Source organism: Apium graveolens, chromosome 6 (assembly GCF_009905375.1).
Source record: "Apium graveolens cultivar Ventura chromosome 6, ASM990537v1, whole genome shotgun sequence".
Taxonomy (NCBI): Eukaryota; Viridiplantae; Streptophyta; class Magnoliopsida; order Apiales; family Apiaceae; genus Apium; species Apium graveolens.
In genome coordinates this window covers 107,672,619-107,744,707 of record NC_133652.1, presented here as the reverse complement: position 1 = coordinate 107,744,707, position 72,089 = coordinate 107,672,619, and the positions used below count along the sequence as shown (strand labels likewise).

Here is a 72,089-nt window from a genome sequence, read left to right as displayed (position 1 = left end):
GCTAGTGTTGTGCTAGGGTTTATAGGTGATAGGAAGAAAGAAGATAGCAACACAGTATATTTTTCTAGATTCTGTCAGCTTATATATAGTTTATGTTGTCCTGATGCACCTCAAACCTTTAGTGAGTTAATTAAACCCTTTAAACTTCACAAAAGGGCTTTCACAGACTTATTATCTGCTGATAATAAGAAGGATATACTAAGACCCCTCCAAATTCCCCAATCTGTCAAATAATTCTTAGTAAATTCTGATCCTCACACATACACAACCATATATCCTGATGTTGCACCTACACAGCCTACTACTTCTCAACCTCCACCAACCCAGCCTTCCAATACTCAACCAACACAATCATCTCAACCACAACCATCAGCACCTACTATCAGAACCTCACCTCTCAAGTCCAAATATAAACCACACACTGGTACATCTAAACAAGTGCAAGTTGTGAAATCTGCTACACCATCTAGGCCCAAAACCAAAAGAACTATCTCTGTGCCTAAATCTCCACCAAGGAGAAGAAGAAAGTTGATTCTGAGAGATGAATCTGATGAGGATGAACTAGTCCAGGTTCCTGCATCAGAACTTGTGATATTAGAAGCTGAAGAGTCAACTCTTCAGAAGGATTGTAGCTGAAGCTTCTGGCATTCAGAAAAGGAAGAGGTCTTCACATTCTGATACAGATTATGTTACCCCTCCATCTAGAAAATCAAAATCAAGGAAGACTAGAGCAGGTGTGCATATTGCACAAACTCAATCTGAGGATACTGAAGATGCTGAGGAAGGGGATCAGGAATCTCTGATCTCATCAGAACCTATTGTGATTGAAGTCCTGCCAGCAGCTGAAGAAGTTCTGATTCAGGAATCTGAAATTCCTGAAGTCCACAGATCAGAACCTGTACAAGAATCTGTGATTTCTCCACCTCACTCTCCATTCAAAGAAACTGCCTCGGTTGAAGATTCAGAGTTAAGTCCTGAAATTGACATTCACAAGTTGAATATTCCAACTGTTTTGTATCTGGAAGCACCACCAGCAAAATAGTCAACTCCACCTGTTTCTCCAATACTAAATGCTGAAATTCCTACTACACTAATTCTGGTTTTGGAACCTGAAGATCAGAATTTGGAAATAGATGAAATTGCTCCAGAATCTCCTTCAGTTATACACACTCTGGTGTTATCAGAAGATGATGAGATTTTATTAAATTCTGGAGACAGTGCTCCAGCAAGTGCTCCAGTCAATGCTCCAATTCTTGGCAAGGAGGCACTATTTAAATTTGATGAAGAAGATGCTCCTGTTCCTTGGGATGACACTCACAGAGGAGGTGAAAGGACAAATAAGTGGAATGAACCTGACTTCATTCCCAGCCCAACTGTTCTGACAGATCATGTTGCAAAAGATGATGAGTTGCTGATAAATTCTGACTTCAAAACACAACTTAAAGTCACTACTCTCAGTACTAAAACTCCTCAAGGTCTACACTCCAAGACTCATGCAAAGGTTGATAAACTTCAGGAAATAGCTGATAAGCTAGACATGATGCTCAAACTAGACAAGAAGAGGTTTATCAGACCAATTCAAGAAAAAGTGGATGTTATTGAGCTTGTTCAAGACAAGCAGGAGGCCCAACTGGATGAGATCTTACAAAATCAAGCTGCTCAACAGACTCAGTTAAATGAGATCCAATCTTCAGTGGAACTCCTTCTTTCTCTACTCCTGACAGATGATGCCAAAAAGGGAGAGAAGGTAGTTAAGTCCATATGCTCAATTAACAAGGCACTGAAGAAAAAGGATGATTCTGAAGATGACCAGGGAAACCCTAACAAGGGCAAAGGTCAAAGTCAAGGAAAGAAAGTTAGCAGAATTCCTATTCAGAAAGTACCTGATAGTAAGATTTCTGATAAATCTACTATTTAGAGGAGTGATAAGGAAGAAAAGAAGACTTCAGCTATAGATCAAACTTTGTTGCTCACAAGTTCTGAAATTGAAGATCAAGTTATGACAGCAAGTTCTGATAATCAAATTCCGATGACAAAGTCTGATGTTCTCATTCAAGGTGGAAGTCAAGACTCGAAGAAATTCATGCAAACCTTAAAGTTCATGGGAAATAAGGCAACTTTCTTTTACAAGGATCCTAAGATTCAAGCCTTAGATGAGGAACTTGCAAAGAGACTGTTCCTTAAGGATAATCCAGGAGTGGATTTAGAGGAACTTAGAGAAGAAGAAGCAAGATTTAATGCTGAAAAGTCAAAACTACAGTTTAAAGCTTCTAATGCAAAGAAGCCTCCCAAACCTAAGGAGAAAGGTATAGTAATAAGAGAAAGATCTGCCACAGAGATTCCTAGATCAAGGACTAGAACCCAAACTACTATTGATCCCAAAGACAAGGGAAAAGGAAAAGTTGGGGAGATAGTCAAGAAATAGATATGAAGATTCCTCAAATCTTGATGGATCCTGTGTGCAAGATGGTTCAAGTCTTTGATGATACTACTGCTGAAGATGAAACAGTAGAAACTCTAAAGAGAAAGAGGATGACAGGAGAATCTAAGACAACCTCTGACATAGCTCAAGTTATTAAGAGTGAAGACATTTCATAACAGCAAGCTACAGATGAAACTGCAAATCCTGACCAATTCATCAAGACATCAACCTCTGACACTGCTCAAGTTGACATAGACAACTTAACATTAGAAGACAAGAAAAAGCTGCTATGGAACAAGTCTGTTCCAGTTCAGCCTAAGACAAATCAGATGTTGAATCAAATTACAGCATTTGGGGTTAAAGCCAAGCAAGCTAGAGACACTTCTGGATTAGGTTCTGACAGAGAGAAATTCCAGACTGGGATAAAAGTTGATATTAGAGATCCATTCACATTCACTGACAAGCCATTTGAAGAGATCACACAGAAGCACCTTGATAAAGTGTTCTCTGCTCAAGTAGTGATGGATAATCATGATGATTATGAAGTAAAAGAGAAATTGATCATATTTCTGATTGATGGAAGAACTTATAGATTATCTGAATCTGATGTGCTGAAGAAATCTGTCAAAGAGCTCCAATATATTCATTATCTACTGGAGGTAAATTCTGATGTTACCAGGAAATGGTCAGAATATATTCTGAAGACAATAAGAGATTTACTCTAAATTTCTGGTGCAAGAATGATAGAGTATACTCCAATGATGACTGAGGATGATGGAAGAGAAATTCCAATGAGGAAGAATTCTACTAAGGTGGAAGTAATTCTGAAAGGAAAATGCTTATGCTATAATGAAGGTTCTACACATCCAAGGGTAATCATACTGGGAGATGGACTTGAAAGAACTCCAATTTTTGCACTCAGAGCTGCCATATATCAGATTGGTGATACTGAAGATGAAGAACTGCAGCAACTCAAAGCTCAGTTACTTGAAGTTAAAAGAAATACAGAGACCAAGCTGGTATCAGACTTTGTAAGGAATCATTTTGGATTCAGGATGATTCAGTGAATTTGGTAAAAGCTGCATGGACTGTAAGTTGTATTTAGTTGTGCATATAAACTCTCATTGTATTTGTACTTAAATATTTTTGACATCATTAAATCTATAAACTTGTATATTTTTATAATTTACAAGTTGGGGGAGATTGTTAGATTTATTTGTGATGTCATGTCTAATCTGATTTGTTTAGTTTCAAAACTTATTATCAGAACTTAACTGGAAATCAGAACTTACTGAAGACAGGAAGTTATCAGAACTTAAGCCAACAGGACTTACATCAGTACTTAAGTGCGGATACACTTCAGGGATGAAAAGGGCATGATTTACAGGAGAGGATCTGGATTAAAAAAAAAGAAGATATGCTTGGAGAGTTATACAGCTAAAGGGACTACAGTAGATAATCTCTGATTGATGTATTTTAGGAAACAGAACATATCATATCAATTAGGAGATATCTTGTAACTGTGTAGTATATAAACACATATTATGGTTTATACTATATGTGTTATCATTCACGAGAATATTATTCATTGTACTCCTAGCAGCTCTTAGTGATATCATACATCACTGAGAGAGTAGATTAAACCTACTGTAACAGAGTTTGATATATTGAATAAACTTTTTTTCTGTTACATACTTGTGTTTATAATTGAATTGATTGTAGATACTATATTCAACCCCCTTCTATAGTATCATTGAGGCCTAACAACCAACTTCCTTGGAAATTTCAACAACTTTGGCTGTTTGAGAATCAATAATTGTCTGATCATGATTTATCACTATCTTGTCAGGAATTGCTTGAAACCTGTCAGGATTTGATAATGACTTGTCAGGATTTATAGATTCCTGATCCAGAGCAATACCATCCAATACATTAAGACCATCAGTTTGCTTTTGAACTCTTTCTGCTTTCTTGATCAGTCTCCTTTTCTTATTCTCCTTTTCTTATGCTTAGCAGCTGCAATAAAAAATTGGTCTTCTTCTGCAATAGCACCAGTAACCTCCAGTGGTCTAGCATGAAGCTTAAAAACAATTGGGCCATCACTATCAGTATCAGTATCTGATGGCTCATCAACCAGCTAAACACAAGTCGTAGTCTTCCTTCTCTTTCTACCTATATTCTTCTTGATACTTGTTAATGAGGAAACATTTTTCTTCCTTTCTCCACCTTGTTTCTCCAATGATTTAGGTGAATGTGAAACAATCTTTAGACCTGATTGTCTCTGAGACACATCAGTCTAAGCTATTGTCTTTGATTTTGCAACTGATTCTTTTTGGGAAGAACCAGAGGTGATAGAGTGTTTAGATTTAAGTGATGAAAAAGAAACACTTTGGTCAGGAATAGGGTTGGATGTGCCCTCTATAGTGTCAGGATTTGGAAAACTGTACTTGTTAGGTCACACACACACTGTAGAGGGGGTGAATACAGTGTATAGTACACTCAAATCGAACTTTAAGAACTTAAGTAACAGAAAACAAACTTTATTGAAACAATAAACTCTGTTACAGTATGGAACTGTTACCTCTCAGTGATGAACAAATATCACGAGAGCTGCTAGGGTTACAATGAATAATCTTCTCTAATAATGATAACACTTATAGTGTAAACCCTATATCTGTGTTTATATACTACACAGTTACAAGATAATCGCTAATTGATATGGAATATAATTCTGCTTCCTAAAATATATCAATCAGATATCTTTTCTTCCAAGTATTCCATTCTTCACGGAATTCCTTCTTCATGCATATCTCTTCTTATGTTTATCTTGATCTTCTTTCCTTTAATCAACTACTGTCCTTATCTGATTGTCCTTCAGCACTTAAGTTCTGATATCTATCTTCTGACGATTATCTCCTGATAACATATGTACTGATATCCTTAAGTCCTGACTTCCAGTATAAGTACTGATCAACAGTTAAGTACTGATTTATCCTGTTCAAATAAGATCTGAAAGCTAAACATAAAACATATTAGCCATGACATTATCAAATATATCTAACAATCTCCCCCAACTTGTAAATTAACATAATATACAAGTTTAACAGATATTTGATGATGTCAAAAATATTAAGTACAAATGCATGAGAATTAGACTAGATAACTACAACTTACAGTCCTTAAAGCTTTTACCAATTTCAACTTCTGATAACAACTTCAGTCTGTATAAATATCAGAATTTAAGCAGTTGTAGATCTTCGACTTGGCTTCATCATTTTCTGATCTCTCTGATGTCAGGAGTTGTTCTGAGATAGTTCTTCAACAAACATTTCTCAGCATATCTGAGTTCATCAATCATTCTCCTTTTGACATTTTTAAGCTCTGCAGTATCTTCACCAGTTTGAAATATTGCAGCTCTGAGATCATTGATCTTTGCTTTTCTCAACTCCTGATCTAGTCTTATGACATAAGTTTTGTCAGACTCTAGATTGAATTCAAGTCCCTTAATACCAAGATATGTTCTGATCTGTGCAGTATTAGGCTTCATATCAACAATATCACCATTGTGATCTCTGTACTTTGGAACATATATGCTGTCAGACTTAACAGAATAAAGCCTTTTCTGTCTCTGAATCTGTTCTTTTAAGTAGTTTGCAACAGTCTCTGTTATTCTGTCATCCACTTGAAGTAAGAAAAGTACATGCTCCAATTCTTCAAAATACTTCAATGGAATGGCATTTTGTCTTATATGATAAACCCTACCATCTGTCATGAAATACAACATGATGTATTCTTTCAAGTAGGTATGGTAAACCATCTGTACAGATTCCAGTTGATTCAATCTCTCAGGAGTTGCTCCAATACCTGGTTCACTCAAGGAAGTTGGATCATTGGTAGTGTTGTGTACTCTTCTTTCATCAGCACTTCCCAATCCAGTTTTATCTCTAGCTTCCTTTCCAGTAACTACTCTTGCTTCAAAACCACTTGCAGTAGTCTTCAAAGATTGAGTCTGTTTTACTTTAGTGAATCCTGGTAGGAGTGTCTTTGATCTATTTTCTTATATCAAGTTAACTTGAGCTCTGTCAGAGGTTACTTGCTTCTTGTGAATATCAGAACTTACAATTTCTTGACTCTGAACAACTTGAGTCATGTCAGAGGTTGTTTTAAGAACTTTTCTTAAAGTCAGAACAAGATCATCTTTTTCATCAGTAATTTCTTCTTCCTCAGGAGGTACATAAACCTTGATAGGTTCACCAACCTTTTCTTTACCCTTGGATCTTGGATCTATCTGTGGTTGTGATCTAGCCAACGTTGCTTCAGTATGTGTCCTTTCTTTGATCACAATGCCTTTGAGTTTTGGAAGTGACTTTTTACCAGAAGCTTTAGATTTAGATGTGACTTTCTCTGATTTAAGTATGGCTTCTTCTTTCTTTAAACTTTCCAAGTCCATTCCTGGATTTTCTTGAAGAAATAACTGTCTTGACATTTCCTCATCAAGATCTAGAAGTTCATCAGAACTTATCCTTTTACCAGCAGCAGAACTTATTATTTTCCCAGTATCAGAACTAGTCCTGTGACTAGCTTGTCTTGATGTAAACCTTCTACCTTGACTATGACCGCTACCCATTCCAGAGTATCCTTGATCATCATTTCCATCATCCTTTCCTTGCAGTGTCTTGTTAGTGTTGCATTTGGACTTAGTTACCTTCTCCCCCTTTTTGGCATCAGCAGGTAGTAAAAGAGAGATAAGTAATTCCACTAAGGATTGGATTTCAGTAAGTTGCGATTGCTGAGAAGCTTGATTTGTCAGAATGTCATCAATCTGAGCTTGTTGTTTCTCTTGAGTTTTCTCAATATAAGCAATCCTGTCAATGGTAGGTTGAAAGAACTTTTTCTTATCAATTTTCCAAACTTGTTCTTGTTTAATAAAGTTCTCCTGAATCTTGTGTAGCTCTGCATGAGTAGTTGAATGAAGACCTTGTAGATGTTTAATACTCAATGCAGTGACTCTAAGCTGGGTTTTTAAATCATCAGAATTTAACATTTCATCAGCTTTAGTCAAGTGCTCAGCAAGATGTATTGCAGTTGGAACACATGAAACTGAGTTCCATTCCTTAGTCCACTCCTGACCTGCAGGAGTTTCACTCCAAGGTACTAGTGCATCCCCGATAACAAACTCCTTTACCAGTTCAGACTTAGGAAGAGTCTGTTGAGGAGTATGTCCTGAAGGACCTGCTTCATCAGCATCTACAGTTGGAGCAGCTTCACCAGTATCTCCAGCATTTGCAGCATCAGAACTTAAAGAATCAGTATCTTCTGATAAGACAACAGTGTGAGTAGCAATGGAGGCTTCAGCATCCTCTAATTTCTGATCTGATACTAAGTTCTGATCAACAGCCATATCCTGATGCTCACCTAAAGTCTGATCATCAGCATCTTGATGCAGAGGTGTTGTTGATAACTCTGGAGTTTGAACAGCATCAGTAACAGGTGTTGTGGAAGGATTATTTGCTGTTGGAGCTTCTAAGAGAAATACTTCAGACACAACCAAGTGTTGAACATCAATATCAGCACTTGTGCCTGGATCAACAAGAGACACAGATGGTGAGTTAGCCTTGTCAGATACAGCTTCCTGAGATGGAGTTGATGGAGAAGAAGTGACTGGAGCAAATTCCTTGTCTTGTGAGATCAGAGATTCCTGATCCCCTTCCTTAGCTGCTTCCTCTTCATCATCTGAAACTGGCCTTTGTGCCCTCTGTTTCTTGTACTTCCTTGTTGATTTGGATTCCTTGGGAGTTTCAGGAACTATCATTCGTCTAAGCCTTTTGAGAAGCCTAGAACCCCCAATTTCAGAATCCTTCTGAGAAACCTCTTTCTCAGCTTCAGTAACAGCAGGTTCTCTAGCAGGAACCTGTTCCTCAGAATCAGATTCATCTCTCAATACAATCCTCCTTCTCTTTTGAGATGTTTGAGGAACATTCTTTGTCCTCTTTGGCTTGGAAGATGAAGGCTTCACAGTAGGTGCTGAAGATAAAGGTTGAGCAGTCTGTGAAGTGGAGAGATAGGATTTGAGATATGTTCTGAGGGTAGGTTGAGTAGAATGAGAGGTAGGTACTGAGGTTGATGGATTTTGGGTGGTTGGAGTTGGTTGGACATCAGAGTAAACAGATCTATAAGTATCAGGATCAGCATTTACCAGGATCTGTTTTACAGACTTAGGAATCTGTAATGGTCTAACCATTTTTTTTCTTAGTATCAGCATTTACCAGGTCATTAAAGTATCGTTTTGCAACCTTAAAAGGTGGGGTTTGAGTGCTGACTAAATGAGGTTCATCAGTACAGTAAGTGTAAATAAGTTGACAGAATCTAGCAAAATAAACAACATCTCGATCCTCTGTCATCCTATCCCCAATAAAACTAATTAAAGCAGTTGCAAAATCAAAATGAGTTTGATGAATAATAGCATACCCTATGTGCTGACTCAGAATTGGGATAGCATCAAAATTTGAACATTTGTTTCCAAAAGCTTTTGTGATGCAATCAAAGAAGAAACTCCATTCTCTTCTGATATTAGCCCGTTTCAACTGTCCAAGTTTCGTCAGACTCTTTTCTTATCCCAATTCAGCCATTAACTCCCGAAGGGCTGAGTCCTCTGGAATTGAGAAAGTACAATCTTCTGGAAGATGTAAATCCCTGCGTACTGTACCAGGAGTGACTACAAAGGATGAATCACCCACTTAGAAGATAATACTGGGAGTTCCACGTTGACCACCATCATCAAAAAATCCAGTCCTCCAAAACCTCAGAACTTGTTGGCTTGAAAAGAATTCAGGCTGTGTTAATGCATACCCAACCTCACTATGTGCAAGAAGATCTTGCACAAAGTGCAATTCAGATGGAGCTTCAGTGTGATTAAGAACTGCAGCATAGTTGTTGGGGACAAACTTAGCTCCATCAATGATTAAATCCTTTGGTGCCATGTGAAAAAAAATTGAGATTCAAGTATGCCTGTTAGGTGTTTGAGATAATGTCTGTATGAAAAACCAACGTGAGAAATAAAGAGAAAGAGAGTAAAAGTAAGGAGAGAGATAAAATATGAAGAAAATAAAAGATTAAAGAAATCTTCTCTCTGTTGTACTTATACTCTGAACAAAAATGTTACCGTTGGACACCTGTCAGACATGCAGTAATAACGGACAGTTACTGGGCTCGAGAAAACAAGAATCATTACTTACCCAGTTGCCTAGTTTCAAGGAAAAACCGTTCCATTTATCAAGAGAAATAGTTTTAATTCAAAATTTAAACCTTTAGCGCTGATTGAATTATTTTTCACTGCATCATTGATATTCTGAAAATACATCACATGAAAATGACCAAGATAAATTAGATAAGTAAGTGCTGAAAATGAATCAGAACTTAATATAAAACAAAATTTTATACGGTCATCAGAATATCAATCAGGATTTATTAACACAAGATAAAATAACTCAGACACAAAATCTTGAAGTAAAAACAACTTTCATTAATATATCAAGACAATACATTTATGAAATGGAAATTACATCAATACTTATACAAGATTTTCCCTAAGCTTCTAACCCTAACATCAACAGCCTTAGTCCTAGCTAAGAAGCCTGACAAAGCTGATGATGAAGAAAAACAGGAAGAAGACAAGATTAAGTCATCTTCTTCTTCCTACTCTCGACAAACAGAATGGCGAGTCGGATGATTCGCTCTTGCTGGCGGAGAGCTTCCAGCCTTTCCTCCTCCAATCGCTCCAGATGGCGATGGTAGTCCATATAGAAGAACAGAAGGTGTGTCAGTACCTCCTGTGGGACAGAGTCCCATATCTCCTCAGGAATGGCTGTGACATGCCATTCCTGCTGCCATTCGGCACAACTTAGCTCCATATTGAAGTTTTGGTAGTTCAAAAACATGTTGTATCTGACCATTGTGTTTTTGAAAGAAGAAGTATGAAGATAAGTGTGTGAGAAGAATTTGATGGAAAGACTGATGTGAAGTGGCTGCTTATATAGGCAAGAGAATGCCAGGAGACGCAAAGAGATTTAATGCTGACAGGTAGAATTAATTCTACCTCATCTCCCTAGACTTTGAAAAAGAATAACATTCATTGGAAAGAGGAATCATGGTTTAAAACGCACAAGAAACAAGAAACAGTGGACTGTTCAAGGACGAATACCATTAATCCTAATCATAGTGACTATTAATCTTCCACTTCAACATATTCTAGTTCGAACTGAGACTGTTATCAAATTTTATTCACAGATAAGCCAAGTAAAGGATTAGACTGAGAAATCAGAACTTAGACCTATACCAGAACTTAACAGTCATCAGAACATAATTTCTTAACTCGAAAAAGGAATGCCCATCTTAGTAAATCCTCATACAAGTTCTGAGTTATAGACTTCAGAACTTAATCATCATAACGTGTAACTAGAACTTGTCCTCAGAATTTGTGCAATAATGACACAATGGCTGTTTATCTAAAATAACATAGACCACCACAGAAATTTTCATCATTCAGATGGAGTGATTAGTGTGTGCATTAAGCTAAATAACAGACAAAGAGTAAAGTCTGATTCACTTCAGTACATCTTAGAAATAAGGCATAACTAAAATTTTGCTAAAGAGCTGTCATTGTCCTGAAACCTACTGATGAATGAGATCATGCTTGAGTCCACCTCAACTATTTTGTGCTAATTTTATGCATCTTTTGAAATTCTATTTTACAGTGGCTTCTCAGTGTAAGTGAGTCACGACTATTTATCAGAATTTATGCTATTATCAGAGTATTTCTCCAGTAATCATAGAGTGTGAAAAGTCACCAAGAAAATATTTTGCTTTTCTAATGCATATTTACTTAATACCAGCAATGCACTTGGGTCATCCCTTCCACATTTTTACTCTAGATCTCAAAGGAGTACCTGATTTTATTCTTTGATCTTTTTGCTTTTTCTTTTGATAAGTGAGGTTTATCAGCACTTAGTACATTCAGCGGTTTTACTAGTATCAGAACTTAACAGATGAGTAGCATTATTCTAATTTGTGACTTAGTAATAAGATATACAAAGTAAACTTAACTAAGCTCAATTATCAGAATTTGCTAGTGTCATAGGGTTTCCACTGAAATAATTACTTCTTACATGGAATCAATTGTTTATTGAAGACTACTAGGTCAGTATCTAGCACAGTTATCCTCATAGGATTGAATAAGTACTAGAACAGACATATCACTTATCAGAGTCTAGAAACATATATCAGACAACAGTCAATACTTAAAGACATTTATCAATTAAGCACAGAATACACAATGAGATTAATTCTGTAAATACTGAGCATAAAGTCTGATAACACAGAACAAGACTAAGCAGATTTAGAGAAAGAACCTGAAACCATTCCAAGTTCATTTACCAATCTTGTAAAAGTAGCTTCACACAGTGGTTTTGTGAAGATATCTTCTAGTTGTTGATCTGTGGGAACAAAATGCAATTCCACTGTACCTTCATCCATATGTTCCCTGATGAAGTGGTACCTGATGCTGATGTGCTTTGTCATAGAGTGTTGAACTGGATTACCTGTCATAGCAATAGCACTTTGATTATCACAGTAAATAGGGATTTTGAAATATGTTAACCCATAATCCAGTAACTGATTCTTCATCCAAAGAATCTGTGCACTACAGCTTCCTGCAGCAATATACTCTGCTTCTGCAGTTGATGTGGAAATTGACTTTTGTTTCTTGCTGTACCAAGAAACCAATCTGCCTCCAAGAAATTGGCAGCTTCCACTTGTGCTTTTCCTGTCAATTTTGCAACCTGCAAAATCTGCATCTGAGTAACCTATTAGTTTAAAATCTGATTCTCTAGGATACCATAATCCCAGAGCAGCTGTTCCTTTAAGATACTTAAAGATTCTTTTTACAGCTGTTAAGTGAGGTTCTCTTGGATCTGCTTGAAATCTTGCACAAAGACAGGTAGCATACATGATATCAGGTCTACTAGAAGTTAGATAGAGTAGAGAGCCAATCATACCTCTGTAGTCAGTAATATCTACTGATTTAGCAGTATCCTTATCCAGTTTTGTTGCAGTGGCCATTGGAGTGGATGCACTTGAACAATCTTGCATTCCAAATTTCTTCAGCAAGTTTCTGGTGTACTTGGTTTGACAAATAAAAGTGCCTTCCTCATTCTGCTTGACTTGAAGGCCCAGAAAATAGCTAAGATCCCCCATCATACTCATCTAATATCTTGACTGTATTAGCTTGGCAAACTTTTTGCAAAGTTTGTCATTTGTAGATCCAAAAATGATATCATCAACATAAATCTGGACCAGAAGTAAGTCCTTTCCATGGTTGAGGTAGAACAGTGTTTTGCCTATTGTCCCTCTGTTGAATCCACTTTCCAGAAGAAACTGAGCTAAAGTCTCATACCATGCTCTAGGAGCTTGCTTAAGTCCATAAAGTGCTTTGTCAAGCCTGTAGACATAATCTGGATGTTTGGTATCTACAAAACCTGGAGATTGTTCAACATATACCTCCTCCTCTAATTCTCCATTGAGAAAAGCACTTTTCACATCCATTTAAAAGACAGTAAACTTTTTGTGAGCAGCATAAGCCAAGAATATCCTTATGGCTTCTAACCTAGCAATTGGTGCAAATGTTTCATCATAATCAATTCCCTCCTGTTGAGAATATCCTTTTGCAACCAGCCTTGCCTTATTCCTTGTAATTATGCCATCACTGTCAGTTTTGTTTTTGAATACCCACTTTGTACCAACAACAGATCTATTCTTTGGTCTTGGCACTAGGGTCCAGACTTTGTTTCTTTCAAATTCATTCAACTCTTCCTGCATTGCTTGTACCCAATCAGCATCTTGAAGAGCTTCTTCCACTTTCTTTGGCTCAGTCTGAGAGAGAAAAGAATTGTAAAGACATTCATTTGAAGTACCTGTTCTAGTTCTGACACCTGCATCAGGATTTCCAATTATCAAATCAGGTGTATGTGATTTTGTCCACTTCCTTGCAGATGGAAGGTTTTCTCTAGAACTGGATGCTCCCCCATGATCCATGCTATCTTCATTTTCTGATGCTCCCCCTGAAACTGTGCTCTCTGAGTTGGATTCTTCAGTATTTAGATTTTCAGCACTGTCAAAACTTGGCTTATCAGAACTTGAAGAGCCAGATGTATGTTCTGATGTTTCTTGAGATGTGGTAGGATCTTGAATATGCTCCCCCTGCATAGGTGCATCTTCCCTTGGCGTAGCCACCACAGTTTCAATAACATCAGAGTTTATTCCATCAGAGTTTACAGTATCAGGACTTAGACTGTCAGGAGTTTCAGTATCAGAATTTGAGTCTTCATTTTCAAATCTCAGCTGATCATGGTCAATGAAATCTTCAAGACCAGTAATCTTTTTGTCATCAAAAGAGACATTGATAGATTCCATGACCACTTTTGTTCTCAAATTATAGACTCTGAAGGCTTTTGTGGAAAGTGGATATCCAACAAAGATTCCTTCATCAGCTTTTAAATCAAACTTTGATAGCTGTTCAGGATGAGTCTTGAGAACAAAACACTTGCATCCAAATACATGAAAATATTTCAGATTTGGCTTCTTTTTCTTCACCATCTCATATGATGTTTTTCCATGCTTGTTAATGAGTGTTGCATTTTGAGTAAAACAAGCAGTCTGCACAGCTTCAGCCCAGAAATAGGTTGGAAGCTTTGCTTCTTCAAGCATTGTACGTGCAGCTTCAATGAGAGTTCTATTCTTCCTTTCAACAACTCCATTTTGCTGTGGAGTTCCAGGAGCAGAAAATTCCTGCTTTATTCCATGGCTTTTGCAGAACTCTTCCATTATCAAATTCTTGAACTCAGTGCCATTATCACTCCTTAAAATTTTCACAGAATCTTTGACCATTTTATCCAGCTGTTTGACATGATCAATCAAGATAGATGCAGTTTCACTTTTTGTGTGCAAGAAATACACCCAAGTGTATCTGGTGAACTCATCCACTATGACCAACGCATAGTTCTTCTTTGCAATAGACATGACATTTACTGGACCAAATAGATCAACATGTAGTAGATGATAAGGCTCAAGAATTGATGATTCAGTCTTGCTCTTGAATGAAGATTTTCTTTGTTTGGCTTTCTGACATGAATCACAAAGACCATCTGGAGGAAATACTGTGATTGGCAATCCTCTCACAAGATCTTTCTTGACCAGTTCATTTATATTGTTGAAATTTAAATGAGAGAGTTTCTTATGCCAATTCCAGCTTTCTTCAATTGATGCTCTACTCATTAGACAGATTGCAGAACCATCAGTACTTGTTGAAAGCTTAGCTTCATAAATGTTACCACGCCTGTATCCTTTCACAACAACTTTGCCTTTAGATTTACTCACAATTTCACAGTGTTCTTCAAAGAAATCAACATGATAACCTCTGTCACAGATTTGACTTATACTCAGTAGGTTGTGTTTAAGTCCTGAGACTAGAGCTACTTGTTTAATTATGACATTTCCAAGATTGATATTGCCATATCCCAATATTTTTCCAATGTTGCCATCTCCATAAGAAACACTTGGGCCAGCTTTCTCCACAAAGTCTGATAGCAGGGCCTTATTTCCAGTCATATGTCCTGAACATCCACTGTCCAGAACTAGAATATTTTTCCTGTTGCCCTGCAATCACAAAGACCACTAATTATTAGTTTTAAGGACCCAGACTTGCTTGGATCCTTTGGCCTTATTAAGTTTGTTAACATTTGCAGCGGATTTAGCATCAGAGTTTATGTTAACATTTTTCTTATCAGAACTTACACTATCAGACTTTGAATCAGAATTTACACTAGAAGGAACAATGGAAACTTTCTTCAAAGAAGGTTTTATTTGATAATAATCATAGTACAAACTATGATATTCCTTACAAGTATAAATGGAATGCCATAAACTACCACAATGAAAACATGGATTTTGTGGTTTGTATCTAACAGACTGACTCTTAACTCCTGATTTTGAAGGTAAGGAGTTAATATTCTTATTCTTCCTGCAAAAAGAAGCCAGATGGTTAGAACTTCCATAGTTATGACATGTTTTCCTAGGAGCATCAGGAACAGGTTTATAATCATTGCTTTTATTCACACCTTCCTTTCCATTCCTATTTTTCCTAGGTGATTTTACCTTGTTTGCATTCTTGACATCTTTCAGCTTATGCTTAAGCTGCTTCTTTGTCATTAAGCCTATGTTCACTTCAGTTGTCTTTTCCTGTTTTAGTTTATCAGAAGTTAATTTCTTTGTAACTTCTGATTTTTCATTTTCAGACTTTACAGTTACAAACTTAAAGGTTTTAACTTTGGCTTTTGTTTATCAACAGACTTAATTTCTTCAGTTCCTTTATCTTTCTTATCTTCTCCATAACCTAAGCCCTCTTTCCAGTTTCCACTACTTAGCAAATTTTGAGTTGTTTTGCCAGAGTTAGTCCAAGTCCTGATAATCTCTCTTTCCTTTTCTAACTCAGTTTTTAGAGATTCATTTAATTTTAGCACTTCATTCCTAACATAAAAAGCATCATCTCTATCCTTCTGAGTTTGATGGAACATGACTAACTCTTTTTCTAAGAAATCATTTCTTTTCTTAAATGCAAGATTTTCAGAAGTTAATCTTTCACATGTTAAAGTTTGATCTCTATAGCTAACAAACATGGTTTTAAGATATCTTTTCAACTCATTAATATCATCAGTATGAAAAGCATAAGTAGTCTGAGGTACCTTTGTTTCAGCAGCTTCAGAACTGCTCTCAGCACTTTCTTTATCAGCATTTGCCATCAATGCATAGTTTTCCTCACTTTCAGAGTCTGAGGTGTCTGTCCAGCTTTTCTGCTTTGTGACAAGAGCCTTGCCTTTTTCACCCTTTACCTTCTTGCAGTCAGGAGATATGTGGCCTTTCTCACCACAGTTATAGCATTTAACATTGGTGTAATCTCCTCTGTCAGACTTTCCTCCTCTGCCTTCAGATCTTCTGAAATTCTTCTTATCAGAACTTATGCCTTTCCTGGAAAACTTCTTTCCCTTCCTGAACTTCCTGTATGCAATCTTTGTGATTCCTTTCACCATAAGAGCACACAGCTTTATCATCTCCTCATCAGCATCAGTCTCAGGCAAGCTTTCAGAATCTGAGTCATCATCACTCTCAGAACTTGATGACTCAGTATCAGACTTTATGAAAAGAGCTTTACCCTTGTCTTTCTTTGAGGAAGCTGCTTTGGGAAATTCTTCTTCAGCCTTAAGAGCAACTGTCCTTGACTTTCCTCCTTTCCTCTTGCTTCTTTGTTCCATCTCCAGCTCATGAGTCTTGAGCATTCCATAGATTTCGTCAAGAGTTGTTTCATCAAGATTGTAGTTGTCTCTTATTGTCATTGCCTTCAAATCCCAGCATTCAGGAACAGCTAACAGGAACTTAAGGTTTGAATCTTCAATATCATACTCTTTATCAACCAATGACAAATCATTCAAAAGTTTGACAAATCTATCATATAAATCATTCAATGACTCATTAGTCTTTGAGTCAAAGTGTTCATACTCTTGAGTGAGTATTGTCTTCCTGTTCTTCTTAATTGTGTCAGTTCCCTGACACCTTGTTTCCAGAGCATCCCATATCTCCTTAGCAGTCTTGCAGTTGATTACCCTGTTTGACATTACATTATCAATGGCACTATACAGTAAATGTCGTACCTTAGCATCCTTAGCAATTGATGCTATGTCTTCAGCAGTATAATCACTCTTCTCCTTTGGTACGGTCTTTGCTGCTTCACCTGCAACTGCAACAGCGAGTTTGGTTGGTTTGTGAGGGCCTTCCTTGATTCTATCAAGGTATTCTGGATCTGTTGCTTCCAGGAACATGGTCATCCTTACCTTCCATATGGGATATTCAGATGGTCTCAGTATGGGAACTCTGATGGTCTCATACCGACTCTGAATTTGTGTCTTTGGTGGTTCCTCAGTTTTGGTAGGCTTAGTTGGAGTTTTTGTGTCCGACATGATTATGTTTGGATCTTTAACTGTATGTATGTTAACAGATAGGCTCTGATACCAATTGTTAGGTCACACACACACTGTAGAGGGGGTGAATACAGTGTATAGTACACTCAAATCGAACTTTAAGAACTTAAGTAACAGAAAACAAACTTTATTGAAACAATAAACTCTGTTACAGTATGGAACTGTTACCTCTCAGTGATGAACAAATATCACGAGAGCTGCTAGGGTTACAATGAATAATCTTCTCTAATAATGATAACACTTATAGTGTAAACCCTATATCTGTGTTTATATACTACACAGTTACAAGATAATCGCTAATTGATATGGAATATAATTCTGCTTCCTAAAATATATCAATCAGATATCTTTTCTTCCAAGTATTCCATTCTTCACGGAATTCCTTCTTCATGCATATCTCTTCTTATGTTTATCTTGATCTTCTTTCCTTTAATCAGCTACTGTCCTTATCTGATTGTCCTTCAGCACTTAAGTTCTGATATCTATCTTCTGACGATTATCTCTTGATAACATATGTACTGATATCCTTAAGTCCCGACTTCCAGTATAAGTACTGATCAACAGTTAAGTACTGATTTATCATGTTCAAATAAGATCTGAAAGCTAAACATAAAACATATTAGCCATGACATTATCAAATATATCTAACAGTACTTGTGAGGCATCTTGTTAGACAAAAATACCCACAATTCTCTTGGTAAAACTGTATCTCTCATAAAAGTATCTTTCCTTTTTTCTAAGTCAATCATAGATTTAAAATTAACGTGAAAGATCATCACCAATCATCTTTTTCAAAACTTTCACCAAGCAAAAGATATGTAAAAATCAATTGTAAGAACCTAGTGTAACCGACACCACTAGCTTTATCACTAAATCTAGAGATCAGGAATTGCATAATAGTGTTACCATAATCAAAAGCATGACCATATATCAACGGGTAACCTATCTGTAGGGAAAATAATGGAAGGGCATCAAAGTTAGATACCTTATTCATAAAATCTCTGCTTATACATTCAAATTAGAAATTTCATTCTTTTCTTAGTTTTTTCAGAGCATCTCCCGAGCCTTAGTGAAATCAATGCTATGATCAATCTCTCTAACCCATTCAAAGAGAGTTGCAGGAGTCACAATTGGTGTCCTGCCATTCAGCGCATGCAATTTCAAAGCTTTCTCAACTACAGTTGCATTGATCTCATATTCCTGATTTTTGTAATTGAACAGAATGACCCCTTTCTCAGCATCAACAGTTGAATTCCCCTAAATATACATAATCTGTTTAAACCAAATTCTAGAAGGAGCAGTGAGAGCATACCCAATATCAATTTGGGCTAAAATAATCCCGAATTACTCTGAAAACATCAGAAATTTCAGTTTCATGCAAGGGGGCTTTAAAGTTTGTAGCCGGAAAAGTCGCATGATTAAACACATACTTAATAGCAGAGAAAGAAGAAACGGATTTAATAGTATCCATTCAAAAATTAGGGTCTTGTGCCAAAAGATGAGAGTTTGAAAATCATGAGGAGCAGTTCGTGTATATTGCATGTCTAAGATGAATAAGAATAGTTAATCATGGATTGATTATATCAGTAATAGACAGTAAGACAATAATAGAGATGCACGACTTTTAATAAGAGATATTGCGCCTAAAAATAGCAATTATGCTACCACAAATATCCCAATTACTAACGACTCTATAATAATGTACAAGAATAATTCTCAAATATACTCAATTTAAATCAAGTATGAATTAGGAAAAATATTTGAACACAGTCATAACATACTCACAACCAGTGTCAGAATTTGATTACATCATCAGGATTAAATGTGTCAAGATCCGACTTAAGAAGTCAGTATCTGACAAATTAATTTTCTCATAGCTAACCATCCCAAGCTCATGGAGTAACTTTCCAAACATTGCTTCTAGTAAGGACTTGGTGAAGATATCAGCTACTTGTTGATTAGTTGGAACAAAGTGAAGCTCAATTGTTCCTTCCATGACTTGCTCCTTGATAAAATGATACTGAATACTGATATATTTTGTGAGTGAGTGTTGTACCGGATTACCTTTCATTTCTATGGCATTTTGATCATCACGGAAGATAGGAATATTTGAGTAAGATAATCCATAGCCCATTAGCTGATTTTTCATCCAAAAAATCTGAACACAACAACTGCCAGCTGCAATATATTTAGCTTCAGTTGTGGATGTAGATATCGATTTTTATTTCTTGCTTTGCCAAGTAACCAATCTACCACCCAAATACTAACAGCCACCTGAGGTACCCTTCCTGTCAATTTTGCATCCAGCAAAATCTGCATCAGAATAGCCGACTAGACTGAAATCTGATTCTCTTGTATACCATAAACCAAGAGATTGAGTCCCCTTTAAGTATCTCTGAATTCTCTTTACAATAATCAAATGAGGTTCCCTGGGTTTGGACTGAAATCTCACACACAAGCAGGTTGCGTACATAATATATGGTCTACTAGCAGTTAGATAAAGAAATGAACCAATCATACCTCGGTAGGCAGTAACATCATTTTTTTACCTTAATCTGGATCCAACTTTGTAGCAGTGGCCATTGGAGTTGCTACAGTTATACTTTCATGCATATTGAACCTAGTCAATAGATTCTTTGTATACTTAGACTGATTAATGAAAATTCCCCCATCAAATTGTGTAACTTATAGTCCAAGAAACTAACTCAACTCTCCCATCATACTCATTTGATACCTTGACTTCATAAGATCAGAAAATTTATTGCACAACTTGTTGTTAGTAGACCCAAAGATAATATCATCAATATTAATTTGCACCAAAAACAGATCACTACCTTTATTTATGTAAAACAAAGTTTTGTCAATAGTACCTCTTTTGAAACCACTTTCAATCATAAATTTAGCAAGTGTTTCATACCAGGACCTTGGTGCTTGTTTGAGTCCATATAAAGCTTTGTCAAGTCAGTACACATGATCAGGAAATTTGGATCATTGAAGCCAGGTGGTTGCTCAATATATACTTTTTCTTTTAACTCTCAATTCAGAAAAGCACTCTTGACATCCATCTGAAAGATTTTGAATTTCTTGTGTGTAGCATATGCTAAAAAAATACGAATAGCTTCCAGTCTTGCCACATGAGTAAACGTCTCATCATAATCAATGCCTTCTTGTTATGAATAGTCTTTTGTAACAAGTTTAGCTTTGTTCCTGATTATTGTGCCATATGAATCTGTCTTGTTCCTAAAAATCCAATTTATGCCAACAACTGATTTAATATTTGGCCTTGGAACCAGTTTCCAAACTTTATTCCTTTCAAGCTCATTCAACTTTTCCTGCATTGCTTGAATCGAATCAGCATCCTTAAGTGCATCTTCTATACCGGTGCTATCATTTCCATGTGAAGCTCCCCCTGTATCAGTGTTGTCTATTCCTGATTGAGAAGAGCTTCTGTTTGAAGACTGTTCACCAAACTGATCTTAATTTTCAGTTGAATGATTACCTCCGATGAGATACCATTTATCGTACTTGAAGAACTTCCATTGGATCTTGTATTTTCTGATTCATCGACTTCATCAGGATTTGAATCACTAGAGTTATCACTGTCTATTTATGGATGTTGCTCCCACTCAACATGTGGATCTTCATGAATTAACTCTAGATCAGGATCAGAATCGTAATCAGTATCTGACTCTGTGTCAGAATTTAACTTGTCATCAGGATTGGACAAATCATTAAAAATTGAATCATTTCTTGACTTGAGTCTCTTATTTTTAAACACAAATTCTTCATGTGTGTCTTCTTCAATTCCAATGATCTTCTTGTCATCAAAAGAAACATGAATTGATTCAACAATTGTCCTAATTCTCAGATTGAAAACTTTGTAGGCTTTTGATGAAGGATATCTAACAAAAATTCCTTTGTCAGCTTTTCTCTCAAATTTTTGAAGCATTTCAGGATGTGTTCTTAAAACAAAACACTTGCATCCAAAGATATGTAGGTGTTTTAAGCTTGGCCTCTTTTCCTTGATCATTTGATAAGGAGTTAACCTATGTATGTTGATCAGAGTCAGGTTCTGAGTATAACATGCAGTGTTGACAGTTTCAGCCCAAAAGTATGTTGGTAGATTAGCTTCCACTAGCATAGTCCTACTAGCTTCATTGAGTGTCCTATTTTTCCTTTCCACAACTCCATTTTGTTGAGGTTTTCTAGGTGCTGAGCATTGTTGAGAGATTCCCTTGTATCTGCATATCTCATACATCCTGCTAGTTTTGAACTCAGTCCCATTGTCACTCCTCAGAAGTTGCACTTTGTACTATTTTCAATCAGTCTCAGATGATCCAAAAGAATTTCTGTTGTTTCATCCTTACTGTGAAGCATTTGATATGGCTTCTTGATGGATGATTCTTACATTCTTTTGAAAGAGGTTCTTCTTTGCTTGGCTTGTTGACATGCATCACACAAACCATCAGGGGAGTAGTACATGTTAGGTAGACCTTGTTAGGACGAAAACACGCGCTAATATTCACGCAAGTATACGCGATCACAAGTAATATTGAATTAATTCTAGTTCGTTCCCACATAGACTGGTTTAGGTTAATTTTAATCAATGTACTTATGCAACAATATTATGGTTATTATATAATGCTAAGATGATTAACAAATTGAGGTTGTTTATAACTACAATTAACTAAGAGATTATACTAAAGAACATCAACTAAGACATTAAAAAGGATTGATTAACTATATGACACAAACATGGAATTCTAACTTTATTACTACTTCATTTAATAGTCATTTTTTTATTAACCTTAGCATGCAATGGTGATGATACTAATCAGATAACATGAAACTAGTAAACGCCAACTTTTGTTGTACGAATACCCAACTACCAGACATCCACAAAAGAGATAGAAGCTGAATAAACACCAATTATATTGAGACCCTATATGTCTATAGAATTTGACAACATAACGGTTTAATGCACAAATAATCTATCAATATTACATAGGGCAAGTAAGATGGTTAGAATTACCTATGCATCATGCATAACAATACATGAACCTATGCTAGCATGGTAAGTTCTAAACCCCTAAATTCACTTTCACTTCATTAGAGATTAACAAGCTATCTTATAAGTTCGCGACGCTTATAAGACGAATAAGCACAACCAATACTAGGTTATCATAGAATCAACACACACTAAGGTATCGAAACAAATTAACTAAAGAAATTCATAAGTAAATCCGCTAGAACCCCATGATAACGATTAGCCCATAATCGGACTCATCATCAACGTGGGTTCCAGTGAAAGCATTGTATAATAAACGTAGTCTTTATACTGAATAATTAATAAACCAAGTACATAACAAGAGTATAGGTTCACAAATAAGAAAACTAGCATCCAAGATTACAACTTAAAATAAAGAATCACAAGAATAAACTAGATCCTCTTCACCTTGGTTGAATTGTGCTATACGGTCTTCTTACGCCTTCTCATTAAGCTCTGGAACGTCTTTCTATGAAAAATGATCTTAAATTTTTATTATATATGCTGCAGAATCAACCAGGGCTTCAAACTCTCAGAATCCAAGTAGAAACAGAATTATGTCATCCCGACCTGGCGAGGCCGCGCTGTTGGACCTGGCGCGGAAAGTACTAATTTTTATTTTCTTGCATGGTTTGAGCTGGCGATCCTTGAGCAATCTTCCTAGACACACTCCTAGCAACAATTTAGCGCCAAAACAATGCTAAATTACCTTGATTCCTGTTATACGCCTGAAATGCAAAAACACTACAAAACACATTAAAAACATAAATAACTTGAGTACAAAATATCAATTCAAGCCTTTATAGAGCATTCTAAGTGGACATAAATGCCACTTAAAACACCCCCAAACTTGAACCGATGGTTGTCCTCAAGCATAAATAGACTCAAAGAATAAGAAATAAAAATGCATGACTGCAAACGGGTTAAATATCAAAGTGGTCACTCAGCTGAAGGTCATATATAGGTTTCATCATCAAACTTAACAAGGTATCATTTGAATCACTAAAGTCGTAATAAATATCAAACGGATAATTCAAAATAGGTGCTCGAGAATTAAAAATTCTTTTTATGGAGTTCTATACATTTTTATTGAATTATATTACAATCAAATGAAAATTTATGAATTCCTAGTATTTTAGATGATATAATGATATTTTTAAAAATTTATCTACTAATTATTGTTATTTAAATGAAAAATATCAGTACAAAAATAAAAATAAATAGTAGATCAATTTTTAAAAATCTCACTATATTATCGAAAATACTAGAATTCATACATTTTAATCTGGTTGTAATATAATTCAAGAAAAATGTATAAAACTTCATAAAAATAATTTTTAGTTCTCAAACGCATATTTTGAGGTATCTGTTTGATATTTATTATCAGTTTGGTGATTCAAATGATACGCCGTTAAGTTTGATGATGAAACTGATATATGGCTTTCACTTGAGTGGTCACTTTGATATTTAACCCGACTGCAAACTATATAAATGCAATGATCCCCATAGAATAACTTAATCAACCAACAAGCAACATCTCCACAAATGCAGTTATTCGTACAAGTTCAATTAAATCTCACAAATCAATTCATAAACCAGAAGCGTGCGTGTGTGCAAATGCTTACAGATATACTATCGCAACTAGATCAACAATCATGACTCACTACTCATCAAGGCAATCACAAGGTTATAAATAGAATAAAAGCTAAACTCAAAATGACTTATAACACTTCAATTCTTATATCGGAGTTATACATGTATTCATGCTTTTATTGCTAACACATAATCAAAATAAATATTGTAATATCTGGTATATACCGTGTAATTATTTTTGCTAATAAATAAATATTATGTATGTCCAGTATTTATTCTGTTTGTTAAGTGATATATGTGTTTGGATGTTTAAAAATAATACAAATTGAGTATTTTAATTTTTATATGTCCAAATTAAAACATAGATAATTGTCATATGTTCCTATCTATTTTTATATTGATTTATAATTTTATAGGAAATATATGAATTTTATAAATTCTTTTTCCGAATCTTTATAAACTATTTTATACAATCGGGAACCAGCCGACGTCATCCGTTTTTACTTTTTTATAACCCGAAACTCTTCCGAGAACTCCTTTCTAACCTAATTGCAATATTCCGGGCATTTTCCATGTTTTGACTTTTTCGTACAGAAAATCATTTGTAGCCAGTAAATTCTATAATTTTACAGAGAAAATACTTATATTCATATAACTTCTGAGAATCAAACTGCAATTTCAAGGCGTTACTGGATTCCGATTGGAAAGCTCGAGTACTCAAAACAAAGGTCTTGAGGTGTTCTATAAGAATCAATAAGCCTTACAACTGCAGAATCAAAGGGTATTTTTCTATAAATTTTATTAATTTCGAATTATTTTGATTAAAAATATGAATTTTTGTTCGGATGATTGTTTGAATGATTTGATGCTTGTATGTTGTAGAACTTTTCTTCCTGATGATTTTGATATGTCATATGATTGATTTAGAGTTCAATAACATGTTCAAAATTGAGTTTGATTTTCGAATTTTGAAATTAGGGTTTATAAACCGTATGGATGTTCTTGATTGAATTTAGGGGTTTCTTATTTAGGGATTAACAGATGTTCTAGATAGGTGGGTTTTGTTTCCCTTGAAATTTGCAATCGATTGATATACAGTATGTTAACAGACGATCCCTGGTTTGAAGGGAGTTGTGTTTTAAAGTTTCTTCGAGTTCGCCGGAAACCGTGAACTTCCCGGCCATTTTCCGGCCAGTTCTGGGGTTATTATGATGAATAGATGGTTGGGTTATGTTTCTCATGAATTGTAAATGATATCTGGAGCTCCTGAAGGTGTGACGATTCCGGGAACGCCATCTCCGGCGAACCCCGATCGTTTTCCGGCGAGCCCTGTAAAACTTGCAAATTAGTACCTGTGCTTGTGAAGAAGAAACAGTAGAGTCCCTGAGGTTTCCAGAAGTTTCAAAAACTGGATTCATGTTTATAAATTATTTAAAAATCATATTTTCTATTTATTTTAATTATAAAAATTCATTTTTAATTTCTGAAAATTCCAAAAATTATTATTTTAATTCCAAAAAAATTATTTTTAATTCAAAAATAAATCTGAAAATTAATTAATTAATTTATCAATTAATTCGAAAATTAATTGATTAATTTATTTGATTAATTATTAATTGATTTTAATTAATTACTTAATTAGATTTAATTATTTATAAATGATTTAAAAATTCCGAAATATAGTTTCGAGCTTTAAAATATTATTTTAAATTATTTTCAAGGCTCGATAATTATTATAAAATTATTTTGAAGCCAGATTTAGCTAACCGAACCCTGTTTATTGCTTTAAAATTGATCCAACGACCCCTTTTGACTTCGAAAAATGTTTTAAAAATCATATTAAATACCCGAAAGACTGTTGATGACCTGAGACTTCCTTATAAATGAAATTTCATTGATTGTTTGACGTGTTATGTGTTATATGTGACTTATTTTTTTGGTTGTCAGTCTATGTGATCAGTGTTTACTTATTTTAGCATAACTTTTAATCCGTAAATCGAATTTGGGTAAAACGAAGGGTAGATGAAACCTTATGACGTCCATGTGACGATTAGAATAATGTGAGATGGATATTGGTAGATACTTATGATGCCTAGTAGAGTAAGCAAGGCGTAGGAAAGGGAAGCAGGTGATCAGAAAATGGAATCGACATGTAGAAAATACAACAAGTGATCAGAAAATAGAATCGAGGCATAAGAAAAGTAGACGAGTGGTTGTTGAAGAGAGTCATTTGACGAGTACAAGTGAAATTGGAATCGATTGTGATAAGGCTAGTACTTTTAAACCTTTTTTGAGTTATAATGCAAATATTTCTAAATTTTCCCGTAACATATTGTTAAGTATACAAAATAGCTCTGTTGTATATTGTAAATATTTTGAATCCTTCAGCCTTGAACCTGAGCCACATCATTTGATCTTTGAGCCGTAAGCCTTATTCTTTGTGAACCATTTCTTGTTGGTTTACCAGATACTAAACCACACAAATACGATACTACTCCATAAATATATACCCGTCATATACCAAACACTGGAACAGAATTGTTTAAACATACAGAAACTTTTATACTCAACCATACCTTGTGTCATCAAAGAACTAAACCTTATAAAATCATTGTTCCTCCAATAACCGATTCCCCTACAGGCTGAAGGCCATTTCTTTTATATACTTTGACATACCCTCATGGTACCCGGGAATTTTCACCATGCTCTTATACAAATGTTTTAATACTGTTAATTATGATCTTGTTTTATTGAGTTATATCGTTTATCATATTGAACTGCTTTAGAATTGGATAGTTTTCTTTATGTGGACCAGATTCGTGGTCAAACCAGATTCATGGTCGAATTAGGCCAATGTGTGCCTTGGATCCAGTTCGTAGAGTAGTGCTGTGTGCCTTGCTCGAGGTTAGTGCGTGACTGATTAGCGGCCTAACCTTGGTTTTAAAATTTAAAATGAATATACAATTCTAATAATTTTTTAACAAGAATCTTAATTCCTCTGAATCATCTCGTTTGATCATTGATTAACCTCAGTTATTGTTACTGTGACTTGATGTACTAGTTAGCTCACCCTTGCGAATCTTTTTATGTGTTCTACAGTTAAGAAGGATACGGTTGATAGCGAGGTTTCCCAGTTTAATGTACGAGCTAGGATTCCAGATTGAGTTGGATCGAGCTAGCAGGAGCTTATTACGGTAGTGAGATAGTAAGATTGTAAGAATGATCTCATTATCAGTTGTAAGTTAAATTAGTTAGGATTTGGTATGTTGTAACAAAAGTTAAGGTTGTGGCTTGTTTTCATACTTTAACCTGTTGCGATCCGTGGTTATGTAAAGCAGGGTCATTGCAAATAATATTTCATATACAGGTATATATATTGTGTATATGTTGTGGACCCCAAACTTCTGACCCGGGTTTGGAGGGCACCACAGGTTGGTATCAGAACTACATGTTATAAGTCACTGAAACAAGCCTAGGTTGTCGTGATTGGGTAGAGGGTTAGGATTAGGAATAGGAAATAGAAAGATAAGTCATCGTGAGGTTGAGTGCAACTATATAGTAGGTATCCGGAATGGTTCGTGTTACGACGTGATTTCCAGACAACGGCAATGACAGATCCTGTTTTCCCGGTATCGTTTGATCATTTGAAGCCTTCCATTTAAGGATCATCATCTTCTTTCAGATTTGAATTGCATCTTGTTCTTCCATCAGTATTAATGGTATTACCTTCTGTTATGACAATTGTGCCTCTCCAAGTTATTCTACGTTATTCTATCACCTCTTGATACGAGACTACCTATTCAAGAACCTCCGTTTGCTTATTCTTGTTCTTCTGTACATACAACTATGAATGTATCTTTTCAGTTTACTCTACACCATGTTCTATATCCTCAGTTTAAAAACCTGTCTTATGGAACAACAATATTTACGAAAAGGGATGCGATAGCTACAGTAAATGGTAAGTATATGAGATATTAATAAAGGTGAGAAGGAGTTTAGAAAGAAGATTCACGTGTTTTGGAGGATGGCTTCTACCAGATTAAATGGGGCCACTAGTGAATAGACCACCCTTGATTAGTTGTGGGATGGACTAGAGGAATTTTGAAAGAGTTAGAGAGAAAAGTATAGATCTGGAATTTTCGTAGAATTAGATGATGGTGCTATGATAAATGTGATATATAAAGTAGTGATGTGATGTAATATAAGCAAACTTTGTTCTATGAAATAGACTTGTTGGTTGTTGGATAGACCTGTTCCACTTAATGACTGCAAAGATGATGATATAAATACTACCAGTATGGGAGCTTTAAAATGAAGCCACGAATAAGATAATATGCAACGACAGCTGAAGTTTTCATCGATTAAGGAAGGTAATAGACCTAATGAAGGAGAGGAGATAAATGGAAGTGAATGGACCTTTGTGTGATTGTTTCCATAACTTGGTATCTGGTTATAAGAAGGACAACAACCAACTCATATAGTAAGGACAACCAGATGTGTGATTTTCAACATTTTTAAACAAGTTTTCGAAAAAAAAAATCCCTTCCAAAATTTTTAAAAGCCTTTTTTGGAATAAAATAAGTTTTAAACATCGGTTGTCAAGTTACTACTTGAGTTTCTTGTTTTTCAAAAGACCCGGATTACCTGGAAGGATGCTGTTTCGGACTTAGTATTGCTAATTCAGATAACGAGGTAACCTGCGATTATGAAGAAGTTGATTATTCCTAATAGTAAGGTGCAAGTATTGTTTGATAAGATTAACAACAGAACCAGCGTACAGAGTAACTATTCATCCAACTACTGGGACTATCAGAGTTCAAGGAATTTATTGATTTAACGGAAGCCTGAGCATGACCGAAGAAGATTGGGAAGATTTCCAGACTTTTCTAAAAGAAGAATATATTTAACAAAAGGATCTTTATGTTGAATGATTCATGGTTATTCTAAATTAAAAAGAGGAAACCCGAGGTTATCCGATAAGAACGCCATTATGATCGAATTGCAAAAGTATTATACGTGTAGATACGATGTTACAGACGCAAGACTTAACAAGTAAGAATTTACCATAATATTTAGTTTGCGAAGGCATTTCAACGTACCTTATAAAGTTGTTATATGACACAATTGGGATATGATTGAACAAGCTCGAAAGATGAATACAAGTGAAATGTGGATGGTGACCAATGGTATCATTCTTGTCCTCATTATTACAGCGTATATTCCTTTTTAATTTCTAAAAATGTATGAACTTCTTTTCTTAATAAATTCTTTCTGATAATATCAAAAAGGGGGATGTTGCATTCCTTTTAAATTTAATTGTTCCCCTCAAGTTTTGCTCTCTGATTGGGACAAACAGTGTTATGGTGAGACGCTTTGTCGGAATGAAGAAGAGTCGGGTGGGACACCACCTAATCATGTGTTGTATGCCATATGGTATGAAAGACTGGCCATCTTAAGTACCAATGTGGTTGTCTCATTCATATTCAAATCATTACATTTTCTTTCTTTTCAACTCTAAGTTTATTAAAATTGTGAATCCTTCTAGTTATTTCGTCGTACAGTCATTATTTGAAAGGATTTTTCAAATAAAAGTCAACGTATTATGAACCAAGCGGGCAATTCTCTATCTACCTTTCATGCATGAAAAGGAAACAAGGGCATATGGCAAGGATTGCAAATCACTAGCCCTAGCCAGGGATGCACTAAGAGTCAAGGGAATCTACTTCAACAAGGAATACGTCTCCAAGAACGAGAGTTTTTGATTTGTCTGTGGAATATGTTATTCAGAATACGGATGTGATGACGGGAATTACTATTGTGGATACCTTATGCGTTAAAGTATTGAAAGATGTGGGAGCAACTTGATCATTTATCTCTCAGGGTTTTGTTGAGATTATGACTAAAGGACTAGCAAGTTAAGAACGTGTAATTATTAAATAAGTAAGTACCAATGGTGGAATTGAGATTTCAGGCAATAAGTGGCGAGGAATTGATATCATTTGAGATAAGAGGATTGGACATTATTCTAAGGAATGGATTAATTATTTAAGCGTGATGCCCAGATAGACCATCGTAATGGAAGATAGTTCTGAAGACGCCAAATGAGAATATGAAAAAGTTTAAAGGACCAAGGAAGGTAAAGAACTTGTTAACAATGGTTTAAGATTACATTGACCAAAATGTAAGTGCTATGGCGATTACAAATAAAGGTCAGGAGCAAACAGAACTTGAAGATTTTATAATCTCAAAATATGTTTCTAGATGAGTTACCAATATTTCCTTCAGATAGAGAAAGTGAGTTTATGATTGACTTAGCACCTGAAATGAAGCCAGTGTCTAAAGCCCCACACAGAATGGCGCCAGACAAAATAAAGGAGTTACCAGAGCAAACACAGAAGATAATTAAAAGAAAAAGCAACTAGACCTAGCGTACCCCCTAAAGTGCACCGGTATGATTTGTTAATAAGAAAGATGGAAGTGTGAGATTATGTGTCGACTAGCGGAAGCTCAACAAGTTTACTCTCAAGAGCAATTATCTGTTACCTTGAACCAATGATTTGTTTGATCAAATGAAAGAAGCAAAGTATTTTTATAAGATTGATTTAAGACTGGGTATATTATCCATTGAAGATTGAACCTATGGACATATCAAAGATAAATTTCAGAACTAAGTACTGTTGTTATAAAATTCTAGTAATGTTCTTTGGATGAACTGATATACCAGTAATATTTAAATTTGATGGGCAGAATCTTGAAGGAGGATCTGGATAAGATGTAATTGTGTTACTTAAGGTCAAAGGAGAACCATGCAAATTATTTAATGATAGCTGGGAAGTCAAAGAAGAAAGAAGTGGTATGAAGAGTTTACAAGGTGAAAGCTTTAATGGTAGGGAGTATAATTCTTAGCATAAATAGTCAGTGAGAAGGAGACCAAAAGGAATCCAACATAAATTTAAGTTATTTTAAATAAAGAAAGATCAAAAGCACCAACAAAAGTAAGAAGCTTTATTATTGGCTGGTTATTATCGGAAATTTGTTCAAGGGTTCTTAAAGATTACAACACCTTTGATGAATTTAACTAGGAATAACGAGAAGTTTATATGAAATGGTAAAGTGTGAAGAAAGTTTTGCGGAGTTAAAGGAAAGAATGGTTACAACACCTGTTTTATCATTTTGAAAGTATCAAGGAGAGTTGGTAGGTTGTAGTTATACTTCTCATAAGGGAATAAGATGTGTGTTGATGTAGCACAATAAAGTTATTACATATGCATCCAGACAACCGAAACCTTATGAGCAGAAGTACCCTATTCATAATTGAGAATTAGCAGAAACAATAATATTCGCTTTGAAAGATTGGGAAACAATATATGTATGAAGAAAGATATGAGATATATACGGACCATAAGAGTTTGAAAGTGGGTATTCACGAGGAAGAGCAAATGTAGTGGCAAGCGATAAGCAAAAAGGAGAGAACGAACATGGAGACTGCACCAGAAGGATTATCTATGGAATTCTAGAAGTTGGAATTGGAAGTCAGGGTTCATGATCCAAAAGGAGCAAGAATGGATAGTCTGACCTTTCAGTCGAAGTTGTTAAGAGAAGATAAAAAGATATCAAAAAGAAGACGATGGATCGAAATGTTAACAGTTAGCAAGAAGAGATAATGGATCACGATATTAACAGTTTAATGAGAGGAAATTTATGCACTTAAAAGAATGATCATGGTACCCTTAGATTTTCTTTCAGAACTTGGATGCTACAAGTGGCGGAATTTAGGAATGAGATCCTAAAGGAAATTTACAATCCTAAGTATTTAATTTGTTCAAGAAATACCAAATTATACAGAAGTTTAAAGAAGAATATTGATAGCCGGATACGAAAAGGAAATTTCACAATGGATCAGGATGTGTTGGGCATATTAAATAAATAAGGCAAGTATCAGAGGCCTAGTGGATTATGGAAACCATTAGAAATACAAAATGGAAATAGGAGTATATTACTATGGATTTTATAGTCAGATTACCAAGAACGAAAGCAAACCACGATGCTAATTAAGTTATGGTGAACGAGTTGGCTAAATCAGCTCAGTTCCTGCCTATTAATGAAAGATATTCACTGGATAAGTTGATTCGCATGTATCTGAAGGATATAGTAATTTGTTATAGGGTCCCTGCGTCTATTGTATAAAGTCAGGATCCACGATTCAATTCAGGATTTTGCAAAGGTTTTTCAGAATGTTGGACACCAAGTCAAATATGAGTACAACTTATCGTCCGCAGACTGACGGCCAAGAGCGAGAAGATGATCTAAACAATTGAAGACATGTTATGTGGTTATGCCATTGATTTCAAAAGAAATTGAGGCGAGCATTTGCCCTTAGTAGAATTTGCTTACAACAATAACTATCGTGCCAGTATTGGGATGCCACCATACGAAGCTCTTTATGAACGTAAATGTCGATCACCAGCATATTGAGATAAAGTTGGCAAACGTGAAATATTTGGAATAGAGTTGCTACAATCGATAAAGGAAGTTGTCGAAATTATTTAGAAAAGGATAAGAGCCACGCAGGATTGTTAAAAGAAATGTGTAGATCAAGCTAAAAAGAGTATATAATTTAAAGAAGAAGATTTAATATTGTTAGCAATGTTACCGTAAAAAAGGATCATCCAGGGTCGAAAGAGAAAAGAAAGTTGAGTCCGAGATACGTTGGACCTTTTGAAATTTTGAAATATATCGGTAAAATAGCATACGAATTAGCGTTACCCAGCATGGGTAGCATATTCATAATGTTTCTATGTGACAAGGTTAGAAAAGTACAGTATAGAATTTTAGACATGCGATAGGATGTAAGCCGGTAGAACTTCATGCCGAATTGTCCTATGTTGAGAATCCAATAGAGACTGTAGAAAAGAAAGAGAAAGTATTAAGAAAGAAAGTTATAAAGTTAGTAAGATTATTGTGGAAACCAAAGGGTTGAAAGGATAGCCCGAGGTTTAGAAAGTGATATAAGTGAAATATTCCCCTGAGTTATTTGCTTAAGTGATTCTGAGGATAGAATCCTTTTAAGGGGGGAAGGATGTAATATCTGGGATATATCGTGTAATTATTTTTGCTAATAAATAAATATTATGTATGTCCAGTATTTATTCTGTGAATTATTTGTTAAGTGATATATGTGTTTGGATGTTTAAAAAAAATACCAATTGAGTATTTTAATTTTTATATGTCCAAAATAAAACATAGATAATTGTCATATCTTCCTATTTATTTTTATGTTGATTTATGATTTTATAGGAAATATATGGATTTTATAAATTCTTTTTCCGAATCTTTATAAACTATTTTATACAATCGGGAACCAGCCGACGTCATCCGTTTTTATGTTTTTATAACCCGAAACTCTTCCGAGAACTCCTTCATAACCTAATTGCAATATTCTAGGCATTTTCCATGTTTTGATTTTTTCGATCCGGCGTACGGTTTTTCCCGTGCGGGTCCCGGCGCGATATTTTCGATACAAAATTTATTTCGGTAAATCGATAAAACCCTTATTTTCGATAAATGGGATCTTTTTATTAAACTATTATAATTATCATCTCGTAATACGTGTAACCAGGCGCTGAGACCAAGACCGCATTACAAATTGTACAGATTTGGATAATTATCCCGAAAACCGGTACTGTTTGGATATATTTTTATACATAAATGTACTATTTTATATTCGGAATGATCCAACGGGATACTAATTTCCCGTAAATTATAAATAGCCTTTACCGTATTTTATTTCGTACAGAAAATCATTTGCAGCCAGTAAATTATATAATTTTACAGAGAAAATACTTATATTCGTATAAACTTCTGAGAATCAAACTGTAATTTCAAGGCGTTACCGGATTCCGATTGGAAAGCTCCAGTACTCAAAACGAAGGTCTTGAGGTGTTCTATCTGAATCAATAAGCCTTACAACTGCAGAATCAAAGGGTATTTTTCTATAAATTTTATTAATTTCGAATTATTTTGATTAAAAATATGAATTTTTGTTCGGATGATTGTTTGAATGATTTGATGCTTGTAGGTTGTAGAACTTTTCTTCCTGATGATTTTGATATGTCATATGATTGATTTGGAGTTCAATAACATGTTCAAAATTGAGTTTGATTTTCGAATTTTGAAATTAGGGTTTATAACCCCTATGAATGTTCTTGATTGAATTTGGGGGTTTCTTATTTAGGGATTAACAGATGTTCTAGATGGGTGGGTTTTTTTCCCCTTGAAATTTGCAATCGATTGGTATATAGTATGTTAACAGACGATCCCTGGTTTGAAGGGAGTTGTGTTTTGAAGTTTCTTCAAGTTCGCCAAAAACCGATGAACTTCCCGGCCATTTTCCGGCCAGTTCTGGGGATGTTATGATGAATAGATGGTTGGGTTATGTTTCTCATGAATTGTAGATGATATCTGGAGCTCCTGAAGGTGTGACGATTCCGGGAACGCCATCTCCGGCGAACCACGATCGTTTTCAGGCGAGCCCTGTAAAACTTGCAAATTAGTACCTGTGCTTGTGAAGAAGAAACAGTAGAGTCCCTGAGGTTTCCAAAAGTTTCAAAAATTGGATTCATGTTTATAAATTATTTAAAAATTATATTTTCTATTTATTTTAATTATTAAAATTCATTTTTAATTTCTGAAAATTCTAAAAATTATTATTTTAATTCCAAAAAAATTATTTTTAATTCAAAAATAAATCTGAATTAATTAGTTAATTAATTTTATTTAATAATTAATAAATTAATTGGTCAATTAATTCAAAAATTAATTGATTAATTGATTTGATTAATTATTAATTGATTTTAATTAATTACTTAAATAAATTTAATTATTTATAAATGATTTAAAAATTTCGAAAAATAGTTTTGAGCTTTAATTTATTATTTTAAATTATTTTCCAGACTCGATAATTATTATAAAATTATTTTAAAGCCATATTTAGCTAACTGAACCCTGTTTATTGCTTTAAAATTGATCCAACGACCCGTTTTGACTCCGAAAAATGTTTTAAAAATCATATTAAATACCTGAAAGACTGTTGATGACCCGAGACTTCCTTATAAATGAAATTTCATTGATTGTTTGACGTGTTATATGTTATATCTGACTTATTTGTTTGGTTGTCGGTCTATGTGATCAGTGTTTACTTGTTTTAGCATAACTTTTAATCCGTAAATCGGATTTGGGTAAAACGAAGGGTAGATGAAACCTTATGACATCCATGTGTCGATTAGAATAATGTGAGATGAATATTGATAGATACTTATGATGCCTAACAGAGTAAGCAAGGCGTAGGAAAGGGAAGCAGGTGATCAGAAAATGGAATCGACATGTAGAAAATACAGCAAGTGATCAGAAAATAGAATCGAGACATAGGAAAAGTAGACGAGTGGTTGTTGAAGAGAGTCATTTGACGAGTACAAGTGAAATTGGAATCGATTGTGATAAGGCAAGTACTTCTAAACCTTTTTCGAGATATAATGCAAATATTTCTAAATTTTCCGGTAACATATTGTTAAGTATTCAAAATAGCTCTGTTGTATATTGTAAATATTTTGAATCCTTCAGCCTTGAACCTGAGCCACATTATTTGATCTTTGAGCCGTAAGCCTTATTCTTTGTGAACCATTTCTTGTTGGTTTACCAGATACTAAACCACACAAATACGATACTACTCCACAAAGATATACCCATCATATACCAAACACTGGAACAGAATTGTTTAAACATACAGAAACTTTTATACTCAACCATACCTTGTGACATCAAAGTACTAAAACTTATAAAATCATTGTTCCTTCAATAACCGATTCCCCTACAGGCTGAAGGCCATTTCTTTTATATACTTTGACATACCCTCATGGTGCCCAAGAATTTTCACCATGCTCTTATACAAATGTTTTATTACTGTTAATTATGATCTTGTTTTATTGAGTTATATTATTTATCATATTGAACTACTTTAGAATTGGATAGTTTTCTTTATGTGGACCAGATTCGTGGTCGAATTAGGCCAATGTGTGCCTTGGATCCAGTTTGTAGGGCAGAGCTGTGTGCCTTACTCGGGGTTAGTGCGTGACTGATCAGCAGCCTAACCTTGGTTTTAAAATTTAAAATTAATATCCAATTCTAATAATTGTTTAACAAGAATCTTTATTCCTCTGAATCATCTCGTTTGATCATTGATTAACCTCAGTTATTGTTATTGTGACTTGATGAGCTAGTTAGCTCACCCTTGCGAATCTTTTTATGTGTTCTACAGTTAAGAAGGATACGGTTGATAGCGAGGTTTCCCAGTTCAATGTACGAGCTAGGATTCTAGATTGAGTTGGATCGAGCTAGCAGGAGCTTACTACGGTAGTGAGATAGTAAAATTGTAAGAATGATTTCATTATCAGTTGTAAGTTAAATTAGTTGGGATTTGGTACGTTGTAACAAAAGTAAAGGTTGTGGCTTGTTTTCATACTTTAACCTGTTGCGATCCGTGGTTATGTAAAGCAGGGTCATTGCAAATAATATTTCATATACAGGTATATATATTGTGTATGTGTTGTGGACCCCAAACTTCTGAACCGGGTTTGGAGGGCACCATAAATATGCTTATTTGATCGTGCAATGAGTGAGGTCCACAAAAGACTTATACAATAATACCCAAATAGCGAGCGTTAGGTTAGTGGATCCTAGACTATAAAAGCCTTATGTCACTAGGCACAAAGTCCCCTAAGAACTTAATAACTCGAGTATTAAAGAGCCCACTCGTGATCAATTATGCATAGCACAAAATTTTCTTTTTTTTCTATTTTCTTCTCTTTTTTCCATTTTTTTTCAACAATTTCTGAACGAGTGCGTTTCACTCCATCTCGTTCAACCCTAGAGTACTCATATAAATATGAGCCGGCTACTAGCCATTTGACACCTAGCCACAACAACTAGCAATGAAATCCATTTTTTTCTCCAATTTTTAAATATCCATGTTATTTTATCATTAAGAGAATATCCTGAATTCTAAATATAAACAAGTGATTAAACCTCGGCAAATAAATAAAACATGATCATGATCTAGCCCTCAAGCAACTTTTAAGACTTAGTGAAATTACAATTGCTTCTAGCATATAAATCAACTCTAAAGGACTTAGCATCACTAAACATGACATCACTACACTAGCATCAATATCACAAATCAATCAGAAAAATCATCTAAGGAATCATGTTATAATGCAAATGCATGAACTATATACAACATACTATAATAAAATAAAAACAAAATAATAAAATAAAAAAAACTACATGATAAATAGGTAACTATAAGAACTAACTATCATGAATATGCAAACTATATGCGACTCATACATAACATATATTCCTTAAACTACTACCCCCAAACTTAAAATATTCATTGTCCTCAATGAAGGTAATAGTAAGGAACTGGGAATACCTACTCAGAATCAGGGTCATTACCCTCATGGGGTGGTGTGTCAGGAGTGTCTAGAGGCGGGTACACAGAGTCCTCACCGAATACTGGCCACTGGATATCAACTTCGGTGGCTCTGAATGCAGTCCCCAATGCCTGGATAAGGTCTTGTGCAAACCAAATATGGATGTCATGTATCGCATCCATCCTCCTCATCAAGTGCTTATACTGCGCTGAACTCATCCCAGCACTGCCCTGTGCTTCCTCCTGCTGCTGTTGCTGCTAACCCGAAGGACTAGCCTCTCCCAACTCGGCTCTCTAAGCTGCTCTACTCGCCTGAGTTGTGCCACCAGCATATGCCTGAGGAGCTGGCCTCCTACCTGGAAGATGGTCATAAGAATAACCAAGCCCCTTAGGGTTGGGCTTCCCACTGTACCACTCCTGCATACTCAACAACGTAGAACTAACAATCGGGGCAATGGGAAGCTGTGGCTGCTCGTGTGCGGAACAATGAATGCCAACCGCCACACATAGCTTTATCACAATGGACGCATAGGGTATAAAACCCGTACTACTGCCACACAAGAACCTCAGAATATCCTAATGAATAACCATCCTGAGATCCTCATAGTCTCCTTGAAGAATCCCCAACAACAAACGTGCACGCTCCACTATAACATCATGCACGTGAGAAGATGGCATGATGTTGGCACCAATAAAGGAATTCCATGCACGTGCAAACCTGTTCATGAACGAGGCAGGGAAAGTGGCATACTCGTTCGTGCCCTTCTTAAACTTCCAGTGAGTCTCAGGCACACACAGGGTAGCAACGATCAAATCTAAATCAAAATTATCCCCTGTCTTCTTATTCCAATTCTCCTGCTCTGGCCTCCTCTCAAGCTGCTCAATCACCCTCCGAATCGCCTCAGCACTATAGTCTACAGTCAACCCCCTCACCACAGTGAAACCGTTCTTCTCCACCTTAGCATTCACGTAGAACTCTCGAACCACACTCATAGGCACCGCAACTGGCGCCTTATAAAAAGTTATCCACCCCATCTCCACAATCATCTCCAACAACTTACCATCCCTCCCCGATGGCAGACAACCTCGCTCCTTGGCTATAGGCTTCGAAAGCAGCCTCGTATACTCCGCCTCAGCCTCCGGAGTTGAAAACCTGGGCCTCACACCACCCACACTCGAAGAATCAGTGGTGCTGCTGTTAACTTGGGTTCGTTGTCTTTTGACTGCCATTAAAAGTGAATAAGAAAGAATAAGAGATGTGTGTATAAGAGAGATTTATGTTTGAGAAATTGAGAAGTGATGGAAGAGTTTGTGTATAAGTGTGTGTATATATAAGATTTTGGAGAGAATTAGTTATGGAAAAAAGGTGGGAATTGATTATGGGAATAATGGGAATAATGGGGTGATTAAAATTGATTTGGAGAGGGAAATATGGGATATGGGAGAGTAAAATTCGGGTTTGAATTGATATTGTATTGAAGTCCCTGATTTTCTGTTATTTTGCTGCCTTTTTTTCGACTACAAGGACCAGCGCGGCCGCCCCGCCCTTCAGCAGGGGCACGCCGTGCTTCTGTAGTTGAACTCCAATTTTTTTTTTCTTTTTCTGCTTTTTTGTGTTTTTCTCCTTCTTTTCTTCTTCCTCTGTCTACTAATGTACAACATACTTGGGTTGCCTCCCAAGAAGCGCTTGGTTTACGTCGTTAGCTTGACGTAAAATCCCGAGATCAAGTAGACAATAAAACAGCACTAAACACCTCACGGTTTGCCGTATCCCCATAATAATGCTTCAACCTCTATCTATTCACCTTGAATGCTTGGCTCGGACTATTCTCAAAAATTTCCAATGCTCCATGTGGAAACACAGTTTTAATTATGAAAGGCCCTGACCACCTCGACTTCAATTTTCTAGGAAAAAGATGGAGATGAGAGTTGAATAAGAGAACTTGTTGCCCCGGCACAAATGATTTGAGCACTAGACCCCTATCATGCCACCTCTTGACTTTCTCCTTATACATTTTGTTATTCTCATATGCTTGAAGTCGAAACTCATCGAGTTCATTCAATTGAAGCATCCTCTTCTTACCAGCTGCATCCATATCAAGGTTTAACTTCTGCAAAGCCCAATAGGCCTTGTGCTCGAGCTCCACATGCAGATGACACCCCTTACCATAAACCAACTGAAATGGTGACATACCTAGCAGAGTCTTGTATGCTGTTCGATATGCCCAAACAGCTTCATCCAGCTTCAAAGACCAATCCTTCCTTGATGGACACACAACTTTCTCTAAAATGTACTTGATCTCTCTGGTAGATACCTCAACTTGACCATTTGTATGAGGATGGTAGGCTGCAGCAATACGATGATTCACATTATATCTTTGCATCATGGTAGTGAACTTGCGATTGCAAAAATGCGATCCCTCGTCACTGATTATGACTCTTGGAGTCCCAAACCTTGTGAATATCCGCTTATGAAGAAAATTAAGCACTACCTTCGCATCATTTATTGGAAAAACCTTGACTTCAACCCATTTTGACACATAATCAACTGCCAACAAGCTGTACCAATTATTACAAGATGAGACAAATGGCCCCAAACTTCGAAGACTTCAACCTCAAGAAGCACATTAAGTGGCATCTCATCCCTCTTAGACATATTACCAACTCACTGGAATCGATCACACTTCAAAACAAACTGATACGCATCTTTAAACAATGTAGTCCAAAAGAATCTCGCTTGAAGGATACGAGCTAATGTCTTATTCGCCATAGTGGCCTCCATAAATAGTCGAATGACAGTCTCTCAAGGTCCCCCCCCCCATTTTGTTGTACGTAATACATCTCCTGATGATTTGGTCAGCTCCTTGCCTGAACAGAAATGGCTCATCCCACATCTACCACTTCACCTCATGAATAAACTTCTTCCTTTGAGCAGAAGACAAGTCTGGAGGCATAATATTACTCACAAGGTAGTTCACAATGTCTGCGAACCACGATTCTTCTTCTTACACCCCAAACAATTGCTCATCAGGAAAAGATTCGTTTATCAATGTCTTATCCTATGAATTTTCACTTGGATCTTCCAAACGATAGAGATGATTAGCGACTTGATTCTCAGTACCTTTTCTGTCCTTGATCTCTAACTCAAATTCCTGAAGTAAAAGAACCCATCGAATCAATATAGGCTTCGAGTCCTTCTTCGAGATGAGATATCGAATAGCAGCATTATCAGTGAAAACTGTCAGCTTCGTCCCAAGCAAATAAGATTGAAACTTCTCAAAACCATAGACAATGGCTAAAAGTTCTTCTCAGTAGTAGTATAGTTCAGTTGAGCACCATTTAGGGTCTTACTAGCATATTAGACCACATGAAATATATTGTTCTTTCTCTGCCCAAGAACTACTCCAACTGCATAGTCACTTGCATCGCACATCATCTCAAAAGGCTCATTCCAATCAGGTGTAGTTATGACAGGTGCCGTTATCAAACTCTTTTTCAAGAACTCAAAAGCATCTAGGCACTCGTCATCAAACTTGAATGGGACATCTTTCTCTAGGAGATTGCACAAGGGTTTAGAAATTTTGGAGAAGTCCTTGAGAAACCGCCTATAGAAACCCGCATGACCAAGAAAGCTGCAGACTCCCTTAACAGAAATTGGTGGAGGAAGGTTTTCAATTACCCCCACATTGGCCTTATCCACCTCGAGAGCCTTACTGGAGACCTTATGCCCAAGAATGATGCCCTGTCGCACCATGAAGTGACATTTCTCCCAATTGAGAACCAGATTGGTCTTAACACACCTTTTAAGAACAACACCAAGATTTTACAAGCATTCGTTAAAAAAATCTCCGAACACGGAGAAATCGTCCATGAACACCTCCATATTCTGACCAATTATATTAGAGAAGATCGCCATCATGCACCTCTGAAATGTGGTAGGTGCACCACACAACCCAAAAGAAACTCTTCTGAAGGTAAAAGTACCAAACGGACAAGTGAAGGTAGTCTTTTCCTAATCCTCTGGAGCGATACAAATCTGACTATAACCCGAGTAGCCATCCAGAAGAAAATAGTACTCATGTTCAGCCAATCTTTCAAGCATCTGATCAATAGATGGCTTGAGGCGATTTAAAGATTTGTTCAGCTCCTCCATTCCAAGAGATTCAAAAGGCATATTCATCCTTCGCTTCCAGGGGGAAGCATTCAGATATTGCAACTGCTCATCACCTTCGTCATCTTCACTATCTGAATTCCCCAACAAGGCCTTTTCTAAGGCATCAGACCTTAGCAATTGATCAAGTCCTGAAGTAACTACAGAATCAACCAACTCCACTTTTAAGCACTTCTTATTTTTAGTTGGGAATTTCATGGCATTGAAAATATTAAACGTTACATCCTGATCCAATACTCGCATGGTAAGCTCACCCTTCTGCACATCTATCAAGGTGCGGCCAGTAGCCAAGAATGGTCTTCCCATGATTTTGGGAATCTTCTTATCCTCCTCAAAATCAAGAATTACAAAATCAGCAGGGAAGATGAGTTTATCCACCTTGCCAAGACATCCTCCACAATGCCTTGTGGATATGTAATAGAATGATCGGCCAACTGCAAGGTCATATAAGTAGGCTTTGGATCAGGTAAGTCAAACTTCTTAAAGATTGATAAGGGCATCAGATTGATGCTTGCTCCTAAATTACATAGGCATTTTTCAAATGACAATTTTCCGATAGTGCAAGGAATAGTGAAGCTTCCAGGATCTTTAAGCTTCAGAGGTAACTTCTGTTGCAGCACATCACTGCACTCCTCCGTGAGAGCGACGGTCTCTAAGTCATCAAGCTTCACCTTCCGAGAGAGAATACCTTTCATAAACTTCGCATAACTACGCATCTGTCCAAGGGCTTCAGCGAAAGGTATGTTGATATGAAGTTTCTTGATCACCTCCAGAAACTTCTCAAACTGCTTATCCAGCTTTTTGTTCTGTAGCCTCTTAGGAAAGGGAGGTGGAGGATAGATCTGTTTCTCCCCTGTATTACCCTCAGGAGGAGTATGTTCCACAGTAGTCTTCATTGGTTCCACTTCTGCTTCCTTCAACACTTCTTCCTCAGCCACAGCTTCATCTTCCGAAACTTGAGATTTTTAGGCATTTGCAACCTTCCCAGACCTCAGTGTAATTACCTTAACATGCTCCTTAGCTTCTCTCTTTCCTGGCACTTCAGTGTCATTTGGAAGTGTACCAGGTTGACGATTCAGCAAGGCATTAACAATCTGCCCAATTTGATTTTCCAAGGTCTTGATAAAAACCGCTTGGCTCTTGCACATGAGCCTCAACTCCTCCAATTCAGATTTTTCATTAGATTGTTGCATCGGGAGTTGTTGTCATGGTGCATATTGCGGTTGCTGAAAACCAGGAGGGTTGTATTGCTTTGCTATATACTGCTGATAAGGCTGCTAAACCGCATTCTGAGTATTGCTCCAGCTGAAGTTAGGATGATTGCGGTTGTTGGGATGATAGGTGGCTGGAACAGGCTGCTGCGACCTCTGGAAGTTGCTCACAAACTGAGCTGATTCACTAGAAATAACACACTGATCAGTCTCATGCGCTCCAGCATAAAGCTCACAGACACTAGTGATCAGATTAACTCCATAATTAGCCAAAGAATACGCCTTCATCATCAAAGCCTTAAGCTGAGCAGCTATAGCATTAGCTGCATCCATCTCCAGAATTTCTGCTACATTTCCCTGAGGTAGTCTCTGAGAAGGATTCTGGTATTCATTAGCAGCCATCAGTTCAATCAAGTCATAAGCTTCATTATATCTTTTAGCCCACAAGGCTCCTCTTGATGCTGCATCAAGCATGGGTCTAGAAGTAGCACCCAAACCATTATAGAAGCAGTTAATGATCATCCAGTCAGGCATCCCATGGCGAGGACACTTTTTAAGCATCTCCTTATACCGCTCCCAAGCCTCACACAAAGACTCTCCAGACTGTTGCGCAAACTGAGTAAGAGAAATCCTGATTGCAGCTATCTTCGCCATAGGAAAGAACTTAGTAAGGAACTTCTGAGCGAGTTCTTCCCATTTGGTGATAGAGCCTGGTGGTAGAGAATGTAACCAGCTCTTAGCCTTATCCCTCAGAGAAAATTGGAAAAGCCTTAGCTTAATAGCATCTTCGAAAACTCCATTGAACTTGAAGGTGTCACAGATCTCGATGAAATCTGTGATGTGTATGTTGGGATCTTCTATAGAAGAACCCCTAAACTGAACTGAATTCTGTATCATCTGAATCGTGCTAGCCTTAATTTCAAAAATGTTAGTCGCGATGGCTGGTCTGACAATGCTAGACTGAATATCATCGATCTTTGGTTGAGAATAGTCCATCAAAGCCTTTGGATTCGCTGGTGGTTCACCCATTGCAACAAGAGCTTCTTCTTCTTTCTCAACTAAGATTTCTTCTTCAACTTTCTCCTCTACAAGAACTTCGTCGAAAACTTCCTTAGCTACTACAACTTCTTCAGCTTTATCCAGTGTTCTCTTATGAGACCGAGAACGCGTATACATACACGCTCGATAGAGTACCTGAAACAGGAAAGGGAAATAAGTAACAATATTCGAGTCACTGAACTTTAATGAACACTGATGACAAACACATAAACTAAAAATAACCACGAGTTCCCCGCAGCGGCGCCGAAAACTTGTTAGGACGAAAACATGCGCTAATATTTACGCAAGTATACGCGATCACAAGTAATATACAATTAATTCTAGTTCGTTCCCACAGAGACTGGTTTAGGTTAATTTTAATCAATGTACTTATGCAATAATGTTATGGTTATTATTCAATGCTAAGACGATTAACAAATTGAGGTTGTTTATAACTATGATTAACTAAGAGATTATACTAAAGAACATTAACTAAGAGATTAAAAAGGATTGATTAACTATATGACATAAACATGGGATTCTAACTTCATTACTACTTCATTCAATAGTCTTTTTATTCTTAACCTTAGCATGCAATGGTGATGATACTAATCAGATAACACGAAACTAGTAAACGTCAACTTTCGTTGTACGAATACCCTACTACCAGACATCCACAAAAGAGATAGAAGCTGAATAGACACCAATTATATTGAGACCTTATATGTCTATAGAATTTGCTAACATAACGGTTTAATGCACAATTTATCTATCAAGATTACACAGGGCAAGTAAGATGGTTAGAATTACTACGAATTGTGACGCCCTCCAAACCTGGGGTCTAGATTTGGGGGTCACTAGCCAATAAATCATAATAAAATAATCACAGCGGAATAATATAATAAATATGACCCCTCTACCTACACTGGATCGATCACAGGTTATAGTATGTGTAACACCCCCAGATCTGGGGTCAGGGATCCGGGTCGTCACGGTCTTTCTTTCCACAATTATCACTTAACTTAATTAATAATAAACAACCTCAAGCTGTGACCCCACACTAACACACACCACCACACGTCATAGTCTCAGAGATGAAATTGAAATAAGAACAAGTCCTTGAATCCACAATTAAAAGTTATTACAACCCAAAATGATTACTTGATAAATTTACAGTTAATTGCCATTATCTGCCACAAGTTATAATTAAACAATATTTGGTTCCCAAAAGTAGAATGTCTGATCTAAAGGTAGATCTACCTCTGCAGCTATAGCAGCTACGATCTCAACGGGAAGGCGCGGGGCGCTTCCCACGCGCTTGCGCTGGGTCTGCTGGAGCCTGGCCATCTTTCCTAACTGTTGTTGTGTGATGAAGAAATGAAGCAAGAGTGAGCATTACAGCTCGCAAGATAATATATAGTGATAACAATAATACAAGTATCTAAATGGATACTTACTAGAATCCTTTATCATGTGTAAGGTAATTACTTACTGGATATAAGTTTAAAAGAAGATGAAGTTACCAATTACTTCACTATACTTATACCATTTTTAGAAATCTACTTGAACTACTACTGTTCAAAGTATAATAAGATTCAAGAGGTTATCCCATAGATGAGACCATAAATTTAAACATGAATATATTCAATCTTTAAAATATTTTTAAAAGAAATGAAGTTACGAGATACTTCATTCAATGGAAACACCAATAAAACTGTTTGACCCTGTCAATGCTTCGGCAACCACCCATTCGTAGCCTTTCGATCGAAATGCTATGGGTAGTGTTGCAGAATTATCCAACTGGATGATGAACTCATTACGGGAGTTTGCCGTTCCAGGAAGACCACTTACGATGATCATTCGTAGTAGTACAATCCCACCATTTTCTACATGTAGAGGAGAACCTGTCGGATTTACTTGTCAACCGAACACTGAACTCCTAAGGAATGGACCGCCTTAGCGGAACTTCCAGGCCATTTGGGCCAATATAATAAGGCTGGGCCGGCGCTACTCGACCACTTACGCCACTCCTAGTTCAGATGAAATCCATGACTCTGAAACATAAAGCTCGTCCCCCTTTCCCCAAGTAGAAACTTGTTGATACGGCTCCACCAAGAAGTCGTATCTAGTTGGAAAGGAAAACTCACCGATATTTCCCAGGCGATGCCTGTTAATGGATTAACTTGTTCCAAGAATTTTACCTCCCGAGTGTTGGGTAAGTAATATAAATTCTTTTATCAAGACAACAACCTTGTTGCGAATATAAAACACACCACAGAGCCGGATCCCTCAGGTTTTGAGCGAGTATTTAAATCCCCTTCGAAACGAGGATCTTAAATATAAAAATGAGTTTTGGGATCCGCTCTAACTTTTAAAAATCATTTTGAAGGCTCGCGAAACATTTTTAAGAATGTTCGGAGTGATGCTGATTTAGTAAAATAAATCAGTCCCAATATATTAGAAAATATCTGAATATTATTATTTAAATAATATTCCCATAAAGAATAATCTTTATAAAAATAATTGAAGTAGAAGTTTTAAAACTTATACTTGAAATGAATATTAAATAACCAAAGATATACTTATACCAAGGTATTATCTTTATTTGAATAATCAAAAGTGAGTTTGATTATCGACACCTTATTCTTTAATAAAATAAAGAATATATCTCAGCAAATAATCGGAGTCATAGATCCTCAAATGAATATTCACATAATATTCAATAAATAAAATAAGCTGAGTCATAAGCCCTCGAATGAATATTCGAAATAATATTCAATAAATAAAATAAAGTTATCGAATAAACCTTATTCGATTAATAGTTTTGAAAACTATAACCATATATATATATATATATATATATATATAAAATCTACTCGGGATCCTCGACTCCCGGTTTTACAAAATATTTTCACCTTTTGGGTCCCTATACTAAGGGTATATGCAAATTACCGCTATTCTCTAGCATAGGTATTATCAACTGAACCAACAGATATATATGGCAAAAATGCGAAACAGGCATGCATATGTACCATATCACATGCTACAATATATCGCAAGAATTTGCTAATTTAACCATCATGCATCTATCACAAGATAATGCATATACAAGTGTATACATCACAACAACAGTATAACGGATAGAAAACTTGCCTGAGCGACTGGGGGTGATTAATGGCTCGGGACGAGTCTGGTAACCTATAAACAACAAGTAAGTTGGAATTAAACCAAAGTCACTTGTAAATCTATACTTTAACCAACTTAGACTCTAATGCTTGCTTTGCGCTTACTGATTCTCTTAAGTCACTCGAGTACCCTCGGCTCCACCATTTTTAATAATTTAACCATTATGAGTTTTAAGGCGATTCCTTCGCGAGTGTCTTACCAACTGCCTAACACACTTACCATAATTGTTTCATACATTAATTAACCCTTTTTGGTCTTTAACCTATGTTTCAAAGTAAGGTGAGGGGAAAAGTTTCGTTCGCGAAATGCCGTTACTTAAAACGGTCGTTTCTCCTAAACCGTACATCGGAATCAAACGAACTACATACCAAAACGAAGCTCGTAACATGAACTATCTAAACATGGCATTGGTCAAAATCTAGCAGGGGGTTCTCGGGTCCTAATGTTATGAACAAAAGCAGTCTAAAGTAAATCGGACATTACGACGGCTATATTTACGCGATTTCCAAAATTTAAACCAATTCAAAACAACCACAATTCAACCCCAATTCACAACCCAATTAAAACTCCATCCAAACTACATCATAACAGCCCCAACACTCAACATTAACAATTTATACTTATTCTTAAACTTGAATTTAAACTATACTACATTCTTTAACCAAATCATAAGATTTCAACATTCCAATCTCCACCATTCCAACCCAACTCTAAACCAAGCATCATTAAGCTACTCTAATACCATAACAACCAAAATCATCCTAATATACAAAGTAAAGCTAGGGTTTGGAGATGATATACCTTCCTTGAAGTGGTGTGAGTAGCTAGGAAGCCTTAGGAAGCCTTGAGGAGTCTTAGGGATGCTTGGATCTTAAAGGAAAAACAAGAAAAATCAAGTTAAAAACCTTGAAATCACTATTCATTGTCTTCTTCATTGATTTCTTGGAGAAGATAGAGAATGAATTGGTGGCTTAAACTCATAATATAGCCATAACTATGCATAAGGAATACTAGGGAATTATCTTACCAATTTAGGAAGCTTGAATCTTGGATTTTGAAAATTCTTTCCTTTGAAAATGCAAAAAGCCGAGAGCAATGTTCTTGGTGATGAGAAATATAATTTTTGTTTTGATGAAAATGATTTGTTTTGGCTTGGTGGATGTAGTTTTGTTTTTGTTTTGGTTAATTACCTTTTTAGCCTTGAACTTTGTGTGGTTCTAATTCAACCACATCTCCTTCCTCCCTATGGCATGCTTATATCATCATGTAGTGTCATCCTCCCCTCTTTGTCCTCTTCTCATTGGTTGGATGACATCATCCCCTCTAATCCCTTTGATTAACTTCCTAATTGCTTGCCTAATGACCGCTGATCTGTTATACGGTTCGCTTAACTTTCATTTTCGTTTATCGTTTGAGGGATCATACCCGGGATCTTATTACTTAGGTTTCCTTAACCTTTCTCAATATATTAAATTCCTTTTATGATCCTCTCTTATACTCCTTTAATTTAAATCCTTTTTATCCTGTTACCTTATACTCAATTCTTTCCGTATCTAGTGGATTTCCGGGAAAAATCAAAGTGTTCGGAATTGGATTCTGACGATCTTTACATACACTTATTTACCATATAGAGTACTAATAAAATCTCAGAATATCCATAACAGAACCCCTACATAGTGTTGCATTAAAAGTTTTCTCATTCAGCAAAAACACTATTCACAAGGGTTACAAAAAAGTTCAAAATTTTGGGGGTTATTACAGTCTCCCCTCCTTAAAAGGATTCCGTCCCGAAATCAAATAGAAAACAAATGGGGGTACTTTTCTAGAATTGCGCTCTCTAGTTCCCAAGTTGATTCTTCCACATTATGATTCTGCCATAGCACTCTGACTAGCTTGATCACTTTGTTCCGAAGCACCTGCTCCTTCTTATCTATAATCCTTACTGGCTTCTCCATGTACGTCAGATCTGGTTGCATATCCACCTGCTCGTACTCCACTATGTGCCTAGCATCCCGATGATACTTCCTTAGCATTGACACATGGAACACATTATGAACTTGTTGCAAGTTAGGGGGTAAGGCTAGCTCGTAAGCTAACTTTCCAATCCGTCTTAATATCTCAAAAGGTCCAATGTATCTTGGGCTTAGTTTTCCTTTCTTTCCAAATCTCATTAACCCCTTCCAAGGGGATACCTTCAGCAGTACTAAGTCCCCTACTTCATATTCCTTGTCCTTTCGAGCTAGGTCTGCATATTTCTTCTGTCTGTCTTGGGCTGCTACAAGCCGCCCTCTGATAAGATCCACTATGTCTTTGGTCCTTTGGACAACTTCGGGTCCGAGCATCTTCCGCTCCCCTACTTCATCCCAGTATAAGGGAGATCGACACCTTCTTCCGTACAGGGCCTCATAAGGCGGCATTCTGATGCTAGTATGAAAGTTATTGTTATAAGAAAACTCGATCAACGACAAGTGATCATCCTAACTTCCTTTAAAGTCTATTGCACAGACTCTCAACATATCCTCTAGTGTCTGGATGGTCCTTTCACTCTGCCCATCCATCTGGGGATGGTACGCGGTACTCAAATTTAACTTGGTCCCCGCACATTCTTGAAAGCTCCTCCAAAACCTGGAGTTGAATCTGGGGTCTCGGTCTGAGACAATAGACGCTGGGACTCCATGTCGCGTCACTATTTCCTTAAGGTAAATGTTCTCCAGTCTATCGACTGTGTATCTCTCATTGATAGGGATGAAATGAGCTGACTTTGTCAGTCGGTCTATAATTACCCATATGGCATCATGGTTGGCTTTCGTCTTTGGAAAGCCTACAACAAAATCCATCGCTATCTGTTCCCATTTCCATTCAGGAATCTCCAGGGGTCGTAAAAGTCCACTGGGTCTCTGGTGCTCTACCTTTACTCTTTAGCAAGTCAAACATTTGCTCACCCATTCTGCTACATCCCTCTTCATGTTGGGCCACCAGTAATACTCCTTCAAATCCCTATACATCTTGGTGCTTCCCGGGTGAATGGAATACCTTGAACTATGGCTTTCATCCAAAATCTCATCTTTAAGCTCTTGAACGTTTGGAACCCAAATCCGGTAAGAGTACCTCATTATCCCTTTATCATCTTTCTCCGTATGGATCTCTTCTCCAGTCATTGACTCTCTGCCCTCATTCATTATTTTCTCTTGGCACAATCTGATCTTTTCCAATAATTCTGGCTGCATTGAGATCTCAAAAAGCTTTTCAGTTCCGGTTCCGGTTACCTTTACTTCTATTTCCATTCTCTCAAAATCCCTTATTAACTCCTCCGAAGTCGTTATCATTCTGAGTCTTTCCTTTCTACTAAGGGCATCAGCCACCACATTGGCTTTCCCCGGATGATAGAGAATCTCACAATCATAGTCCTTGATTAGTTCTAACGATCTCCTCTGGCGCATGTTGAGCTCTTTCTGCATAAATATGTACTTGAGGCTCTTATGGTCTGTGAAAATCTCGCACTTCTCTCCATACAAGTAATGCCTCCAAATTTTTAAGGCAAAAACTATTGCCGCTAGCTCAAGATCATGAGTAGGATATCTAATCTCGTATTCCTTCAGTTGTCTTGATGCATATGCAATCACTTTACCATGCTGCATAAGCACACACCCTAATCCTTTGTGCGATGCGTCACTATATATCACAAAATCTCCTTTTCCGTCCGACAATGCCAACACCGGGGCTGTTACCAACCTTTTCTTTAATTCCTGAAAACTGTTCTCGCATTTCTCCGTCCATTCAAACTTCTCTGTCTTACGAGTAAGTCGTGTCAAAGGGGCTGCGATCTTCGCAAAGTCCTGTACAAATCTACGATAGTAGCCGGCCAATCCAATGAAACTCCTTACCTCTGTGGGTGTGGTTGGCCTTTCCCAATTTGAGACCGCCTCTATCTTGGAGGGGTCGACCAATACTCCTTCTTTATTGATCACATGTCCTAAAAACTGTACTTCATTCCGCCAGAATTCACACTTCGAGAATTTGGCATATAACTGTTCCTCTCTGAGTATTCCTAGAGCTATCCTCAAATGCTCTGCATGTTCTGCCTCAGTCCTTGAGTAGATCAAAATATCATCGATAAAAACTATCACACACTTGTCCAAGTACTTCTTAAATACTCTATTCATTAAATCCATGAAAGCCGCTGGGGCGTTGGTTAATCCAAAGGACATCACCAAGAACTCATAATGCCCACACCTGGTACGGAACGCTGTTTTGGAAATATCTTCGGGTTTAATCTTTAGTTGGTGATATCCAGTTCTCAGGTCAATCTTGGAAAAATAAACAGCATCCTTTAGTTGGTCGAACAGATCGTCTATTCTAGGTAATGGGTACCTGTTCTTTATGGTTAGCTTGTTCAACTCTCGATAGTCGATGCACAGCCTCATGCTCCCATCTTTCTTCTTAACAAATAAAACTGGTGCTCCCCACGGAGACACACTGGGTCTTATCATACCCTTATCCAAGAGTTCCTGCAATTGGATAGCTAATTCCTTCATTTCTAACGGGGCTAATCGGTAAGGTGCTTTTGAAACTGGCGTCGTCCCTGGGGCCAACTCAATAGCAAATTCAATCACTCTATCGGGTGGTAATCCCGGAAGGTCTTGTGGGAATACGTCTTCAAATTCGTTGACTACCGGAATATCTTGTAAGTTGGGCACCTCCTTCTGCGTGTCCACCACATAGGCTAGGTAGGCCTCATTTCCTTTTCGTAGCATCCTTCTGGCCTGGGCCATAGTCAAAAATTTCTGCGTCTGCCTTTTTCCTCTAAATATAACTTCTTTCTTTCCTGGGATATTTAACTTAACTTTCTTCCCTTTACAGTCTATCTGAGCATCATTGCTAGATAGCCAGTCCATTCCCAAAATTACATCAAACTCCCCTAATTTAAAAGGGATCAGATCAACACTAAAAGATTGTTCCCCTATGCCTATCTCACAGGCTGGGTGAATCTGGTTAACAGGAATAATTTCATGATTGGCTATTTCTACTTGTAAGGGTGCTATCAAGGGTTCAGCTTTAAGTCTTAATTTACGCGCAAAGTCCCTTGATATAAAAGATTTAGTTGCTCCCGAATCAAATAAAACGTTTGCACTGACTGAATTTAGAGAAAGGGTACCTGCTATCACATCTGAGTCTTTCATAGCATCCTGGACTGTCATGTTAAAAGTCCTCGCAGTAGGTGGCTTATTGGAGGCAGCCCTGCTGGCTCCTGAAGCTGCTGGTTTATTCATTGGGCATTCCCTCTTCCAATGACCCGGGCGTCCACACTGATGACAAGTGGTGGTTGGAATGATGGCAGGGGCTGACGAAGGGCATTTGTGAGAATAGTGGCCCACTTGCCCACACTTAAAGCAGGTTACTGGCTTTCCTTTACATTCCCCAGAATGCATTCTTCCACAAGTGTTACAGGCTGGCAATGGGGGTCGAGACTGGTTGGAATAGGACATTCTTGACTTCTGGTCACTCTGGCTCACATTCACGCTCATTGGCCGCTTAAACCCAGTGTTCTTTCCCTGTAGGGATACTGCTCCTTGATTAAATCTAGTTGGGAAGCTCCTTCCTGCTGAACCCCCACCCATGCTCATACTTTTCCTCTTTATTCCCTTCTTCTCTCTTTCCTTCTGCATCTGTTCACTTCCAGCTTCTACAATCGTTGCCTTTTGCACCAGAGTGGCATAATCCGTAAGCTCAAGGATTGCCACCCTATTCTGAATCCACGGTTTCAGTCCCTGCTGAAACCTCCTAGCTTTCTTTTCCTCGGTGCTCACAAACTCCGGCACAAACCTTGATAACTCAGTAAATTTCACTTCGTACTCTGCTACAGATAAGTTATTCTGCTTTAGCTCCAAGAACTTGAGCTCCATCTGGTTTTCCATAAACCTCGGAAAATACTTCCCCAGAAACAACTGACTGAACCTCTCCCAGGTTATGATAGCGTCTGTCTCCATGTTTTTCTTGGCCTCCCACCAGTAGTTAGCCTCTCCTTTCAGAAGGTAGGTAGCAAATACAGTCTTCTGTGCCTCATCGGTACTCAAAATCTCAAAGGATTTCTCCATTTCCTTTAACCATGCCCTTGCCTCAACCGGGTCGGCTGATCCGTGGAACTCAGGGGACTTAAGGGACTTAAAAGCCCTGAAAGAGTTTGCCACAGTATTGTTATTTCCTTGAGGGGGTGGGTTGGGTTGACATTCCAAGTTCTTCCTTAGTAGTTGCATGAACTGGCCCATGGGATCCATGCCTGGGTTTGGTACTGGTTGCTCAACCTCAGTTTCTCCTTCTTCAGCCTCTATCTCAAATCCCTCAACATCATATGTTTCCTCTTCATCTTCATACAGGGAGTCATCCTGTTCGACATAATCCTCATCTTCCTCTTCACTGTGTTCCTGGTTCCTATCGTCCTGGTTATGGCTTCCCTGGTCCTCAGATCCAGGGTTCGCCCTAGTTCCAATCTTTCTTGGCGGCATGATACTGATAATAAAAAAAATATTAGGAAATTCAACGTTAGGTCACAATCAAACTCAACATTGTTCCTTGCACAACTGTTATAATGGGGAGAATGTATCTCGCAATTCTATTACATTATGACAGTTCTAATAAGAAGTGCAGTACTAATAATGATAAAAACAGTGATCTCGTCACTAAGGAACTGAACTGAAAGGAAACAAATATATACATAATGCGAGAAATACATAGTTTGATCTGGTCAAAAGTACAACAATGCTACAGCCATCTGTCCCAAAAGTGATACACAAGAGTCTATCTGCCTAGTCAGAAAAAGGGATGCTATATACAAGTCAACTATCCCGGAAAATTGGCTCTTACTAAGGCCTCGACTAACTAGACAACTAGACTATCCCATCGTCAATCCTGAATCACACACCGGAGCGGGTCAGCTCCCATACCCTTTCCATCGCACGACGGAAGATATAGTCGGCCTGCCGCCTGGAGATCCTACCATGCTTATCCCCCTGGAGTGATCTGAGCCTCGCTCGGGATGTGAGCTCTATCCCCGTAAGCTCCCTCCTCAAGGATCGGGGTATAGCAGCCCTAGTCTCATAAGCTCGGGTACGCCTACCCGCCCTCTCCGCATCCAACTCCCTCCTGGCCTCATCCAATCGGGCCTCAGCAACAGCCACTCGGGTCCTCAGTACATCCTAAACATAGCCGTGGGCTAACAAAGACTGCCTGTGGCCAGTGTCGAGAGGTGGTGAATCCGGAGCCGCTGGGGGTGCCTCCTCAGTCTGCCTAGGCTCGGAAGTATGGGTCTCTGAGCTGTCCTCATAGGGGATCCAAGATAGTGGTGGAGGGGTAGGAGCTCTGACCACCGGAAGTGTGGGTAAAGGGGTACCAGCGTACACTACCATAAGTCCGACACGCTCCTCAGCTACTGGGACCTCATCCGGGTCCTCCTCATCTGGAATAGCAATGACCTCTGTCTCTGACTCCTCTGAGGGGTCCTCCTCATCTAAAATAGCAATGACCTCCATCTCTGACTCCTCTGAGGGGTCCTCCTCATCCTCCTCCATCTCAGGCTCCTCCTGATCCTCGACATCTAGCAGTGCCTCATCATGCTCACGCTCGAACATCTCAGGGTCCTCTATCTCAGGCGCCTACACATTAAACGAGCTAAGTTACTATCATGATACTTATAAGGGTTCCCGTAAGGGTTTTAACTGTCAGCGCTACTTTAAGTAGTCCGACCATGAACTTGGCAAGAGTTCTTATTATCTTTGTGAGTTTGTTATTATATCGTCGCATCATCTCTGAGGTTTATAACGCTTAGCTCTGATACCATTTCTGTAACACCCCCAGATCCGGGGTCAGGGATCCGGGTCGTCACGGTCTTTCTTTCCACAATTATCACTTAACTTAATTAATAATAAACAACCTCAAGCTGTGACCCCACACTAACACACACCACCACACGTCATAGTCTCAGAGATGAAATTGAAATAAGTACAAGTCCTTGAATCCACAATAAAAAGTTATTACAACCCAAAATGATTACTTGATAAATTTACAGTTAATTGTCATTATCTGCCACAAGTTATAATTATACAATATTTGGTTCCCAAAAGTAGAATGTCTGATCTAAAGGTAGATCTACCTCTGCAGCTATAGCAGCTACGATCTCAACGGGAAGGCGCGGGGCGCTTCCCACGCGCTTGCGCTGGGTCTGCTGGAGCCTGACCATCTTTCCTAACTGTTGTTGTGTGATGAAGAAATGAAGCAAGAATGAGCATTACAGCTCGCAAGATAATATATAGTGATAACAATAATACAAGTATCTAAATGGATACTTACTAGAATCCTTTTTCATGTGTAAGGTAATTACTTACTGGATATAAGTTTAAAAGAAGATGAAGTTACCAATTACTTCACTATACTTATACCATTTTTAGAAATCTACTTGAAATACTACTGTTCAAAGTATAATAAGATTCAAGAGGTCATCCCATAGATGAGACCATAAATTTAAACTTGAATATATTCAATCTTTGAAATATTTTTAAAAGAAATGAAGTTACGAGATACTTCATTCAATGGAAACACCAATAAAACTGTTTGACCCTGTCAATGCTTCGGCAACCACCCATTCGTAGCCTTTCGATCGAAATGCTACGGGTAGTGTTGCAGAATTATCCAACTGGATGATGAACTCATTACGGGAGTTTGCCGCGCCAGGAAGACCACTTACGATGATCATTCGTAGTAGTACAACCCCACCATTTTCTACATGTAGAGGAGAACCTGTCGGATTTACTTGTCAACCGAACACTGAACTCCTAAGGAATGGACCGCCTTAGCGGAATTTCCAGGCCATTTGGGCCAATATAATTAGGCTGGGCCGGCGCTACTCGACCACTTACGCCACTCCTAGTTCAGATGAAATCCATGACTCTGAAACGTAAAGCTCGTCCCCCTTTCCCCAAGTAGAAACTTGTTGATACGGCTCCACCAAGAAGTCGTATCTAGTTGGAAAGGAAAACTCCCCGATATTTCCCAGGCGATGCCTTTTAATGGATTAACTTGTTCCAAGAATTTTACTTCCCGAGTGTTGGGTAAGTAGTATAAATTCTTTTATCAAGACAGCAACCTTGTTGTGAATATAAAACACACCACAGAGCCGGATCCCTCAGGTTTTGAGCGAGTATTTAAATCCCCTTCGAAAGGAGGATCTTAAATATAAAAATGAGTTTTGGGATCCGCTCTAACTTTTAAAAATCATTTTGAAAGCTCGCGAAACATTTTTAAGAATGTTCGGAGTGATGCTGATTTAGTAAAATAAATTAGTCCCAATATATTAGAAAATATCTGAATATTATTATTTAAATAATATTCCCATAAAGAATAATCTTTATAAAAATAATTGAAGTAGAAGTTTTAAAACTTATACTTGAAATGAATATTAAATAACCAAAGATATACTTAAACCAAGGTACTATCTTTATTTGAATAATCAAAAGTGAGTTTGATTATCGACACCTTATTCTTTAATAAAATAAAGAATATATCTCAGCAAATAATCGGAGTCATAGATCCTCAAATGAATATTCACATAATATTCAATAAATAAAATAAGCTGAGTCATAAGCCCTCGAATGAATATTCGAAATAATATTCAATAAATAAAATAAGCTGAGTCATAAGCCCTCGAATGAATATTCGAAATAATATTCAATAAATAAAATAAAGTTATCGAATAAACCTTATTCGATTAATAGTTTTGAAAACTATAACCATATATATATATATATATATATATATATATAAAATCTACTCGGGATCCTCGACTCCCGGTTTTACAAAATATTTTCACCTTTTGGGTCCCTATACTAAGGGTATATGCAAATTACCGCTATTCTCTAGCATAGGTATTATCAACTGAACCAACAGATATATATGGCAAAAATGCGAAACAGGCATGCATATGTACCATATCACATGCTACAATATATCGCAAGAATTTGCTAATTTAACCATCATGCATCTATCACAAGATAATGCATATACAAGTGTATACATCACAACAACAGTATAACGGATAGAAAACTTGCCTGAGCGACTGGGGGTGATTAATGGCTCGGGACGAGTCTGGTAACCTATAAACAACAAGTAAGTTGGAATTAAACCAAAGTCACTTGTAAATCTATACTTTAACCAACTTAGACTCTAATGCTTGCTTTGCGCTTACTGATTCTCTTAAGTCACTCGAGTACCCTCGGCTCCACCATTTTTAATAATTTAACCATTATGAGTTTTAAGGCGATTCCTTCGCGAGTGTCTTACCAACTGCCTAACACACTTACCATAATTGTTTCATACATTAATTAACCCTTTTTGGTCTTTAACCTATGTTTCAAAGTAAGGTGAGGGGAAAAGTTTCGTTCGCGAAATGCCGTTACTTAAAACGGTCGTTTCTCCTAAACCGTACATCGGAATCAAACGAACTACATACCAAAACGAAGCTCGTAACATGAACTATCTAAACATGGCATTGGTCAAAATCTAGCAGGGGGTTCTCGGGTCCTAATGTTATGAACAAAAGCACTCTAAAGTAAATCGGACATTACGACGGCTATGTTTACGCGATTTCCAAAATTTAAACCAATTCAAAACAACCACAATTCAACCCCAATTCACAACCCAATTAAAACTCCATCCAAACTACATCATAACAGCCCCAACACTCAACATTAACAATTTATACTTATTCTTAAACTTGAATTTAAACTATACTACATTCTTTAACCAAATCATAAGATTTCAACATTCCAATCTCCACCATTCCAACCCAACTCTAAACCAAGCATCATTAAGCTACTCTAATACCATAACAACCAAAATCATCCTAATATACAAAGTAAAGCTAGGGTTTGGAGATGATATACCTTCCTTGAAGTGGTGTGAGTAGCTAGGAAGCCTTAGGAAGCCTTGAGGAGTCTTAGGGATGCTTGGATCTTAAAGGAAAAACAAGAAAAATCAAGTTAAAAACCTTGAAATCACTATTCATTGTCTTCTTCATTGATTTCTTGGAGAAGATAGAGAATGAATTGGTGGCTTAAACTCATAATATAGCCATAACTATGCATAAGGAATACTAGGGAATTATCTTACCAATTTAGGAAGCTTGAATCTTGGATTTTGAAAATTCTTTCCTTTGAAAATGCAAAAAGCCGAGAGCAATGTTCTTGGTGATGAGAAATAGAATTTTTTTTTTGATGAAAATGATTTGTTTTGGTTTGGTGGATGTAGTTTTGTTTTTGTTTTGGATAATTACCTTTTTAGCCTTGAACTTTGTGTGGTTCTAATTCAACCACATCTCCTTCCTCCCTATGTCATGCTTATATCATCATGTGGTGTCATCCTCCCCTCTTTGTCCTCTTCTCATTGGTTGGATGACATCATCCCCTCTAATCCCTTTGATTAACTTCCTAATTGCTTGCCTAATGACCGCTGATCTGTTATACGGTTCGCTTAACTTTCGTTTTCGTTTATCGTTTGAGGGATCATACCCGGGATCTTATTACTTAGGTTTCCTTAACCTTTCTCAATATATTAAATTCCTTTTATGATCCTCTCTTATACTCCTTTAATTTAAATCCTTTTTATCCTGTTACCTTATACTCAATTCTTTCCGTATCTAGTGGATTTCCGGGAAAAATCAAAGTGTTCGGAACTGGATTCCGACGATCTTTACATACACTTATATACCATATAGAGTACTAATAAAATCTCAGAATATCCATAACAGAACCCCTACATAGTGTGGCATGAAAAGTTTTCTCATTCAGCAAAAACACTATTCACAAGGGTTACAAAAAGTTCAAAATTTTGGGGGTTATTACAGTATGGAACAGGCACCAATACAAACCAAGTGTTATTACAAACCATAAGTCTAATTAGTTTTACAAATTATTCAAATTTTATTACAAACCTCTAGACTTATTCAAGCATCCCAAAACAGTCTACCTGGAAAACACACCCAACTATCTACAAGAACTCGACTGCTGATCAAACCTGGATCTCAAGCCTGCTCTGGCTTAGCTGAAAGATTAGATTGATAAACAAGTATGAGCGAAAGAAATGCTCAGCATGTAATATAAAATGTGCTTGAAATGATAAACCACATTCTGATAATAACTGAACAACAGGATAAAATTAGTAATATTTGATCAATAATAAAAGCTTCACAAGCTGTCAACAATAAACAATAATTTTTAGATTGGAATCTAACTCCGACGGACGTACTATCACATGCTGATCAACCCGTGTGATAGCACAAGGTCATGATTCATAGAAACATGTCCCAAAAACATGAGTACTCAAATAAAAAGGCAATATACCTGCCTGTGGCAAAAATGGTGTCATAATATTTCATATAACACATAGAAATAGCCCTCCACTGGACCGTCTGTCCCGGTCACTTACGCATTCATCCAATCCATAAAACATTTTGATCAAAGGAGCTGAATCAAAGGACATCCTTAACCATATAACTCTCCATTTCTCATGGCCCAGAGTTATCTCAACAATCGATGGCGAAATAACTAGAACAATTAGTTATTCGCTAATCTCCATTCAATGCTCCACTGTATAGAGTAATTTATAGCGAAATATAAAACGTTTAACTATTCTGAACTTAGAATAGTATGGGAATTGAAAGAATATAGTTTAGAGTCAATATCAATTGAATGATAAATGAAGATATAATATTTGTGTAATATGATTCAAAATAAACGTAACTTGAACAATAAGTGAAGTTAGAGGTACTTGCATGGTATGCTCAATAACCTTTCACTATAACTCTGCTTATAGTTGCTGGCTCCTATCTCCGTCTAACACTTGACTGAACTCCTTGCTACTCGATTCTATAAACAAAAGGACTATCTTAATTGACAGAACTAAACTCAATTGACGTAACTATACGTCTTGACATCTACCCGATCGTTATAACTAAGCATGACATTTTAAAACTATAAACAAATAGCATGCATATCACATAGCATGTAATCATGGTATTCATATAACACGTAATCACATATCTCATGTAACACATGAGTCAGACCATTAAAAGATATGTCTTAGTGCGTTTAGAATGAAAATCAGATCAATATTAGCATTTACCGATCAAATACTGACTCAAACTGATACTCAAATCAAATGACATTGCAATACAAAAAAAATTAGGGCTCAAAAGTATTTTTATTGAAAGCGCAATATTTTTCTGAGTTTGTACGCGTTTGAGTCTGTACGCGTTCGTTTCGTATTAAACGGACGAACGGTTTAATTATTATGAATAAAATAAGAAATAAATAGATTTAAATCAATTAATAATAATATTAATTGATTTTTAAATACCAAAATATAATTTTTAAAAGCCTAAAATATTTTTTTAGAAATTATTTGAATTAATTATAAATAATTTACATTTATTTAACTATTTATAAATGAAATTAATTGATTAATTGATTTTTAATCAATTAATTAATTGATTGATTTTTAATCAATTAATTAAATTCATAAATAATTAAATAAAATGAATTATAAATAATTAAATCAAATTGTATTTTTGAAAATAATTAAAGAAAATAATTTTAGGAATTTAAAATAATTAAGAAAGTAATTTTTAGAATTAAAAATAATAAGTAAATGATTTTTAAATATAAATTGAATGATTTTTGGAATTTAGAAAATGATTTTAAAATAAATTATAAAAAGTAAATGCAGAAACAGATTTTCAGTTTGGGGTTTGGGAATAATGGATCAATAACGGGTCATAATTAAAACCCAACCGGGTCGAGGAGGAAGGTTCCCGGGTCGGGTTGAAGCCGGCCGGTTTCTGGACGAATCCAGATTCTGGCGGCGTCCCCGCACCTCCGGCGAACCCCCACGCCACCAACCAGGTACAGGTAGCCCAAGTTCTTGCCACTAATCGATTCCTGTCAACTCCTGCGGGTCGATTTCATTCGCAACTAGCAGATACAAGCCCGGAACTCGTTCACCGGCGAACTGCCATTAAAGCCGGCGAGAGCTCGGAGCTTTTTCGGTGAAAAACGTTCTCAACAATGACTCAACTAAAAATCATGTTTTAAGTATCGAAATAAAGCTTGGGATTACCACAATCATTAACAAGAATCATCAGCAACAACCCTTTACCCAAAACTCTACAAAATCGAATCAAAAAAACCAAAAAAATCAAGAACTCAGGTTTAGCTAAATCCTAATCAAACACATACAAATCATATATGAAAATGATCCTTGGAACCTCAGGAACAACAATCAAGCAACCTAAACATCAAACAATCCCTTAATAACCAAAAATGAATTCTTAAGAATAAGAACACCCAAAATTCGATTTTTATAAATATTATACATCAGTTCAAGATGTTGGTATCAATGGAAAGCTCTCGTCGAGATGATGATTTTGACAACTAGAACGTCTGATTTGGTTCCCTAAATCGATCAAAAATCACGATTAAAGTTGCTGCCTAAAATCTCACCCCCACGAATGTTCTTGTTTTGTATGAATTTTCTGATTTTTTATAAAATAAAAATAAATAAATAAACAGTCCAGCTATTTATATTAAATCTGAAATTATATCCCCAAAATAAATTAAGGGTGATTTTATACCTTAGTTATATTAATTAGGGCCCCAAAATAATAATTACGGGGAATAATTTTAAAAACGATAAAATACAAAATTAATGTCAAAATTCCCCAAAAATTATGAATAATTCAAAAATACAAAAATAAAGGGTATTTGAAATACAAATAATTTTATAAAAATGAAAACACGGATTTTGTGGGGTTTGTCATCTCGGTGGGGTTCCGGTCCGATGATTTTTGAAAAACGGGAACGATCCCTAAATTACCAGAAAAACCCGATAACAAATAAAATGCATTGAAGCAAGTGTAAAACGAAATAAAACGAGTACTTTAATAAAGACGCTAATTAATACGCGTCCTGATTGCAGATAGGTTCATATAATTGCAGTTTAAACACATTTTAATCAATCGAAAATTTTTTTGGCCCACACAGAAACACACATAACAACTATAACATCTAATATCATGGCAATAATTACTCTAAATTTATAAAACACATAATATTTATTTATTTAACACATAATATTCACATAATTTTCCCGGTTATTACACGAATAATGCATAACAATACATGAACCTATGCTAGCATGGTAGGTTCTAAACCCCTAAATTCACTTTCGCTTCATTAGAGATTAACACGCTATCTTATAATTCACGACGCTCATAAGACGAATAAACACAACCAATACAAGGTTATCATACAATAACCACACACTAAGGTATCGAAATAAATTAACTAAAGAAATCCATAAGTAAATCCTCTAGAACCCCATGATAACGATTAGCCCATAATCGGACTCATCATCAACATGGGTTCCGATGAAAGCATGGCATAATAAACGTAGTCTTTATGCTTAATAATTAATAAACCAAGTACATAACAAGAGTATAGGTTCACAAATAAGAAAACTAGCATCCGAGATTATAATTTAAAACAAAGAATCACAATAATAAACTAGATCTTCTTTGACTTGGTTGAATTTATGCTATACGGTCTTCTTACGCCTTCTCCTTAAGCTCTGGAACGTCTTGTTATGAAAAACGATCTTAAGTTTTTATTATATATGCTGCAGAATCAACCAGGGCTTCAAACTCTCACAATCCAAGTAGAAACAGAATTCTGTCATGCCGACCTTGCGCGGGCGCGCGCTTCAACAGCGCGGGCGCGCTGACAATCTACATCCATGGCGCGGCCGAGTGCTACTACAGCGTGGGCGCGCTGACCTTCTGAAAAAAATACTGATTTTTATTTTCTTGCATGGTTTGAGCTTCCTTGAGCAATCTTCCTAGACACACTCCTATCAACAATTTAGCACCAAAACAATGCTAAATTACCTTGATTCCTGTTATACGCCTGAAATGCAAAAACACTACAAAACACATCAAAAACAAAAATAACTTGAGTACAAAACATCAATCCAAGCCTTTATAGAGCATTCTAAGTGGACATAAATGCCACTTAAAAGATCTCTTACCAAATCTTTCTTCACCAGTTCATTGAGATTATTAAAGTTCAGGTGACAGAGTTTCTTGTGCCAATTCCAATTTTTATCTACTGATGCTTTGGTTACCAAACAAGTTTCAGGACCATCAATATTTGTGTAAAGTTTGGCTTTATAAATGTTTCCATATATGTAGGATTTGAAAACAATTTTCTTCATGATCTTATAAACTACTTCATAGTGAGTATCATTGAACACAACATATAAATCTCTGTCAGTAATTTGACTGATGCTCAACAGATTGTGCTTTAGTCCATCTACCAGCTACATTTAAGATGATGACATTTCCAATGATTATATTGCCATGTCCCAATGTTTTTCCTATATTATCATCATCATTGGAAACCATTGGGCCAGCCTTCCCCTCATATTCTGACAACATGGATTTAGTTCCAGTCATATGTGCAGAACAACCACTGTCCAAAACAAGCACATTCTTCTTGTTTCCCTATAATCACAAATATGGAAATCAGTTAGAATTTTTAAGAACCCACACTTGTTGGGTCCTTTTGGACATTTTATGTATTTTTGCAGTAAGAGATTTCTTGTCAGGATTTGATCCATTAAGAATTGCTCCATCAGGATTTATCTTGACAGTTTTAACTCTATAAGATGTATGCACATTCAGTTTAGCAGTTTTATTTAAAATACCAATTTTATTGAATTTAGTTAAAGGATCATAATTGTTGTGATACAGACTATGATAATCTTTACAAGTGTAAATAGAATGCCAATTGATACTATAATGAAAACAAGGGTTCTGTGGTTTATAAAATACCGATCTACCACTAATATCAGACTCAGGAATCTTAGTGACTTTCTTTTAAGGCTTCCTGCAATCAGTAGCAATATGATTACTATTACCACAGTTAAAACAAGCTTTCCTTGGAGCATCACGAATGTACTTATAGTTGCTTGCCTTATTTATTCCCCTTTTACCATTTCTACCTCTTTTAGACCTAGATTTGTGAGTCCTAGTAGTTACCTCACAAATTTTCTTGTCTAACTGACTTTTAGAAAGAAGTCCTATATTCTTGCTTTTATTTTTTTGTATTTTAGGCTCTTCTTTCTTTTAATTAGAGACTCTAGGTTCAAATTTCTTCTCATTAGGAATCTTAGAGGTAGAACCAACTTCATAAACAGACTTCACTCCATTTTTATTAGTTCTTACAAACTTAATATGAGTAGTGTTATTAATAGTTTTATTAATATTCCTATCAGTAAATTTATTATAACTTAGACATTCTTTCTAATTCTTATCACTGATGAAACTATGAACTTTTCTTTCTAAAGACATCCATGTTTTAAACACATCTCTTTCTTTCTCAAGAACTTTCTCTAGTCTGGCATATTTGATGTTTATCCGAGTTTCATTATTTTGGGCCTTTTTACATGCTTTTTCATTCTCATGCATGCATACTAACTCAGATTCTAAGAAATCATTTCTATCTCTAAGCTTATTATTATTAGCAATCAAACAATCACATTCAATAGTCTTACTTTTAAAAGTGACATGCCGATAGTATAAGAATTTTTTTAGTTCAGATAGATTATTAGTATCAATAGGGAATATAACTAAAGGTACCTAATCAGTTCCTGAAGCATCCTCTCCATAAGTTTCCATGAGTGCATAGCATTCATCATCATTGTTTGTTCCTGATGAGTCCATCCTGTCTTTGTTGTAGTTTGTTGTGACCAAAGCTTTTCCAGTTGAATTGGGGCAATTAGTAGTCAGCTGTCCCCTTTCATTGCAGTTGTAACAAGTCACCTTGGTCGCGTCAAACTTCCTTCCCTTGGTGTACCGTCCATCACTCTTTCCGAATTTTCTGTTTTGCAAAACTCATCCTTCTAAAACCTTTAACCAGCATTGCAACCATTTTAACTACTTGAGGATCATCCAATTTAATCTCAAAATCCTTGTCAGTATCTGTGTCAGGATCTGATGATTCATCAGTATCTGACTCTTCCATGATATTCTTTATTCTTGACCTCTCACTCATCTTTTTTTTTCCCTTATGAGTCTCAGCATTTAGAGCCACAACCTTCATCTTTTGACCCTTTTTATGCTTCCTTTGCTGGATCTCCAAGTCATTAGTTTTCAGCATCCCATAAACTTCATCCAGAGTCAGTAAATCAAGATCATATTGATGCATGATTATTGAGTCTTGAGTATCCCAATCTTCTAGAAGAGCTATCAGAAACTTGGTGTTTGAGTCTTCTCTATCATAATCTTTTTCAACCAATGATAAATCATTCAGTGTGTCAGAAATCTATCATAGATGTCAGTAATAGACTCTTCAGTCTTGGCATCAAATTGCTCATATTCTTGCACAAGAACAACTCTTCTATTCTTCTTTATTGCCATTATACTTTTACACTGTGTCTCAAAGGCATCCCATATTTTTTTTTGCAGTCTTGCAGGCAATCACCCTGTTGGACATCATATTATCCAAACTGTTGTGTAGAAGATTTCTGACTTTTGCATCCTTAAGCATTGGCGCTTTCTCAGCAACTGACCATTCTGATTTTTCTTTCCTGATATAGTGATCAGGAACATCTGGTGTCATGGGCACATACTTCATAGGATAGGGAGGTCCAGCTTTGATAATGTCAACATATGTATCATCAATAGCTTCCAGGAACATCAACATCTTTACTCTCCATGTAGAGTAATCAGCTTTCTTCAGGATGGAAATTTTCATGCTTTGATACTTACTTCCATACATCTTGACCTTTTCAAAATAACAGTTAATTTGACCGCTGTAATACCACTTATTTCCTAGTAAAGTAATTGTCTAAGGGAGGTTAGATACAATTACTAAATAAATCGATATATAAAGGAAGTAAAGAAAGCACAGATGAATCAAATAGAAATTTATATTGATCTTTAATAAGCTATTACAAAACTCTCTCAAGAACAATATTCTTAAGAGCTGTAGGTTATACGAATACTCGAGTTAAGCTCTTTATAAAATGATAACCTATTATGTGTTTATATATCACACAGCTACATAATCAATCCCTATCAATTACAAGATATGTTACGGTATAACCTTTTTTACTTTCTATACATATCTAAATCAACTACGATCCTATAAATCAGCACCTCCTTATTTATCTCGCAGATTTGACTTATCTACTCAAATCCTGACAGTCTTCACATCCTGATGGCTTAACACATCCTGACTGTCAGATCCTGACTACTTGACAGATCCTGATTTCAGACATAGACAGTTCCCAACAGACGGTGATTTCTTGACACAAAATGTCAGAATATTTGTGTTATTGTGAGTGTGCCTAATTGCTAAAAAACCAAAGGCATGTATCTTCCTTATTCTACATCCAGAATAGTTAAATGTTTTACAAATCAAACTGCTAGTTATGAATATGCAAGTTTTCTCCTCTATTCTAATTCCGAAATAGTTAATACTTTACATATCAAAATGTTCACTTCAGATTATGCAAGTGCGTTTCTTCTATTCTATGTTTAGAAAAGTTAAGTGTTTTTACTTAGCCAAATACTGGATTTATAAATGATTTAGCTTTTGATAACAATGAGTTCATTTGAAGATTACTCCTGATCATTTGAGATGGGGGAATTAAATTATTAAGGATGTCATTTGATTCGGCTCCTTTCGTAATTTGGTTTAAGATTGGATGGTTACGGTTACATCGTAAATGGCCGAGACACCGGTCCATCGCGAGCTATTATATGAAAATATAATATCTTGCAAGGTGAATATATGCCTTTTGGGATGTCCTATATTTACTTAATGGTTACGGGATACCGGTGTTGTTTCAGGACTGATCATCAGGAATAACATAGTGAATGATTGGTTCCAATCTAAATTGTTGTTGATATCTAAATTGCTATATTATTTTTTATAATCATATTATAAAAGATTTATCAAGTGTTTCTATTTTGGATAAATTGTGAGATGCCGTTTTGATATAATTTTAGATTGATGTTGATATCCAATTTGCTGTTAATATCAAAAATTGGTATTGATATATATGATTGATGTTGACTTCAATACTTCAGTACTGGTATGTTATAAGCATCTAAGATTATTATTGATATCTAATTTGACATTAACATCAAACTGAATATAATGTCAAGGGTGGGGTTTTGAATAAAGTTTATGATTCAGTCTATAATAACTGTTTCTTATTATTGTTTACAATAATCCTGTAAACAATGTTTTACAATTTCTTATCCTTAATGGAATTCAAATTTATTGCTGAAGCATTTTCACTCAAAAATATAATAAAAAAGGATTTTCAATACAGTTGAGAAAATAATTATTGGATTCCTTAATTAAATTTTCTAGTTCAGCAAATATGATTTTAAATATTCTGCTTTATTGCAGATGTCGGTTTTTATATCAAAAGACCATTTATATGTTATATGGAACCTTCTGAGCATTTATTTCGCTCATACTTGACTGTTTTAAATTTAACCTTCCAGTGAGAAATAACTTGCATTGTTTAGCCACGTAATTCGAGAAAGTAAAGAGAAAGATGCAATTCAGAAGACGTTTGGTCGAGGGTTTGCGAAACTAGAGTAAGTTCTATTATGTAAAGTGTTTTTATATATATTAAATATGTTATTATATATATTGGCCTATTATACTTCTTTTCGAAGTTATACTAGCGGGTTTAATTTTGAGTTACAAATTGTTGAAAAGAGTTTAAAAAGAAAGGAAAAATTTACTTGTGGAAATTGGAGTCTTGTTTTTAGAACTGTAACCTAAAAAGATCTTGGTGTAGTTTGGGGTCATTGATGCTATATGTCATTGTCGGTACTTGTTTATTGATTAAACATGTTACATTTTATCGAGGTTTCATTGTGACGACCAAATTCTCTGACCCCGTATTTACGGGCATTACATGCTTGGCTATATCACAGTTAATAATGTTGTTGTACATAACATTATCAAGAGTCTTGATCAAGATGATTTGCAAGCCACTGTCTAGTGAGACCTTCTCTTTCTCTGGCTTTGTGTACATAGCTTGATCTTTTGGAACATACTGAGTCGGAACAATAACATCATCTTAAGTTGTTTTAGGTATTCTCACCACAGGGATAAAAGGTCCAGGCCTCAGAATCTTAGGGTACAGTGGATGAGCTATCTTGATGAAGAACATCATCTTTTTCCTCCATAGTGTGTAGTTCCCTTTGTCAAAGATAGGTATCTTGATACTGCTAAACTTCTGTGCAGTAATACTTCCAAGACCTAATATGTATACTTTCAAATTTTGATCTGATACCACTTGTTAGCTTTAGAATGAACACAGGGGGGTGAATGCGTGTTTCTTGGTTTTTCTTAAAACCTTTTTCAAGTTATTGTAGCTAAATCTAGTTAAGTGTTTTGGGCTTGGTTGAACTCAACAACTTAAGTATTTTTGTTGTGATAATTAATTAACTATAAAAGATAGACAAAAAATTATCAAAACCCACTTGATTTTATTTAAAAATCAACTGGCTTGTGCTCCAAATTTAAGTTCTTGAATATTAAGAACTTAGCTTCTACTTGAGATAATTCAAAGAGGTGTAGACTGTTTTGTTACTTCTAGACAAAAGGACCTGTGATATGATTTATAGAACAACATGCACAGTTCACAAGAATGGCACTAAACTAGACAAAATAATTTTTTAAAGCTCTTCTGACTATTTCTATTCTAACTGCTATAAATCTGCAAACAATCTTCCAGAACAGCTACACTCCATTGTCCAGTTTATCTTGACCCTTGATCTTTGCACTCTTCAAGCTATATTTGTAGACTTTCCATTTTAATGTTAAAATGGTTTGTTGATTGGTAATTTGGAATCTTCATGATAGATGCATTCTGTAAAGACAACTGTTATCGAGATCTTCAAAGAGTAAAAGCCTTTTTGATATCTCCATATCGCGATATAAAAGACTTGTCGATATCTCCACATCGTGATATAAAAATATTTATCGATATCTCCACATCATGATATAAAAATATTTGTCAATATCTTCTTATCGCGATGTAAAAAGACTTGTCGATATCTCCATATCGCGGTATGAAAAGACTTGTAGACCTCTCCACATCGCGGTATGAAAAGACTTCGCGATAGAGATCTCTGCAGCTTGTAGAGAATTTTATGTAGCTTCCATCTTTATATGACTTCTCTACAGGCTTGAACAGTTCTCGATATGACATCTCTACAGGCTTGAATAGTTCTCAATATTCCTTAATCTGTGACTTCTCGACATCTGACTTAAAACATTTTTTAATCTACAACATTATTTTTCTTCAAGCTACTGTATCTTCATTCCGAGGCATGATCTTCTTACAGAGCTTTATTCTATAGCTTTATGGCTATTCATAAACAAATATTCCAGTCTGGTTTTCTAATTATTTTTACAGACTCAAAGAATTCATTTACAGAATACAGAAACTATTAAAAGTCAATTGATTCTTAGGATTTTCAATATGACTTAGTCTTCTTATGTTAAGGCATGTCTTGTACAGCAAGTTATATGCGGGGTCCTTCAGATTCTGAGAAATGATCTTGATGCGTACCAAAAAGAACTCAATGATGAGCAAATTAGTACCCTAGCTGGAGCGGCATTAAGTCTCGGTGATCTAGTTGGACAGAGCGATTTCTCGCAACTGATCTCCAAGGAAGTTGTGTATCTTATGTCACATATTTTTAATGACATGCTTGACAAGTATAAACATGTATTTTTAGTTTTTAAGCATGTCCTGTTTTTAATTCCAAGTTTCAATATATGTTTATGAGATGGATTATAACTCCTTGCTTTTTTTTACTGAAGCTATAGGTAGTTGATGATGAAGAGGGAGATATAGACGCTAGTTTGGATGAAGGGGATTACACGGAAGAAAGTGATGTGGATAATGATGTTGAGTGCATTATTAGTGAAGAGAATGATAAGAGGGGATTGATGTAATATCCCGTAATTTTTTTTAGAATTCGATTAATAAAAGAATAATAGAATAAAAAAGATTAAAATTAGATAAGGACTAGGATTTAAAATTGAATTAGACTAAAGGGCCTAAAATTTGGATCAGATTCTAATATGGATAACTTGTAGGTTAAGATATAGGGTTTTGTCTCGTTATAAATACACCCTATCCGTCTTCCTCACCTTAATTAATAAAATTCGTAGGGCTCTTCTCAGCAAAAATCAGCAGTCTTGTAAAATTCGTAGAAAATTCATCGTAAGTCGGAATTCAGTGATTCTGGACTTTTCGGAGAGGTCTTTTCGTTATCTTCAACTTTCGTGTTTCGTATTTTCTAATATAACGTCGTTTAGTAGGTCAAAAAGGCTATATTCAGATCTGGTCAGATTTTAAGGTAAGTTTTCGATCAATCTTGCTAGTATTTTCAAAATTGTGTGTTGTGCGTTTATATTTGATTATCAAAACTTGGGCTAAGTGATCATATATTTGATATTATTATGTGATATAGAATATGTATCGATGTGTATATGTGATGTCTAGACGATAATTTGAGATCTTTGATTTGTGCCATGGTTTGTGAAAATATCGAATAAGAACTTAGGACCGCAGTCACCGGATTGTAGTGACAGTTTTCAGAAAATTTAGGACCGTTATCACCGGGTTGTAGTGGTCTTGGCATGAGTTATTGATTTTGGAATTATTGTTGTCTATGTGCCATGTGTATTGTGTGTATCGAATAAGAATAAGAATAAGAAAGTGTATGGAAAGTGTTTGTTTCGTATATCGTATCGTATAGATTATCGTATTTTGTTATATGTGTGTGTGTTACTTGGCCTACTAGTTGGATCGATTGGTCTCTTGCTGGGCTGTATAGCTCATTCTTACAATTTCAGGTTTCGCCTAAGAGTTCGAGTTGGATAGCATTGGAGTTCGAGGATCTTAGTATTGGAGTAGATTGACTTTTGGACCGCTTCCGTTAGCTGCGCCTTTGTAATAGACACCTGTGTAATTGAATTTTGGATTAATAATTGTATTAGAATTTAGTTTTGTATTTAGAATTAATAGTCCGACAGTACGGGTCGTTACAATTGAAGAGGCAACTGTCCGTGATGAAAGTGGAGGCTCCGACAACGATGGCGATGTCAGTGGAAATTAGTCAATCTTTTCATAATAGTATTTGATCTTTTTCATAGTCTTTTGCTAGTGATTATTTTATTGACACTAATGCTTTTTGTGGTTGTCTTGGTAACTTTAGGACAATTATGGTTATTTTTAGTTATTGATTCTATTTATTGCTTCAATATGTTGGTGTTATAAGATGGAATGGTTTTTGGTTGTGTTGGTAAGGTGAAAGTTATTTTGATAAGGTGGAATTATCGAATATATTATAATTGTGTGATAAAGTAGATTTGATGCGGTGAAACCTTGTTACAGTAATGGCAATATGGCCTTATGATTTTTGTCCAAATTTAGATAATGGAAATGTGTTTTGGTAGTAGTAATATTTGTTAGAAGATTTTGTTTTGGTTTGTGTAACACCCCCAAATCCGGGGTCGGGGATCCGGATTGTCAAGAGTTCCATTTCCATTAACAACACTTAATCTTAATAAATAACCAACTACTGCGTACTGGGACCCCACAATATATTCACAAACATACCACAAGTTATAGTCTCAAAGATAATTACCAAAAATAATACAAGTCATTTTATTCCACAATTATAAGTTATTACACCTCAAAAGG

General features: G+C 36.2%; 1 non-coding gene across 1 annotated transcript; it reads left to right on the top strand.

Moving 5' to 3' along the window:
• Window positions 1–43,545: 43,545 nt before the first annotated feature.
• Window positions 43,546–43,652, top strand: LOC141669162 (small nucleolar RNA R71). Its single transcript, XR_012553453.1, has one exon. It is a non-coding gene; the product is annotated as a small nucleolar RNA R71 (small nucleolar RNA).
• Window positions 43,653–72,089: the final 28,437 nt, after the last annotated feature.